The sequence below is a fragment of the Ranitomeya imitator genome, chromosome 9 (genome assembly GCF_032444005.1).
Source record: "Ranitomeya imitator isolate aRanImi1 chromosome 9, aRanImi1.pri, whole genome shotgun sequence".
Lineage (NCBI taxonomy): Eukaryota > Metazoa > Chordata > Amphibia > Anura > Dendrobatidae > Ranitomeya > Ranitomeya imitator.
Genome location: NC_091290.1, coordinates 154924552 through 154986891, shown reverse-complemented (window position 1 = coordinate 154986891; position 62340 = coordinate 154924552). Strand labels below are relative to the sequence as shown.

Genomic DNA, 62340 nt, shown 5'->3' with positions numbered 1-62340 from the left:
TGCGTCCCCTTTCCAGTTCTTCAACCAGAGTGCTCGCCGGGCTGTGTTCACTAGGCCGGCTGACCTGGCTGCTAGGCGTAGCGAATCCACAGAGGCGTCCGCCAGGAACGCTACAGCCTCCTTCATTAGAGGGATTTTCGGTAGAATTGATTCTCTCGAAGTTCTACCTCTAATCTGCTCCTCCAGTTGTTCAATCCACACTAGCAGCGATCTCACCGTACAGGTAGCAGAGATGGCTGGCTTGAATGCCCCTGTATTGGCCTCCCATGATTTTTTAAGCAAGGCCTCTGCTTTTTGGTCCAATGGGTCAGTTAACATCCCCGAATCCTCGACTGGCAAGACCGATTGCCTGGAAGTTGAGGCTACTGCTGCATCAACTTTTGGCACCTTTGACCAAGAATTCAGCTCCTCATCACTGAAGGGATAGCGACTCTTAGAGGATGATGGTAGGAATCCTCTTGTGCTCTGCCTATCCCACTCCTTTTTAATTAAATCTTTAACAGTGGTAACTACGGGGAAGGATCTACGTTTCTTTTGTCCTAACCCCGCGAACATGATGTCCTGAGCTGATTTTCTTCCTTTCTTGTCTGGGCACCCCATCGTGCTTCTGACAGCCTTCACTAAGTTGTCTACACTGCTGTTAGGCAGACACAGCCCCCCTTCATCTTCGGATGAACTCGGCCGAGACTCTGATTCGTCTGAGGACTTATGTACCACCTCTGACTCTGGGCTTGCTGGAGATGGGGACTTGCTAGGTTGGCGGGAACTGGTGCTACTTGCATGCGCCAACCCCTGCATCTCTTCTCGAATTATGGCTCTGACGTCAGATGGAGTCATTATATTTTCCTGACGTAAGGTTAGCATGATCCAATCTGAGCATAACCTTTTCATATAAAAATCCGGTAGGGGCTGCATACATAACGCACACTCCTTGTGCTTGGATTTGTGTGTCTTTTTCTTAGTCTAAAGGAAGGGGACACAGGAGGAACATATATCAGCATATAGGTAGAGGATTCTTTAAACTAACCCAGAGAAGCTGACAGGTACCGGATCTGGAGGCGGATTCTTTGAGGGATCTCTTTTGGTGGAAGATCGCTCCAGTCGACCACCATCTTTAGTGCTGCTCCTGGCGCTTTTCTCCTTACTAGGAGAGCGCTCTGTCACAGCAAGGTGCGTCTCGTCGGCCGGTGAAGCCATACTCACATACACACCGGCCAACGCTAGCGCTGCAGATTTAAATCTGGCGCCGAATCTCCTGCCTCCCCGGCCCGAACCTGGAAGTGCTCCAGCGACTTCCGGGTTAGACGCGCCGCTCTTCCTTACTATGCGGCGGCTGTGTTCATTTAGCCGGCCGCTGAGCGCGTGCGCCCTCATGGAGCCGGGCGGACCAGCGGTGACCGGACCCGGACCATGGCGACTGACCAGACGAGGGGGGAGGCTGAAAACAGTGGCTCCCCCGCCGCTGCCTCTGGAACCGCAGCCCCTGCCGTTCCCACAGAGACCGACGCAGGCGGGTGCATGGCCCAGGAATCCTTTTGGACTGCAGGTACTTCGGATTCCTATAGGAACAGGAAACCTAAACTGAGGAGGAGAGGGGACCGCCTCCTTTTATTCTGTAGGTTTCCTGTTCCTATGGGCGGATCCCTCTCTTTGATGTGGGGTGCTGTCGTGGCGAAGGGCAAAAGGAGGATCTGCCTGTTTTCAGAGAGTCTACATTACAGAAGTCATGTTATCATGGCTCCAACTTAAGAAATTCAGAGCTGCCTCAATGACCATCACTGAACCCTCAAAGACGTTTAGAGAACCCAGGTTGGGACAATCGGTCACCTGGCCTCATACATCAATGGAGTGTCAGCTTCCTAAGCTTGTCGTTACCTCCTCGCTGAAGGGGCCATCTTGGGTATTTGCTGGGACTGTTCTGTATGCTAGTGTGTGTTGTGCGTCAATAAATTATTGCCACACGGTTACCCTCACAGTGTTGACTGCAGTGTTCTGCCCATTGTAAGGCTACTTTCACACTAGCGTCATACTCGGCCCGTCGCAGGGCGTCGGACCGACGTACCGACGCATACTGTGGAAGCGCCGGACAACGGGGGCAGTGGATGCATTTTTACAACAAATCCGCTGCCCCATTGTGAGTTGCGGGGAGGAGGGGGCCGAGTTCAGGCCGCGCATGCGCGGTCGGAAATAGCGGACACAACGCACCAAAAAACGTTACAAGCAACGTTTTTTGGTGCCGATGGTCCGCCACAACACGACGCAACCGTTGGACGATGCAGGATGCGTTTTTTCTGCAAAACGACGCATTGCGACGTGCAGTGCACGACGCTAGTGTGAAAGTAGCCTAAGAGAAAAGAGGGCATTCAGTGGTATGTGCACTGGTCCATGTGGTTTCGGCTAGCGGACGAGAACACCCACTGACCCCCACTTCCACATATGGTGGCAACGATGGACACTACTCAGCCCGGCAGATCCAGTGGAACTGCAAGGGACTGGTGTTTTCAGGCACCGTCCAGGGCTCCACAACCAGGGAGGCATACAATCAGACCCACCAGACCATAAGTGACGCATACACAGCAGGTTTCGGACGCCAACATCCCCACCAACTCGGCCTTGGGAAGAGGACCAGAGTGGATGTAGAGCCGCAACAAGAGACCAACTGCAGGAGCTGTGCCAGGTTCGACGGATTGAATAACGGACCACCGACACTTGCTCGGATTTGATCAAGAAATTGGTCCATTGGGACGTCATGGAGGACGATGAAAACTCCGCTGATGTGGACCAGCAGCTCAAATCCAGGAATTGTCGATTGCATTGGGACCCGGAGCCTCAAGTGAGGAGAGGGCTTGTGTTACTGAATCAGTTTTGGGAGTTCCAGTACCCCTACCTCCAATGCCGGACCCTACCTCCATGATGGTCCACCACCAAGGAAACCATCTTCGCTACAGAGACGTGCCAGTGATTGAGGAGTCCACCACAAAGGTTGATCAACATCTGCAACGCTTTGAGACCCTAATGATGATGCACCAGGTGCCCACAGATGATTGGGCCAAATACTTGTGGACTAGCTTGACTGGATGGGCACAGGATGCTGTTCGGTCTCTTGCGCTTCAGGACTGTATGGACTATTAAGGACACCCTGTTTTCCCTTTTTACCATCACCCCTGAAAGATATCGCACCTAGTTTCGGACACTGTCTCTCCAGGGGGGGGGTCTCCTATGTAGAACTTGGAAGTTAACTACGATGACCCTGCAACCGCTGACTCGATGGTCGGGTTGCCCACGCCTCTGATGCCTCCAAAGAAGCGATTGTGTTCGAGCAACGTTCCCTCACCCTGTGTAGTCTGAGAAGTATTCTGCTCACGTTTAGAGAGAGTGGACGTTCAGTGCTATGTGCCCTGGTCCATGCGGTTTTGGCTAGCAGAAAAGAGGACCCACTGACACCTGTTTCGTCATAGTTCATTTATAAGATTATTGTTATTCTGTAGCGATTACGACCTGGGAGGTCACGCAGATATTCGAGTCACAAACAGCTTTCTGCTGCCACCTATCGTCCAGACAATTACGCAATTGACCGATGATTAATGGAGGAGGCCGCAGCTGTTTCCACTAATAGAATTATTGGAAAATTAACAATGAGCATATGGTACAGTATCTGCACCTCAGATTCCAAAGCATTGAACATATAAATGCACACACACTGCCACCACAAGCTGTTTTTATACAGGCTGACTGGACGCCTGGTTCTGACAGTGTATAACTACAGGGATGCGGATTACAGAACAAAAGGAACAGAGCGATAAAATTTCTTATTTAATCTAGAACGATAGACAGTGTTTAAAAAAATATACAAATGATTTTACAAAGTGTACAAAACAATACAGCATATACAATTACAGTTGAGCTCATAAGTTTACACACCGCGGCAGAATTTTTCCTTTCTTAGCCTTTTTTCATAGAATATGAATGATAACACCAATACTTTCTCCACACATGGTTAGTGGTTGAAAGATGAATGCAGCAAATTATCAGCAAATACTGGAGGGAAATTTGCAATCATCAGCCTGGAAGCTGCGCATGGGACGTACTTGGATGTTCCAACATGACAACGATCCAAAACACAAGGCCAAGTTGACCTGTCATTGGCTACAGCAGAACAAAGTGAAGGTTCTGGGGTGGCCCTCTCAGTCTACTGACCTCAAGATCATTGAGCCACTCTGGGGAGATCTCAAGCGCGCAGTTCATGCTAGACAGCCCAGGAATTTATAGGAACTGAAGACTTTTTCCCAAGAAGAGTGGGCAGCTTTACCATGAGAGAAAATAAAGAACCTCATCCACAATTACCACAAAAGACTTCAAAGCTGTTATTGATGTTAGAGGGGGCAATACACGGTATTAAGAAATGGGGTATGTGAATTTTTGATCAGGGTCATTTGGATGTTTTGGGTTGTCATTATGATTTAAAGAGAGAAAACACAGTAGTTTGACAATAAATGGATTCACCCAACCACTAACCATGAGCGGAGAAAAAGTTTTGGTGTTATTAATATTCTCTGAAAAAGGCCAAGAAAACAAAAATACGCCGGGGTATGTAAACTTTTGAGCACAACTGTATATAAAACGGATTAACAGAGAAACGTACTACACTGATCACAGAGATAACTCAGCTAGCGCATAGAAGGAATCGCATTGAAAACGTTGGGTTAACGGGATCAAGTCTACATGGACATGTACCTTCATTGGAATAGAACATAGATCATAATTTGCTTGACCTGTTATCAGCACCTAAGAAGTTCGAGGTCAGTGCCATATTTCTTATCAGGATTTTACCCTTCCATAGATAGTAAACATGACATGGCAGGTGTCACCGTTCTGACCGCTATTAATTTGGGGCTTATAGGCAGGTGTCACAGTTAAGAAAAATATGCACATCATATCAATATCAGATCTATACAAACTCCAATATTCATAACTTTCCACTAGTCACAGGTGTAACATTTCCCCTGACGGGAACAAAAGTTTCCCTTCACCTTAGGATTAGTGATGAGCGAGTATACTCGTCGTGTGCTCTGGAAAACCCGAGCAACGAGTATACTCGCTCATCACTACTTAGGATGTATTTCCTGGGGACAAAAGACACTTCATTTCTCTATCTATGAGTAAACACATGTCCCTTTCGTTATCTGGACCTCATTAAAGATCTTTCCTGTATAATTACCTGTACTCTGTAGGGAGTCTTGGCTTCACAGGAAACTTGAATGCTTAACTATCTTAATTGGTTTAGTCAGCCGCTAGCCATACATTGTTTACTCTCTTCCCATATGTTAAACATGGGGTTCTATGATTGAAAGAGGTTTCTAGATTGTAAGCTTGTTCTCCTACTGCAATCCTGAGTGAGGGGATGTGGGGTGAATGCGCCCTCATTGTAGTGATTTTAATGGACTTTTTTCTATGACATTCTGTAATGTCTTTTATTGTCTGTACAATTCCCCTCTAAAACGTGTAAGCGCTATAGGAAGAAACTTGCTAGGGACATCCCTCCCTTACCTTGTAGCTTTGAACAACTCGCTGGGTGTTGTCAGCATCTCTCTGCGCTTCTTCCCGGGACTCCTCCAGCTCCCGCTGCACCAGGTCACACTTCTGATCCACAGTTAGGCTCAGCAGACGGTCAGAGATGGTGCTGCGCGACTTAGAGCGCCGCCGACTGCGCATCTACAGAAGAGAGACAGCAGTCTTTGGGGGCAGCACTGCCACTTACATGGGGGTACTACAGCACCATACAAGGGTCTATAAGGGGCAGCACTGCCTCTCACATGGGGGTACTACAGCACCATACAAGGGTCTATAGGGGGCAGCACTGCCACTTACATGGGTGTACTACAGCACCATACAAGGGTCTATAGGGGGCAGCACTGCCACTCACATGGGGGCACTACAGCACCATACAAGGGTCTATAGGGGGCAGCACTGCCACTTACATGGGGGTACTACAGCACCATACAAGGGTCTATAGGGGGCAGCACTGCCACTTACATGGGGGTACTACAGCACCATACAAGGGTCTATAAGGGGCAGCACTGCCTCTCACATGGGGGTACTACAGCACCATACAAGGGTCTATAGGGGGCAGCACTGCCACTTACATGGGGGCACTACAGCACCATACAAGGGTCTATAGGGGGCAGCACTGCCACTTACATGGGTGTACTACAGCACCATACAAGGGTCTATAGGGGGCAGCACTGCCACTTACATGGGTGTACTACAGCACCATACAAGGGTCTATAGGGGGCAGCACTGCCACTCACATGGGGGCACTACAGCACCATACAAGGGTCTATAGGGGGCAGCACTGCCACTTACATGGGGGTACTACAGCACCATACAAGGGTCTATAGGGGGCAGCACTGCCACTTACATGGGGGTACTACAGCACCATACAAGGGTCTATAAGGGGCAGCACTGCCTCTCACATGGGGGTACTACAGCACCATACAAGGGTCTATAGGGGGCAGCACTGCCACTTACATGGGGGTACTACAGCACCATACAAGGGTCTATAGGGGGCAGCGCTGCCTCTCACATGGGGGTACTACAGCACCATACAAGGGTCTATAAGGGGCAGCACTGCCTCTCACATGGGGGTACTACAGCACCATACAAGGGTCTATAGGGGGCAGCACTGCCACTTACATGGGTGTACTACAGCACCATACAAGGGTCTATAAGGGGCAGCGCTGCCTCTCACATGGGGGTACTACAGCACCATACAAGGGTCTATAGGGGGCAGCGCTGCCTCTCACATGGGGGCACTACAGCACCATACAAGGGTCTATAGGGGGCAGCACTGCCACTCACATGGGGGCACTACAGCACCATACAAGGGTCTATAGGGGGCAGCACTGCCACTTACATGGGGGTACTACAGCACCATACAAGGGTCTATAGGGGGCAGCACTGCCACTTACATGGGGGTACTACAGCACCATACAAGGGTCTATAAGGGGCAGCACTGCCTCTCACATGGGGGTACTACAGCACCATACAAGGGTCTATAGGGGGCAGCACTGCCTCTCACATGGGGGCACTACAGCACCATACAAGGGTCTATAGGGGGCAGCACTGCCTCTCACATGGGGGTACTACAGCACCATACAAGGGTCTATAGGGGGCAGCACTGCCTCTCACATGGGGGCACTACAGCACCATACAAGGGTCTATAAGGGGCAGCACTGCCTCTCACATGGGGGTACTACAGCACCATACAAGGGTCTATAGGGGGCAGCGCTGCCTCTCACATGGGGGCACTACAGCACCATACAAGGGTCTATAAGGGGCAGCACTGCCTCTCACATGGGGGTACTACAGCACCATACAAGGGTCTATAGGGGGCAGCACTGCCACTTACATGGGGGTACTACAGCACCATACAAGGGTCTATAGGGGGCAGCGCTGCCTCTCACATGGGGGTACTACAGCACCATACAAGGGTCTATAGGGGGCAGCACTGCCACTTACATGGGGGTACTACAGCACCATACAAGGGTCTATAGGGGGCAGCACTGCCTCTCACATGGGGGTACTACAGCACCATACAAGGGTCTATAGGGGGCAGCGCTGCCTCTCACATGGGGGCACTACAGCACCATACAAGGGTCTATAAGGGGCAGCACTGCCTCTCACATGGGGGTACTACAGCACCATACAAGGGTCTATAGGGGGCAGCACTGCCACTTACATGGGGGTACTACAGCACCATACAAGGGTCTATAGGGGGCAGCACTGCCTCTCACATGGGGGTACTACAGCACCATACAAGGGTCTATAAGGGGCAGCACTGCCACTTACATGGGGGTACTACAGCACCATACAAGGGTCTATAGGGGGCAGCACTGCCACTTACATGGGGGTACTACAGCACCATACAAGGGTCTATAGGGGGCAGCGCTGCCTCTCACATGGGGGCACTACAGCACCATACAAGGGTCTATAGGGGGCAGCGCTGCCTCTCACATGGGGGTACTACAGCACCATACAAGGGTCTATAGGGGGCAGCGCTGCCTCTCACATGGGGGTACTACAGCACCATACAAGGGTCTATAAGGGGCAGCACTGCCTCTCACATGGGGGTACTACAGCACCATACAAGGGTCTATAAGGGGCAGCACTGCCACTTACATGGGGGTACTACAGCACCATACAAGGGTCTATAGGGGGCAGCACTGCCACTTACATGGGGGTACTACAGCACCATACAAGGGTCTATAGGGGGCAGCGCTGCCTCTCACATGGGGGCACTACAGCACCATACAAGGGTCTATAGGGGGCAGCGCTGCCTCTCACATGGGGGTACTACAGCACCATACAAGGGTCTATAGGGGGCAGCGCTGCCTCTCACATGGGGGTACTACAGCACCATACAAGGGTCTATAAGGGGCAGCACTGCCTCTCACATGGGGGTACTACAGCACCATACAAGGGTCTATAGGGGGCAGCACTGCCACTTACATGGGGGTACTACAGCACCATACAAGGGTCTATAGGGGGCAGCGCTGCCTCTCACATGGGGGCACTACAGCACCATACAAGGGTCTATAGGGGGCAGTGCTGCCTCTCACATGGGGGTACTACAGCACCATACAAGGGTCTATAGGGGGCAGTGAGGCCTCTCACATGGAGGTACTACAGCACCATACAAGGGTCTATAGGGGGCAGCGCTGCCTCTCACATGGGGGCACTACAGCACCATACAAGGGTCTATAGGGGGCAGTGCTGCCTCTCACATGGGGGTACTACAGCACCATACAAGGGTCTATAGGGGGCAGTGAGGCCTCTCACATGGGGGTACTACAGCACCATACAAGGGTCTATAGGGGGCAGCGCTGCCTCTCACATGGGGGCACTACAGCACCATACAAGGGTCTATAGGGGGCAGTGCTGCCTCTCACATGGGTGTACTACAGCACCATACAAGGGTCTATAAGGGGCAGCGCTGCCTCTCACATGGGGGTACTACAGCACCATACAAGGGTCTATAAGGGGCAGCACTGCCTCTCACATGGGGGTACTACAGCACCATACAAGGGTCTATAGGGGGCAGCACTGCCACTTACATGGGGGTACTACAGCACCATACAAGGGTCTATAGGGGGCAGTGCTGCTTCTCACATGGGGGTACTACAGCACCATACAAAGGTCTATAGGGGGCAGCGCTGCCTCTCACATGGAGGTACTACTGCACCATACAAGGGTCTAAAGGAGGCAGCACTGCCACTTACATGGGGGTACTACAGCACCATACAAAGGTCTATAGGGGGCAGTGAGGCCTCTCACATGGGGGTACTACAGCACCATACAAGGGTCTATAGGGGGCAGTGAGGCCTCTCACATGGGGGTACTACAGCACCATACAAGGGTCTATAGGGGGCAGTGCTGCTTCTCACATGGGGGCACTACAGCACCATACAAGGGTCTATAGGGGGCAGTGCTGCTTCTCACATGGGGGTACTACAGCACCATACAAGGGTCTATAGGGGGCAGTGAGGCTTCTCACATGGAGGTACTACAGCACCATACAAGGGTCTATAGGGGGCAGTGAGGCCTCTCACATGGGGGTACTACAGCACCATACAAGGGTCTATAGGGGGCAGTGAGGCCTCTCACATGGAGGTACTACAGCACCATACAAGGGTCTATAGGGGGCAGTGAGGCCTCTCACATGGAGGTACTACAGCACCATACAAGGGTCTATAGGGGGCAGTGAGGCCTCCTCACATGGGGGTACTACAGCACCATACAAGGGTCTAAAGGAGGCAGCACTGCCACTTACATGGGGGTACTACAGCACCATACAAGGGTCTATAGGGGGCAGTGAGGCCTCTCACATGGGGGTACTACAGCACCATACAAGGGTCTATAGGGGGCAGTGAGGCCTCTCACATGGGGGTACTACAGCACCATACAAGGGTCTATAGGGGGCAGTGAGGCCTCTCACATGGGGGTACTACAGCACCATACAAGGGTCTATAGGGGGCAGTGAGGCCTCTCACATGGAGGTACTACAGCACCATACAAGGGTCTATAGGGGGCAGTGAGGCCTCTCACATGGGGGTACTACAGCACCATACAAGGGTCTAAAGGAGGCAGCACTGCCACTTACATGGGGGTACTACAGCACCATACAAGGGTCTATAGGGGGCAGCGCTGCCTCTCACATGGGGGCACTACAGCACCATACAAGGGTCTATAGGGGGCAGTGCTGCTTCTCACATGGGGGTACTACAGCACCATACAAAGGTCTATAGGGGGCAGTGAGGCCTCTCACATGGGGGTACTACAGCACCATACAAAGGTCTATAGGGGGCAGTGAGGCCTCTCACATGGAGGTACTACAGCACCATACAAGGGTCTATAGGGGGCAGTGAGGCCTCTCACATGGAGGTACTACAGCACCATACAAGGGTCTAAAGGAGGCAGCACTGCCACTTACATGGGGGTACTACAGCACCATACAAGGGTCTATAGGGGGCAGTGAGGCCTCTCACATGGGGGCACTACAGCACCATACAAGGGTCTATAGGGGGCAGCGCTGCCTCTCACATGGGGGCACTACAGCACCATACAAGGGTCTATAGGGGGCAGTGCTGTTTCTCACATGGGGGTACTACAGCACCATACAAAGGTCTATAGGGGGCAGTGAGGCCTCTCACATGGAGGTACTACTGCACCATACAAGGGTCTATAGGGGGCAGTGAGGCCTCTCACATGGAGGTACTACAGCACCATACAAGGGTCTATAGGGGGCAGTGCTGCCTCTCACATGGGGGTACTACAGCACCATACAAGGGTCTATAGGGGGCAGTGCTGCCTCTCACATGGAGGTACTACAGCACCATACAAGGGTCTATAGGGGGCAGTGAGGCCTCTCACATGGGGGTACTACAACACCATACAAGGGTCTATAGGGGGCAGCACTGCCACTTACATGGGGGTACTACAGCACCATACAAGGGTCTATAGGGGGCAGTGAGGCCTCTCACATGGGGGTACTACAGCACCATACAAAGGTCTATAGGGGGCAGTGAGGCCTCTCACATGGGGGCACTACAGCACCATACAAGGGTCTATAGGGGGCAGTGAGGCCTCTCACATGGAGGTACTACATCACCATACAAGGGTCTATAGGGGGCAGTGAGGCCTCTCACATGGGGGCACTACAGCACCATACAAGGGTCTATAGGGGGCAGTGAGGCCTCTCACATGGGGGTACTACAGCACCATACAAGGGTCTATAGGGGGCAGTGAGGCCTCTCACATGGAGGTACTACAGCACCATACAAGGGTCTATAGGGGGCAGTGAGGCCTCTCACATGGAGGTACTACAGCACCATACAAGGGTCTATAGGGGGCAGTGAGGCCTCTCACATGGAGGTACTACTGCACCATACAAGGGTCTATAGGGGCAGTGAGGCCTCTCACATAGAGGTACTACTGCACCATGAGAAGGGCGAGATTAGTGATACTTTAGGGTTGTGGGTCTGTACCTGGCTGAAGTCCAGAAGAGATCCAGCGGTGTCGGACTGGGCAGAGGGGATCAGGTCCTTTGGATCCAGGCGCTTATAAAACTTTTCAAACATGTCTGTCTCGGCTTTGAGGGTTGAGAGAAGAAGACTGCAAAAGCGACAAGTCTGATATATAGGTGGGACATGAAGGGGGCAGTATAGAGGTATTAGTGTGGTGGTTAGTAAAAATGAGGAAACATGGGGAGCATATGACAGGTGGAGGAAATAGAAGTATAAGGTGAGAGACACAGAACAGTATACATATATACACACATACAGTATATATATAGGGTATGTGTGCGCACAGAAATTATAATATTATCTACTATATAATTGTCTAAGGGTCACTTCCATCTGTCTGTTTGTCTGTCATGGATATTCATTGGTCACGGCCTCTGTCTGTCCTGGAAATCCAAGTCGCTGATTGGTCGCGGCAAAATAGTCACAACCAGTCAGCGACGGGCACAGTCCGGAAGAAATAGCCGCTTACTCCCCGCAGTCAGTGCCCGGCGCCCGCATACTCCCCTCCACTCACACAGGGTTAATGCCGGGTGGAACGGACCGCGTTATGCCGCGGGTAACGCACTCCTTTACCAACGCTATTAACCCTGAGTGTCCCCAACCTTTTACTATTCATGCTGCCTATGTGGCATCAATGGTAAAAAAAATGTAATGTTAAAAATAATAAAAAAAACTGCTATTCTCACCCTCCGTTGTCCGCTGAGCTGCTTGCGCCTGCCGCCAGCTTCCGTTCCCAGCGATGCATTGCGAAATTACCCAGAAGACTTAGCGGTCTCGCGAGAATGGAGGGGAAGAGACCAGAAGGTGCGCGCACACCGCAGGAGCGCGCCAGGTCGGGTAAAAGTATGTCAGCCAACAGAAAGCTGAGTGGCAGGAGTGGCAGCGCAGAGAGGCGCCGTGACATCAAGCAATTATAAAAATATAAACCTAAGAGGCTGGTCTAGAAATCTGACCTCCAGGGTGACTATAAATTAGGCCTGTACACAGAATCGTGGTTCACAGATTGAGGGGCAGCCAAGCTAATGTGATCCAGTCCATATTCGTCTCCTGCCCTCAGGGAGCAGAAAGCAGACTACAAAGTTAGACATTTCCTCAAGTTTTCTCCCGTTTATTTTTATACTTGTTTTGCATATTTAATGTATTTTAATTACCATATTTTTATACCTTTTTCTTACTGTAAGCACTGTACCTTTTGTATTAAAGCATAAAACTTTAACAAGATGACCTTGCATGTTCTAAAGAATCCATAGCCTTGAGGTGTGTGAGCCTTATGATTGGCCGACAGTGGTAGTAATATTTCGGGGACTCATCGCCCGTGTATTCAGTGACTGGTGGCAGCGTGTATAAGCGGGTGTGTGGTCTGGGTCGGTGTGTGATTTATGCTCCCATTACATGACAGAGGTAGAATGCAGGACAGAGAGGGGAGATAGATTAACCTTTGCAGGCACGACCACAAGTCGCGTGCTGAGAAGTGGGTACGTGACAAGTATGTTTCGTATGTTCATCCCTTCTATTTCATAACTGTTTGGAACCGTAGTGTATGTACAAAGTTTAGGGTCACTCAGACAATTGTGTTTTCCATGATAACTCAGACTTTTATTAATCCAGTGAGTTGCCAAATAAATGTAAAATCTAGTCCAGACATTGACAAGGCTGGAAAAAAAGATTTTTATTTTAAATAATTTTCTCCTTCAATCTTTGCTCCCTTTGCAGCAATTCCAGCATTACAGACCTTTGGCATTCTAGCAGTTAATTTGCGGAGGTCATCTGGAGACATTTCCCCCCCATGCTTCCAGAAGCCCCTCCACAAGTTGGTTTGGCTTGTTCTGCACTTTTTGCACCATACAGACAAGCTGCTCCCACAACAGCTCAATGGTGCTGAGATCTGGTGACTGTGCTGGCCGCTCCATTACAGATAGATACCAGCTGCCGGCTTCTTCCCTAAATAGTTCTTGCATAATTTGGAGGTGGCTTTGTGCTTTGGGTCATTGTCCTGTTGTAGGATGAAATTGGCTCTAATCAAGCGCTGTCCACAGGGTATAGCATGGCGTTACAAAATGGAGTGATAGCCTTCCTTATTCAAAATCCCTTTTACCTTGTACAAATCTCCCACTTTACTAGCACCAAAGCAACCCCAGACCATCACATTACCTCCACCATGCTTGACAGATGGCGTCACACTCTTCCAGCATCTTCTCAGTTGTTCTGCGTCTCACAAATGTTCTTCTGTGTGATCCAAACACCTCAAACTTGGATTCAGCTGTCCATAACACTTTTTTCCAATCTTCCTCTGTCCAAGGTCTGTGTTCTTTTGCCCATATTAATCTTTTCCTTTTATTAGCCAGTCTCAGATATGGCTTTATCTTTGCCACTCTGCCCTGAAGGCCGGCATCCCGGAGTCGCCTCTTCACTGTAGACGTTGACACTGGCGTTTAGCGTGTACTATTTAATGAAGCTGCCAGTTGAGGACCTGTGAGGCATCGATTTCTCACACTACAGACTCTAATGTACTCGTCTTGTTGCTCAGTTGTGCAGCGGGGCTGCCCACTTCTTTCTACTCTGGTTAAGCCCGTTTGTGCTCTCCTCTGAAGGTAGCAGGACACACCGTTGTAGGAAATCTTCAGTTTATTGGCAATTTCTCGCATGGAATAGCCTTCATTTCTAAGAACAAGAATAGACTGTCGAGTTTCACATGAAAGTTCTTTTTTTCTGGCCATTTTGAGAGTTTAATGCCGTGGTCCCCAACTCCAGGCCTCGAGGGCCGCCAACAGTGCAGGTTTTCAGGATTTCTTTAGTATTGCACAGAGGTTGGATTACAACCCCTGTGCAATAACAAGGAAATCCTGAAAACCTGCACTGTTGACGGCCCTCGAGACCTGGAGTTGGGGACCACTGGTTTAATGGAACCAACAAATGTAATGTTCCAGATTCTCAACTAGCTCAAAGGAAGGTCAGGTTTATAGGTTGTCTAATCAGCCAAACTGTTCTCAGCTGTGCTAACATACTTGCACAAGGGTTTTCAAGGGAATTCTAACCATTAGCCTTCTTACACAGTTAGCAAACATAAAGTACCATAAGAACACTGGAGAGATGGTTGTTGCAAATGGGCCTCTATACACCTATGAAGATATTGCATTACAAACCAGACGGCTGCAGCTAGAAGTCATTTACCACATTAACAATGTATAGAGGGTATTTCTGAATCATTTAATGTTCACTTCATTGGAAAAAACTGTGCTTTTCTGTCAAAAATAAGGAAATGTCGAAGTGACCCTAAACTTTTACACGGTAGTGTATATATAGGGAGTACATATATATATATATATATATATATATATATATATATATATATATATATATATATATATATATATATATATATATATATATATATATATATATATATACACACACACACATATACACAGAGAGAGAGAGAGAGAGAGAGAGAGAGAAGACATACAGGGGGCGCATATATATTTATAGGGTGCACATATATATATAGGGGCAGTGTATATATACAGGTGGTGCGCATATATAGGGGCAGTGTACATATACAGGGGGTGCGCATATATATAGGGGCAGTGTACATATACAGGGGGTGCACATATGTATAGGGGCAGTGTACATATACAGGGGGTGCACATATACAGGGGCAGTGTACATATACAGGGGGTGCACATATATATAGGGGCAGTGTACATATACAGGGGGTGCACATATATATAGGGGCAGTGTACATATACAGGGGGTGCACATATATACAGAGGCAGTGTACATATACAGGGGGTGCACATATGTATAGGGGCAGTGTACATATACAGGGGGTGCACATATATATAGAGGCAGTGTACATATACAGGGGGTGCACATATATATAGGGGCAGTGTACATATACAGGGGGTGCACATATATATAGGGGCAGTGTACATATACAGGGGGTGCACATATATATAGGGGCAGTGTACATATACAGGGGGTGCACATATATATAGGGGCAGTGTACATATACAGGGGGTGAACATATATATAGGGGCAGTGTGCACATATATACAGAGGCAGTGTACATATACAGGGGGTGCACACATATATATATATAGGGGCAGTGTACATATACAGGGGGTGCACATATATATATAGAGGCAGTGTACATATACAGGGGTGCACATATATATAGAGGCAGTGTACATATACAGGGGTGCACATATATATAGGGGCAGTGTACATATACAGGGGGTGCACATATATATATAGAGGCAGTGTACATATACAGGGGGTGCACATATATATAGGGGCAGTGTACATATACAGGGGGTGCACATATATATAGAGGCAGTGTACATATACAGGGGGTGCACATATACAGGGGGTGCGCATATATATATATATAGGGGCAGTGTACATATACAGGGGGTGCACATATACAGGGGGTGCACATATATATAGGGGCAGTGTACATATACAGGGGTGCACATATATATATATATATATAGGGGCAGTGTACATATACAGGGGTGCACATATATATAGAGGCAGTGTACATATACAGGGGGTGCACATATATATAGAGGCAGTGTACATATACAGAGGGTGCACATATATATAGGGGCAGTGTACATATACAGGGGTGCACATATATATATATAGGGGCAGTGTACATATACAGGGGTGCACATATATATAGAGGCAGTGTACATATACAGGGGGTGCGCATATATATATAGGGGCAGTGTACATATACAGGGGGTGCACATATACAGGGGGTGCACATATATATAGAGGCAGTGTACATATACAGAGGGTGCACATATATATAGGGGCAGTGTACATATACAGGGGGTGCACATATATACAGAGGCAGTGTACATATACAGGGGGTGCACATATATATATATATAGGGGCAGTGTACATATACAGGGGTGCACATATATATAGGGGCAGTGTACATATACAGGGGTGCACATATATATAGAGGCAGTGTACATATACAGGGGGTGCACATATATATATAGAGGCAGTGTACATATACAGGGGTGCACATATATATATATATAGAGGCAGTGTACATATACAGGGGGTGCACATATATATAGGGGCAGTGTACATATACAGGGGTGCACATATATATATAGAGGCAGTGTACATATACAGGGGGTGCACATATATATAGGGGCAGTGTACATATACAGGGGTGCACATATATATAGGGGCAGTGTACATATACAGGGGTGCACATATATATAGAGGCAGTGTACATATACAGGGGGTGCACATATATATATATAGGGGCAGTGTACATATACAGGGGTGCACATATATATAGAGGCAGTGTACATATACAGAGGTGCACATATATATAGAGGCAGTGTACATATACAGGGGGTGCACATATATATAGGGGCAGTGTACATATACAGGGGTGCACATATATATAGAGGCAGTGTACATATACAGAGGTGCACATATATATAGAGGCAGTGTACATATACAGGGGGTGCACATATATATAGGGGCAGTGTACATATACAGGGGGTGCACATATATATATAGGGGCAGTGTACATATACAGGGGTGCACATATATATAGAGGCAGTGTACATATACAGAGGTGCACATATATATAGAGGCAGTGTACATATACAGGGGGTGCACATATATATAGGGGCAGTGTACATATACAGGGGGTGCACATATATATAGAGGCAGTGTACATATACAGAGGTGCACATATATATAGAGGCAGTGTACATATACAGGGGGTGCACATATATATAGGGGCAGTGTACATATACAGGGGGTGCACATATATATATAGGGGCAGTGTACATATACAGGGGTGCACATATATATAGAGGCAGTGTACATATACAGAGGTGCACATATATATAGAGGCAGTGTACATATACAGGGGGTGCACATATATATAGGGGCAGTGTACATATACAGGGGGTGCACATATATATAGAGGCAGTGTACATATACAGAGGTGCACATATATATAGAGGCAGTGTACATATACAGGGGGTGCACATATATATAGAGGCAGTGTACATATACAGAGGTGCACATATATATAGAGGCAGTGTACATATACAGGGGGTGCACATATATATAGGGGCAGTGTACATATACAGGGGGTGCACATATATATAGAGGCAGTGTACATATACAGAGGTGCACATATATATAGAGGCAGTGTACATATACAGGGGGTGCACATATATATAGGGGCAGTGTACATATACAGAGGTGCACATATATATAGAGGCAGTGTACATATACAGAGGGTGCACATATATATAGAGGCAGTGTACATATACAGGGGGTGGACATATATATAGAGGCAGTGTACATATACAGGGGGTGCACATATATATAGAGGCAGTGTACATATACAGAGGGTGCACATATATATAGAGGCAGTGTACATATACAGGGGGTGCACATATATATATATAGAGGCAGTGTACATATACAGGGGGTGCACATATATATAGGGGCAGTGTACATATACAGAGGTGCACATATATATAGAGGCAGTGTACATATACAGAGGGTGCACATATATATAGAGGCAGTGTACATATACAGAGGTGCACATATATATAGAGGCAGTGTACATATACAGGGGGTGCACATATATATAGAGGCAGTGTACATATACAGGGGTGCACATATATATAGGGGCAGTGTACATATACAGAGGTGCACATATATATAGAGGCAGTGTACATATACAGAGGTGCACATATATATAGAGGCAGTGTACATATACAGGGGGTGCACATATATATAGAGGCAGTGTACATATACAGAGGGTGCACATATATATAGAGGCAGTGTACATATACAGAGGTGCACATATATATAGAGGCAGTGTACATATACAGGGGGTGCACATATATATATATAGAGGCAGTGTACATATACAGGGGGTGCACATATATATAGAGGCAGTGTACATATACAGAGGGTGCACATATATATAGAGGCAGTGTACATATACAGGGGGTGGACATATATATAGAGGCAGTGTACATATACAGGGGGTGCACATATATATAGAGGCAGTGTACATATACAGAGGTGCACATATATATAGAGGCAGTGTACATATACAGAGGGTGCACATATATATAGAGGCAGTGTACATATACAGGGGGTGGACATATATATAGAGGCAGTGTACATATACAGGGGGTGCACATATATATAGAGGCAGTGTACATATACAGAGGGTGCACATATATATAGAGGCAGTGTACATATACAGGGGGTGCACATATATATATATAGAGGCAGTGTACATATACAGGGGGTGCACATATATATAGGGGCAGTGTACATATACAGAGGTGCACATATATATAGAGGCAGTGTACATATACAGAGGGTGCACATATATATAGAGGCAGTGTACATATACAGGGGGTGCACATATATATAGAGGCAGTGTACATATACAGGGGGTGCACATATATATAGAGGCAGTGTACATATACAGGGGGTGCACATATATATAGAGGCAGTGTACATATACAGGGGTGCACATATATATAGGGGCAGTGTACATATACAGAGGTGCACATATATATAGAGGCAGTGTACATATACAGAGGTGCACATATATATAGAGGCAGTGTACATATACAGGGGGTGCACATATATATAGAGGCAGTGTACATATACAGAGGGTGCACATATATATAGGGGCAGTGTACATATACAGAGGTGCACATATATATAGAGGCAGTGTACATATACAGAGGGTGCACATATATATAGAGGCAGTGTACATATACAGGGGGTGCACATATATATAGAGGCAGTGTACATATACAGAGGTGCACATATATATAGAGGCAGTGTACATATACAGAGGGTGCACATATATATAGAGGCAGTGTACATATACAGGGGGTGCACATATATATATAGAGGCAGTGTACATATACAGGGGGTGCACACATATATAGGGGCAGTGTACATATACAGGGGGTGCACATATATATATAGAGGCAGTGTACATATACAGGGGTGCACATATATAGGGGCAGTGTACATATACAGGGGGTGCACATATATATATAGAGGCAGTGTACATATACAGGGGGTGCACATATATATATAGAGGCAGTGTACATATACAGGGGGTGCACATATATATATAGAGGCAGTGTATATATACAGGGGGTGCACACATATATAGGGGCAGTGTACATATACAGGGGGTGCACATATATATAGAGGCAGTGTACATATACAGGGGGTGCACATATATATATATATAGAGGCAGTGTACATATACAGGGGGTGCACATATATATAGGGGCAGTGTACATATACAGAGGGTGCACATATATATAGAGGCAGTGTACATATACAGAGGTGCACATATATATAGAGGCAGTGTACATATACAGAGGGTGCACATATATATAGAGGCAGTGTACATATACAGGGGGTGCACATATATATATAGAGGCAGTGTACATATACAGGGGGTGCACACATATATAGGGGCAGTGTACATATACAGGGGGTGCACATATATATATAGAGGCAGTGTACATATACAGGGGTGCACATATATAGGGGCAGTGTACATATACAGGGGGTGCACATATATATAGGGGCAGTGTACATATACAGGGGGTGCACATATATATAGAGGCAGTGTACATATACAGGGGGTGCACATATATATATAGAGGCAGTGTACATATACAGGGGTGCACATATATAGGGGCAGTGTACATATACAGGGGGTGCACATATATATAGAGGCAGTGTACATATACAGGGGGTGCACATATATATAGAGGCAGTGTACATATACAGGGGGTGCACATATATATAGGGGCAGTGTACATATACAGAGGGTGCACATATATATAGAGGCAGTGTACATATACAGGGGGTGCACATATATATAGAGGCAGTGTACATATACAGGGGTGCACATATATATATAGAGGCAGTGTACATATACAGGGGGTGCACATATATATATAGAGGCAGTGTACATATACAGGGGTGCACATATATAGGGGCAGTGTACATATACAGGGGGTGCACATATATATAGGGGCAGTGTACATATACAGGGGGTGCACATATATATAGAGGCAGTGTACATATACAGGGGGTGCACATATATATATATAGAGGCAGTGTACATATACAGAGGGTGCACATATATATAGAGGCAGTGTACATATACAGGGGTGCACATATATAGGGGCAGTGTACATATACAGGGGGTGCACATATATATAGAGGCAGTGTACATATACAGAGGGTGCACATATATATAGAGGCAGTGCACATATACAGGGGGTGCACATATATATAGAGGCAGTGTACATATACAGAGGGTGCACATATATATAGGGGCAGTGTACATATACAGGGGGTGCACATATATATAGGGGCAGTGTACATATACAGGGGGTGCACATATATATAGGGGCAGTGTACATATACAGGGGGTGCACATATATATAGGGGCAGTGTACATATACAGGGGGTGCACACATATATAGGGGCAGTGTACATATACAGGGGTGCACATATATAGGGGCAGTGTACATATACAGGGGGTGCACATATATATATAGAGGCAGTGTATATATACAGAGGGTGCACATATATATAGGGGCAGTGTACATATACAGGGGGTGCACATATATATAGGGGCAGTGTACATATACAGGGGGTGCACACATATATAGGGGCAGTGTACATATACAGAGGGTGCACATATATATATAGAGGCAGTGTACATATACAGAGGGTGCACATATATATAGAGGCAGTGTACATATACAGAGGGTGCACATATATATAGGGGCAGTGTACATATACAGGGGGTGCACACATATATAGGGGCAGTGTACATATACAGGGGTGCACATATATATAGAGGCAGTGTATATATACAGGGGGTGCACATATATATAGAGGCAGTGCACATATACAGGGGGTGCACATATATATAGGGGCAGTGTACATATACAGGGGTGCACATATATATATAGGGGCAGTGTACATATACAGGGGTGCACATATATAGGGGCAGTGTACATATACAGGGGGTGCACACATATATAGGGGCAGTGTACATATACAGGGGTGCACATATATATATAGGGGCAGTGTACATATACAGAGGTGCACATATATAGGGGCAGTGTACATATACAGGGGGTGCACACATATATAGGGGCAGTGTACATATACAGGGGTGCACATATATATAGAGGCAGTGTATATATACAGGGGGTGCACATATATATAGAGGCAGTGCACATATACAGGGGGTGCACATATATATAGGGGCAGTGTACATATACAGGGGTGCACATATATATATAGGGGCAGTGTACATATACAGGGGTGCACATATATAGGGGCAGTGTACATATACAGGGGGTGCACACATATATAGGGGCAGTGTACATATACAGGGGTGCACATATATATATAGGGGCAGTGTACATATACAGAGGTGCACATATATAGGGGCAGTGTACATATACAGGGGGTGCACACATATATAGGGGCAGTGTACATATACAGGGGTGCACATATATATAGAGGCAGTGTATATATACAGGGGGTGCACATATATATATAGAGGCAGTGCACATATACAGGGGGTGCACATATATATAGGGGCAGTGTACATATACAGAGGGTGCACATATATATATAGAGGCAGTGTACATATACAGGGGGTGCACATATATATAGGGGCAGTGTACATATACAGGGGGTGCACACATATATAGGGGCAGTGTACATATACAGGGGTGCACATATATATAGAGGCAGTGTATATATACAGGGGGTGCACATATATATAGGGGCAGTGTACATATACAGGGGGTGCACACATATATATATATATATATATATATATATATATATATATATAGAGGGGAGTGCAGACATATGCACAGGCGGCAGTACCCGGTGTCCCGGAGCAGTCCCCGCACTTGCTCGCTCCTCAGCTCGCTCACAGACTCCTCTCCCGCCCAGGACTCGGTCCTCACACTCTCCGCGTCCGTCTCCGCCATGTTTGTTGTCAGGCTGCTGCTGACACTCCGTCTCCAGGAAGACGAATCACGTGACGCCTCCTCCTCCCGCTCCCTCCATCACAGCACTGAGCTAACCCCGCCCCCAGAGACGAATTTCCATACTGAACCCCGCCCCCAAAAGGCAACAAAGTTGGGGGGGAATCAGGGACAGAGTTGGGTACTGTCATTGTGAGGCCCAGGAATGTGGGATGTGCAGAGATGGGGGATGTGCAGGGATGGGGGATGTACAAGGATGGGGGATGTACAAGGATGGGGGATGTGCCGGGATGGGGGATGTACAAGGATGGGGGATGTGCAGGGATGGGGGATGTGCAGGGATGGGGGATGTGCAGGGATGGGGGATGTGCAGGGATGGGGGATGGGCAGGGATGGGGGATGTACAAGGATGGGGGATGTGCCGGGATGGGGGATGTGCAGGGATGGGGGATGTGCAGGGATGGGGGATGTGCCGGGATGGGGGATGTGCAGGGATGGGGGATGTGCAGGGATGGGGGATGTGCAGGGATGGGGGATGGGCAGGGATGGGGGATGTGCAGGGATGGGGGATGTGCAGGGATGGGGGATGTGCAGGGATGGGGGATGGGCAGGGATGGGGGATGTACAAGGATGGGGGATGTGCAGGGATGGGGGATGTGCAGGGATGGGGGATGTGCAGGGATGGGGGATGTGCAGGGATGGGGGATGTACAAGGATGGGGGATGTACAAGGATGGGGGATGTGCAGGGATGGGGGATGTACAAGGATGGGGGATGTACAAGGATGGGGGATGTACAGGGATGGGGGATGTGCAGGGATGGGGGATGTGCAGGGATGGGGGATGTGCAGGGATGGGGGATGGGCAGGGATGGGGGATGTACAAGGATGGGGGATGTGCAGGGATGGGGGATGTGCCGGGATGGGGGATGTGCAGGGATGGGGGATGTGCAGGGATGGGGGATGGGCAGGGATGGGGGATGTACAAGGATGGGGGATGTGCAGGGATGGGGGATGGGCAGGGATGGGGGATGTGCAGGGATGGGGGATGTGCAGGGATGGGGGATGTACAGGGATGGGGGATGTACAAGGATGGGGGATGTGCAGGGATGGGGGATGTGCAGGGATGGGGGATGAGCAGGGATGGGGGATGTACAGGGATGGGGGATGTACAAGGATGGAGGATGTGCAGGGATGGGGGATATGCAGGGATGGGGGATGTGCAGGGATGGGGGATGTACAAGGATGGAGGATGTGCAGGGATGGGGGATGTACAAGGATGGAGGATGTGCAGGGATGGGGGATATGCAGGGATGGGGGATGGGCAGGGATGGGGGATGTGCAGGGATGGGGGATATGCAGGGATGGGGGATGTACAAGGATGGGGGATGGGCAGGGATGGGGGATGTGCAGGGATGGGGGATGTGCAGGGATGGGGGATGTACAAGGATGGGGGATGTGCAGGGATGGGGGATGTACAAGGATGGGGGATGTGCAGGGATGGGGGATGTACAAGGATGGGGGATGGGCAGGGATGGGGGATGTGCAGGGATGGGGGATGTGCAGGGATGGGGGATGTGCAGGGATGGGGGATGTGCAGGGATGGGGGATGTACAAGGATGGGGGATGTGCAGGGATGGGGGATGTACAAGGATGGGGGATATGCAGGGATGGGGGATGTACAAGGATGGGGGATGGGCAGGGATGGGGGATGTGCAGGGATGGGGGATGTGCAGGGATGGGGGATGTACAAGGATGGGGGATGTGCAGGGATGGGGGATGTACAAGGATGGGGGATGTGCAGGGATGGGGGATGTACAAGGATGGGGGATGTACAAGGATGGGGGATGTACAGGGATGGGGGATGTGCAGGGATGGGGGATATGCAGGGATGGGGGATGGGCAGGGATGGGGGATGGGCAGGGATGGGGGATGTGCAGGGATGGGGGATGTACAAGGATGGGGGATGTGCAGGGATGGGGGATGTACAGGGATGGGGGATGTGCAGGGATGGGGGATGTGCAGGGATGGGGGATGTGCAGGGATGGGGGATGTGCAGGGATGGGGGATGTACAAGGATGGGGGATGTACAAGGATGGGGGATGTGCAGGGATGGGGGATGGGCAGGGATGGGGGATGTACAAGGATGGGGGATGTCCAAGGATGGGGGATGTACAAGGATGGGGGATGTGCCGGGATGGGGGATGGGCAAGGATGGGGGATGTACAAGGATGGAGGATGTGCAGGGATGGGGGATGTACAAGGATGGAGGATGTGCAGGGATGGGGGATATGCAGGGATGGGGGATGGGCAGGGATGGGGGATGTGCAGGGATGGGGGATATGCAGGGATGGGGGATGTACAAGGATGGGGGATGGGCAGGGATGGGGGATGTGCAGGGATGGGGGATGTGCAGGGATGGGGGATGTGCAGGGATGGGGGATGTACAGGGATGGGGGATGTGCAGGGATGGGGGATGTACAAGGATGGGGGATGTGCAGGGATGGGGGATATGCAGGGATGGGGGATGGGCAGGGATGGGGGATGGGCAGGGATGGGGGATGTGCAGGGATGGGGGATGTACAAGGATGGGGGATGTGCAGGGATGGGGGATATGCAGGGATGGGGGATGTGCAGGGATGGGGGATGTACAAGGATGGGGGATGTGCAGGGATGGGGGATATGCAGGGATGGGGGATGGGCAGGGATGGGGGATGGGCAGGGATGGGGGATGTGCAGGGATGGGGGATGTACAAGGATGGGGGATGTGCAGGGATGGGGGATGTACAGGGATGGGGGATGTGCAGGGATGGGGGATATGCAGGGATGGGGGATGTGCAGGGATGGGGGATGTACAAGGATGGGGGATGTGCAGGGATGGGGGATATGCAGGGATGGGGGATGGGCAGGGATGGGGGATGGGCAGGGATGGGGGATGTGCAGGGATGGGGGATGTACAAGGATGGGGGATGTGCAGGGATGGGGGATGTACAGGGATGGGGGATGTGCAGGGATGGGGGATGTGCAGGGATGGGGGATGTGCAGGGATGGGGGATGTGCAGGGATGGGGGATGTACAAGGATGGGGGATGTGCAGGGATGGGGGATGTACAAGGATGGGGGATGTGCAGGGATGGGGGATGGGCAGGGATGGGGGATGTACAAGGATGGGGGATGTCCAAGGATGGGGGATGTACAAGGATGGGGGATGTGCCGGGATGGGGGATGGGCAAGGATGGGGGATGTGCAGGGATGGGGGATGTGCAGGGATGGGGGATATGCAGGGATGGTGGATGTGCAGGGATGGGGGATGTACAAGGATGGGGGATGTGCAGGGATGGGGGATGTACAAGGATGGGGGATGTGCAGGGATGGGGGATGTGCAGGGATGGGGGATATGCAGAGATGGGGGATGTGCAGGGATGGGGGATGTACAAGGATGGGGGATGTGCAGGGATGGGGGATGTACAGGGATGGGGGATGTGCAGGGATGGGGGATGTGCAGGGATGGGGGATGTACAAGGATGGGGGATGTGCAGGGATGGGGGATGTACAAGGATGGGGGATGTGCAGGGATGGGGGATGTACAAGGATGGGGGATGTGCAGGGATGGGGGATATGCAGGGATGGGGGATGTGCAGGGATGGGGGATGTACAAGGATGGGGGATGTGCAGGGATGGGGGATGTACAGGGATGGGGGATGTGCAGGGATGGGGGATGTACAAGGATGAGGGATGTACAAGAATGGGGGATGTACAAGGATGGGGGATATGCAGGGATGGGGGATATGCAGGGATGGGGGATGTGCAGGGATGGGGGATGTGCAGGGATGGGGGATGTGCAGGGATGGGGGATGTACAAGGATGGGGGATGTGCAGGGATGGGGGATGTACAAGGATGGGGGATGTGCAGGGATGGGGGATGTACAAGGATGGGGGATGTGCAGGGATGGGGGATATGCAGGGATGGGGGATGTACAAGGATGGGGGATGTGCAGGGATGGGGGATGTACAAGGATGGGGGATGTGCAGGGATGGGGGATGTACAAGGATGGGGGATGTGCAGGGATGGGGGATATGCAGGGATGGGGGATGTGCAGGGATGGGGGATGTACAAGGATGGGGGATGTGCAGGGATGGGGGATGTACAAGGATGGGGGATGGGCAGGGATGGGGGATGTGCAGGGATGGGGGATGTGCAGGGATGGGGGATGGGCAGGGATGGGGGATGGGCAGGGATGGGGGATGTACAAGGATGGGGGATGTACAAGGATGGGGGATGGGCAGGGATGGGGGATGTGCAGGGATGGGGGATGTACAAGGATGGGGGATGTGCAGGGATGGGGGATGTACAAGGATGGGGGATGGGCAGGGATGGGGGATGTGCAGGGATGGGGGATGTGCAGGGATGGGGGATGGGCAGGGATGGGGGATGGGCAGGGATGGGGGATGTACAAGGATGGGGGATGTACAAGGATGGGGGATGGGCAGGGATGGGGGATGTACAAGGATGGGGGATGTCCAAGGATGGGGGATGTACAAGGATGGGGGATGTGCCGGGATGGGGGATGGGCAAGGATGGGGGATGTGCAGGGATGGGGGATGTGCAGGGATGGGGGATATGCAGGGATGGTGGATGTGCAGGGATGGGGGATGTACAAGGATGGGGGATGTGCAGGGATGGGGGATGTACAAGGATGGGGGATGTGCAGGGATGGGGGATGTGCAGGGATGGGGGATATGCAGGGATGGGGGATGTGCAGGGATGGGGGATGTACAAGGATGGGGGATGTGCAGGGATGGGGGATGTACAGGGATGGGGGATGTGCAGGGATGGGGGATGTGCAGGGATGGGGGATGTACAAGGATGGGGGATGTGCAGGGATGGGGGATGTACAAGGATGGGGGATGTGCAGGGATGGGGGATGTACAAGGATGGGGGATGTGCAGGGATGGGGGATATGCAGGGATGGGGGATGTGCAGGGATGGGGGATGTACAAGGATGGGGGATGTACAGGGATGGGGGATGTGCAGGGATGGGGGATGTACAAGGATGAGGGATGTACAAGAATGGGGGATGTACAAGGATGGGGGATATGCAGGGATGGGGGATGTGCAGGGATGGGGGATGTGCAGGGATGGGGGATGTGCAGGGATGGGGGATGTACAAGGATGGGGGATGTGCAGGGATGGGGGATGTACAAAGATGGGGGATGTGCAGGGATGGGGGATGTACAAGGATGGGGGATGTGCAGGGATGGGGGATATGCAGGGATGGGGGATGTACAAGGATGGGGGATGTGCAGGGATGGGGGATGTACAAGGATGGGGGATGTGCAGGGATGGGGGATGTACAAGGATGGGGGATGTGCAGGGATGGGGGATATGCAGGGATGGGGGATGTGCAGGGATGGGGGATGTACAAGGATGGGGGATGTGCAGGGATGGGGGATGTACAAGGATGGGGGATGTGCAGGGATGGGGGATGTACAAGGATGGGGGATGTGCAGGGATGGGGGATATGCAGGGATGGGGGATGGGCAGGGATGGGGGATGGGCAGGGATGGGGGATGGGCAGGGATGGGGGATGTACAAGGATAGGTGATGTGCAGGGATGGGGGATGTGCAGGGATGGGGGATGTACAAGGATGAGGGATGTGCAGGGATGGGGGATGTACAAGGATGGGGGATGTGCAGGGATGGGGGATGTGAGGGATGGGGGATGTGCAGGGATGGGGGATGTACAAGGATGGGGGATGTGCAGGGATGGGGGATGTGAGGGATGGGGGATGTGCATGGATGGGGGATGTACAAGGATGGGGGATGTGAGGGATGGGGGATGTACAAGGATGGGGGATGTGCAGGGATGGGGGATGTACAAGGATGGGGGATGTGCAGGGATGGGGGATGTACAAGGATGAGGGATGTACAAGGATGGGGGATGTGCAGGGATGGGGGATGTACAAGGATGGGGGATGTGCAGGGATGGGGGATATGCAGGGATGGGGGATGTACAAGGATGGGGGATGTGCAGGGATGGGGGATGTGCAGGGATGGGGGATGTGAGGGATGGGGGATGTGCAGGGATGGGGGATATGCAGGGATGGGGGATGTACAAGGATGGGGGATGTGCAGGGATGGGGGATATGCAGGGATGGGGGATGTACAAGGATGGGGGATGTGCAGGAATGGGGGATATGCAGGGATGGGGGATGTACAAGGATGGGGGATGTGCAGGGATGGGGGATATGCAGGGATGGGGGATGTACAAGGATGGGAGATGTTCAGGGATGGGGATATGCAGGGATGGGGGATGTACAAGGATGGGGGATGTGCAGGGATGGGGGATCAGCAGGGATGGGGGATATGCAGGGATGGGGGATGTACAAGGATGGGGGATGTACAAGGATGGGGGATATGCAGGGATGGGGGATGTGCAGGGATAGAGGCCGTGCGGGGTGCAGGCATGGGGGATGTGCGGTGTGCAGGGATGGGGGATGTGCGAGGATGGGGGATGTGCGGGGTGCAGGGATGGGGGGATGGGTGATGTGAGGGGTGCAAAGTTGGGGGGATGTGCAGGAACGGGGGATGTGCGGGGTGCAGGGATGGGGGATGTGTGGGGATGGGTGATGTGATGTGACGGGTGCAAGGTTGGGGATGTGCAGGGATGGGGATCTGCGGGGTGCAGGGATGGGGGATGTGCGGGGTGCAGGGATGGGGGATGTGCGGGGTGCAGGGATGGGGGATGTGCAAGATGGGGGATGTGCGGGGTGCAGGGATGGGGGATGTGTGGGGTGCAGGTTTGAGGGATGTGCACAGTCCAGGGATAGGGGATGTGCGGAGTTGAGGGATGTGCAGGGTTGGGGGATGTGTAGGGAGCACGGTTGGGGGATTTATGTGAGTTTTGTGGGGTGCAAGATGTTTGACACAGGATGTTCGGGGTGCAAGATGTCGGGGGGTTCGGGGCGCAGGATGTCGGGGGTTCTGAGCGCAGGATGTCGGGCGTTCGGGGCGCAGGATGTCGGCGGTTCGGGGCGCAGGGCGTCGGGGGTTCGGGGCGCAGGGCGTCGGGGGTTCGGGGCGCAGGATGTCGGGGGTTCTGGGCGCAGGATGTTGGGGGTTCGGGGCACAGGATTTCGGGGGTTCGGGTCGCAGGATGTCGGGGGTTTGGGGTGTAGGATGTCGGGGGTTTGGGGTGTAGGATGTCGGGGGTTCAGGGCGCATGATGTCGGGGTTCAGGTCGCACGACGTCGGGGGTTTGGGGTGTGGAATGTCGGGGGTTCGGGGCACAGGATATCGGGCGTTTGGGGCGCAGGATGTCGGGGGTTCTGGGCACAGGCCGTCGGGGGTTCGGGGTGCAGTATGTCGGGGGTTCGGGGCGCAGGACGTCGGGGGTTCGGGGCACAAGACGTCGGAGGTTCGGGGTGCATGACGTCGGGGGTTCGGGGCGTAGGATGTCGGGGGTTTGGGCCGCAGGACATCAGGGGTTTGGGGCGAAGGACGTCGGGGGTTCGGTGCGCAGGACGTCGGGGGTTCGGGGCGTAGGATGTCGGGGGTTCGGGGAGCAGGACATCGAGGGTTTGGGGGGCAGGATGTCGGGGGTTCTGGGCACAGGACGTCGGGGGTTTCGGGGCGCAGGACGTTGGGGGTTTGGGGCGCAGGATGTTGGGGGTTCGGGGCGCAGGATGTTGGGGCTTCTGGGCACAGGACGTCGGGGGTTCGGGGCGCAGGACATCTGGGGTTCGGGGCGCAGGACGTTGGGGGTTCGGGGCGCAGGACGTTGGGGGTTTGGGGCGCAGGATGTCGGGGGTTCTGGGCGCAGGACATCTGGGGTTCGGGGCGCAGGACGTTGGGGGTTCGGGGCGCAGGACATCGCGGGTTCAGGCCGCAGGACATCTGGGGTTCTAGGCGCAGGACATCTCGGGTTCGGGGCGCAGGACGTCGGGGGTTCTGGGCACAGGACGTCGGGGGTTCGGGGTGCAGGACGTTGGGGGTTCGGGGCGCAAAATGTTGGGGCTTCTGGGCGCAGGACGACGGGGGTTTTGGGCGCAGGAAATCGCGGGTTCGGGGCGCAGGATGTCGGGGGTTCTGGGCGCAGGACATCGCGGGTTCAGGCCGCATGACATCGGGGGTTCTGGGTGCAGGACGTCTCGGGTTCGGGGCGCAGGATGTTGGGGCTTCTGGGCGCAGGACGTCGGGGCGCAGGATGTTGGGGCTTCTGGGCGTAGGACGACGGGGGTTTTGGGCGCAGGACATCGCGGGTTTGGGGCGCAGGACGTCGGGGGTTCTGGGCGCAGGATGTCTCGGGTTCGGGACGCAGGATGTTGGGGCTTCTGGGCGCAGGACGTCGGGGGTTCTGGGTGCAGGACATCGCGGGTTCAGGCCGCAGGACATCGGGGGTTCTGGGCGCAGGACGTCTCGGGTTCAGGGCGCAGGACGTCGGGGGTTCGGGGCGCAGGACGTCGGGGGTTCTGGGCGCAGGACGTCGCAGGTTCGGGGCGCAGGACGTCGGGGGTTCGGGGCGCAGGACGTCGGGGGTTCGGGGCGCAGGACGTCGGGGGTTCGGGGCGCAGGACGTCGGGGGTTCGGGGTGCAGGACGTCGGGGGTTCTGGGCGCAGGACGTCGGGAGTTCGGGCCGCAGGACTTCGGGGGTTCTGGGCGCAGGATGTCGGGGGTTCTGGGCGCAGGACGTCGGGGGTTTTGGGCGCAGGACGTCAGGGGTTCGGGGCGCAGGACGTCGGGGGTTCGGGGCAGCTTGTAGCGCAGTTTTCGGCTTCCTCCGGCCTGCAGGGGTCGCTGTACTCTGGAGGCGCCGCCCGTCCTTTCCTCGCCGTCAGTCCCGGAAGCCTGTGATCCCGGCCCGGCCTGGCTGTGCTGTGTGCGGCCGCCCCTCTCCTCCTGCGAGCGGCCTCCCGCCGCCTCCCTATCCCGGGGCCGCGGGGCCTGAGCTCCAGACCCCCAGCCGCCATGCCGGGCCCGCAGGCCGGGAGCAGAGCCCGTGTGTACGCCGACGTGAACAGCCTGAGGAGCCGCGAATACTGGGACTATGAGGCGCACATCCCGAACTGGGGGTAACCGGGGGCGCAGGGTCCGGGGTGGGGCGACACATTGCCTAACCGGGGGGCACTGACTGGAGGGGAGTATGGAGGGGGCACTGACTGGAGGGGAGTATGGAGGGGGGGGCACTGACTGGAGGGGAGTATGGAGGGGGCACTGACTGGAGGGGAGTATGGAGGGGGCACTGACTGGAGGGGAGTACGGAGGGGGGCACTGACTGGAGGGGGCACTGCCTGGAGGGGAGTATGGAGGGGACATTCGCTGGAGTGGAGTATGGAGGGGGCACAGACTGGAGGGGAGTATGCAGGGGGGCACTGACTGGAGGGGAGTATGGAGGGGGCACTGACTGGAGGGGAGTACGGAGGGGGCACTGACTGGAGGGGAGTATGGAGGGGGCGCTGACTGGAGGGGAGTATGGAGGGGGCACTGACTGGAGGGGAGTATGGAGGGGGCACTGACTGGAGGGGAGTATGGAGGGGGGGCACTGACTGGAGGGGAGTATGGAGGGGGCACTGACTGGAGGGGAGTATGGAGGGGGCACTGACTGGAGGGGAGTATGGAGGGGGGCACTGACTGGAGGGGAGTACGGATGGGGCACTGACTGGAGGGGAGTATGGAGGGGGCACTGACTGGAGGGGAGTACGGATGGGGCACTGACTGGAGGGGAGTATGGAGGGGGCACTGACTGGAGGGGAGTATGGAGGGGGGCACTGACTGGAGGGGGCACTGCCTGGAGGGGAGTATGGAGGGGACATTCGCTGGAGTGGAGTATGGAGGGGGCACAGACTGGAGGGGAGTATGCAGGGGGGCACTGACTGGAGGGGAGTATGGAGGGGGCACTGACTGGAGGGGAGTATGGAGGGGGCACTGACTGGAGGGGAGTACGGATGGGGCACTGACTGGAGGGGAGTATGGAGGGGGCACTGACTGGAGGGGAGTACGGATGGGGCACTGACTGGAGGGGAGTATGGAGGGGGCACTGACTGGAGGGGAGTATGGAGGGGGGCACTGACTGGAGGGGAGTATGGAGGGGGCACTGACTGGAGGGGAGTATGGAGGGGGGGCACTGCCTGGAGGGGAGTATGGAGGGGACATTCGCTGGAGTGGAGTATGGAGGGGGCACAGACTGGAGGGGAGTATGCAGGGGGGCACTGACTGGAGGGGAGTATGGAGGGGGCACTGACTGGAGGGGAGTATGGAGGGGGCACTGACTGGAGGGGAGTATGGAGGGGGCACTGACTGGAGGGGAGTATGGAGGGGGCACTGACTGGAGGGGAGTATGGAGGGGGGGCACTGACTGGAGGGGAGTATGGAGGGGGCACTGACTGGAGGGGAGTATGGAGGGGGGGCACTGACTGGAGGGGAGTATGGAGGGGGCACTGACTGGAGGGGAGTATGGAGGGGGCACTGACTGGAGGGGAGTATGGAGGGGGCACTGACTGGAGGGGAGTATGGAGGGGGGGCACTGACTGGAGGGGAGTATGGAGGGGGCACTGACTGGAGGGGAGTATGGAGGGGGGGCACTGACTGGAGGGGGGAGTATGGAGGGGGCACTGACTGGAGGGGAGTATGGAGGGGGCACTGACTGGAGGGGGGAGTATGGAGGGGGCACTGACTGGAGGGGAGTATGGAGGGGGCACTGACTGGAGGGGAGTATGGAGGGGGCGCTGACTGGAGGGGAGTATGGAGGGGGCGCTGACTGGAGGGGAGTATGGAGGGGGCACAGACTGGAGGGGAGTATGGAGGGGGCACAGACTGGTGGGGAGTATGGAGGGGGGGCACTGACTGGAGGGGAGTATGGAGGGGGGGCACTGACTGGAGGGGAGTATGGAGGGGGCACTGACTGGAGGGGAGTATGGAGGGGGCACAGACTGGAGGGGAGTATGGAGGGGGGGCACTGACTGGAGGGGAGTATGGAGGGGGGGCACTGACTGGAGGGGAGTATGGAGGGGGCGCTGACTGGAGGGGAGTATGGAGGGGGCACTGACTGGAGGGGAGTATGGAGGGGGCACTGACTGGAGGGGAGTATGGAGGGGGCACTGACTGGAGGGGAGTATGGAGGGGGGGCACTGACTGGAGGGTAGTATGGAGGGGGCACAGACTGGTGGGGAGTATGGAGGGGGCGCTGACTGGAGGGGGGGCACTGACTGGAGGGGAGTATGGAGGGGGGGCACTGACTGGACGGGAGTATGGAGGGGGCGCTGACTGGAGGGGAGTATGGAGGGGGCACTGACTGGAGGGGAGTATGGAGGGGGCGCTGACTGGAGGGGAGTATGGAGGGGGCACTGACTGGAGGGTAGTATGGAGGGGGCACTGACTGGAGGGGAGTATGGAGGGGGCACTGACTGGAGGGGAGTATGGAGGGGGCACTGACTGGAGGGGAGTATGGAGGGGGGGCACTGACTGGAGGGGAGTATGGAGGGGGCGCTGACTGGACGGGAGTATGGAGGGGGGGCACTGACTGGAGGGGAGTATGGAGGGGGCACTGACTGGAGGGGAGTATGGAGGGGGGGCACTGACTGGAGGGGGGAGTATGGAGGGGGCACTGACTGGAGGGGAGTATGGAGGGGGCACTGACTGGAGGGGAGTATGGAGGGGGCGCTGACTGGAGGGGAGTATGGAGGGGGCGCTGACTGGAGGGGAGTATGGAGGGGGCACAGACTGGAGGGGAGTATGGAGGGGGCACTGACTGGAGGGGAGTATGGAGGGGGCACTGACTGGAGGGGGGGCACTGACTGGAGGGGAGTATGGAGGGGGGGCACTGACTGGAGGGGAGTATGGAGGGGGCGCTGACTGGAGGGGAGTATGGAGGGGGGGCACTGACTGGAGGGGGGGCACTGACTGGAGGGGAGTATGGAGGGGGGGCACTGACTGGAGGGGAGTATGGAGGGGGCGCTGACTGGAGGGGAGTATGGAGGGGGCACTGACTGGAGGGGAGTATGGAGGGGGGGCACTGACTGGAGGGTAGTATGGAGGGGGCACAGACTGGTGGGGAGTATGGAGGGGGCGCTGACTGGAGGGGGGGCACTGACTGGAGGGGAGTATGGAGGGGGGGCACTGACTGGAGGGGAGTATGGAGGGGGCGCTGACTGGAGGGGAGTATGGAGGGGGCGCTGACTGGAGGGGAGTATGGAGGGGGCGCTGACTGGAGGGGAGTATGGAGGGGGCACTGACTGGAGGGGAGTATGGAGGGGGCGCTGACTGGAGGGGAGTATGGAGGGGGCACTGACTGGAGGGGAGTATGGAGGGGGCACTGACTGGAGGGTAGTATGGAGGGGGCACTGACTGGAGGGGAGTATGGAGGGGGCGCTGACTGGAGGGGAGTATGGAGGGGGGGCACTGACTGGAGGGGAGTATGGAGGGGGCGCTGACTGGAGGGGAGTATGGAGGGGGCGCTGACTGGAGGGGAGTATGGAGGGGGCGCTGACTGGAGGGGAGTATGGAGGGGGGGCTCTGACTGGAGGGGAGTATGGAGGGGGGGCACTGACTGGAGGGGAGTATGGAGGGGGGGCACTGACTGGAGGGGAGTACGGAGGGGGCACTGACTGGAGGGGAGTACGGAGGGGGCACTGACTGGAGGGGAGTATGGAGGGGGCGCTGACTGGAGGGGAGTATGGAGGGGGCGCTGACTGGAGGGGAGTATGGAGGGGGGGCACTGACTGGAGGGGAGTATGGAGGGGGGGCACTGACTGGAGGGGAGTATGGAGGGGGGCACTGACTGGAGGGGAGTATGGAGGGGGGCACTGACTGGAGGGGAGTATGGAGGGGGGGCACTGACTGGAGGGGAGTATGGAGGGGGGGCACTGACTGGAGGGGAGTATGGAGGGGGGCACTGACTGGAGGGGAGTATGGAGGGGGCACTGACTGGAGGGGAGTATGGAGGGGGGGCACTGACTGGAGGGGAGTATGGAGGGGGGGCACTGACTGGAGGGGAGTATGGAGGGGGGGCACTGACTGGAGGGGAGTATGGAGGGGGGGCACTGACTGGAGGGGGGAGTATGGAGGGGGGGCACTGACTGGAGGGGAGTATGGAGGGGGGGCACTGACTGGAGGGGAGTATGGAGGGGGAGCACTGACTGGAGGGGAGTATGGAGGGGGCACTGACTGGAGGGGAGTATGGAGGGGGCGCTGACTGGACGGGAGTATGGAGGGGGGGCACTGACTGGAGGGGAGTATGGAGGGGGCACTGACTGGAGGGGAGTATGGAGGGGGGGCACTGACTGGAGGGGAGTATGGAGGGGGCACTGACTGGAGGGGAGTATGGAGGGGGCACTGACTGGAGGGGAGTATGGAGGGGGCACTGACTGGAGGGGAGTATGGAGGGGGCACTGACTGGAGGGGAGTATGGAGGGGGGGCACTGACTGGAGGGGGGAGTATGGAGGGGGCACTGACTGGAGGGGAGTATGGAGGGGGCACTGACTGGAGGGGAGTATGGAGGGGGCACTGACTGGAGGGGAGTATGGAGGGGGCACTGACTGGAGGGGAGTATGGAGGGGGGGCACTGACTGGAGGGGGCACTGACTGGAGGGGAGTATGGAGGGGGCACTGACTGGAGGGGAGTATGGAGGGGGGGCACTGACTGGAGGGGAGTATGGAGGGGGCACTGACTGGAGGGGAGTATGGAGAGGGGCACTGACTGGAGGGGAGTATGGAGGGGGCACTGACTGGAGGGGAGTATGGAGGGGGGGCACTGACTGGAGGGGGGAGTATGGAGGGGGCACTGACTGGAGGGGAGTATGGAGGGGGCACTGACTGGAGGGGAGTATGGAGGGGGCGCTGACTGGAGGGGAGTATGGAGGGGGCGCTGACTGGAGGGGAGTATGGAGAGGGGCACTGACTGGAGGGGAGTATGGAGGGGGCACTGACTGGAGGGGAGTATGGAGGGGGGGCACTGACTGGAGGGGGCACTGACTGGAGGGGAGTATGGAGGGGGGGCACTGACTGGAGGGGAGTATGGAGGGGGGGCACTGACTGGAGGGGAGTATGGAGGGGGCACTGACTGGAGGGGAGTACGGATGGGGCACTGACTGGAGGGGAGTATGGAGGGGGGCACTGACTGGAGGGGGCACTGCCTGGAGGGGAGTATGGAGGGGACATTCGCTGGAGTGGAGTATGGAGGGGGCACAGACTGGAGGGGAGTATGCAGGGGGGCACTGACTGGAGGGGAGTATGGAGGGGACATTCGCTGGATGGTAGTATGGAAGGGGGGCACTGACTGGAGGGGAGTATGGAGGGGGACATTCGCTGGAGGGGAGTATGGAGAGGGCGCTGACTGGAAGGGAGTACTTATTGGGTCCGATCCCCGGCGGGCGTATGGAGATGGCCACAGGCTGATATGGGGGTGCAGTGCACTTGCAGTATGTGGAGCTGGGAGTAGGGTGTCTGATTGCTGCTTGGTTTTTTCAGTCGCCGCTCGTCTCCCGGGTCTTAATCCCGTTTTTCTTTTTCATTTCAGGAACCAAGAGGATTATCAGTTGGTGCGGAAGCTCGGCCGCGGGAAATACAGCGAGGTGTTCGAGGCCATAAACATCACCAACAACGAGAGGGTAGTAGTGAAGATCTTAAAGGTGGGCACATCTACTCCTCAACCCCATATTTCTTCTGCCCCTGCTCCCCCGGCCATTTTCTGCCTCCCTCCCTTCCGCTTTTCCTCTCCCTCCCTCCCGCTTTTTCTTTCTTTCCCTCCCTCCCGCTTTTTCTTTCTTTCTTTCCCTCCCTCTCGCTTTTTCTTTCCCTTCCTCCCTCCCACCCTCCCACTTTTTCTTTCCCTCCCTCCCTCCCTCCCGCTTTTTCTTTCCCTCCTTCCTGCTTTTTCTTTCCCTCATTCCCGCTTTTTCTTTCCCTCCTTGCTGCTTTTCTTTCCCTCCTTCCTGCTTTTTCTTTCCCTCCCTTCCTCCCGCTTTTTCTTTCCCTCCCTCCCTCCCTCCCGCTTTTTCTTTCCCTCCCTCCCTCCCTCCCGCTATTTCTTTCCCTCCCTCCCTCCCGCTATTTCTTTCCCTCCCTCCCTCCCGCTTTTTCTTTCCCTCCCTCCCGTTTTTTCTTTCCCTCCCTCCCGTTTTTTCTTTCCCTCCCTCCCTCCCTCCCGTTTTTTCTTTCCCTCCCTCCCTCCCTCCCGTTTTTTCTTTCCCTCCCTCCCGTTTTTTCTTTCCCTACCTCCCTCCCGCTTTTTTTTTTCCTCCCTCCCTTCCTCTTTTTCTTTCCCTCCCTCCCTCTTTTTCTTTCCCTCCCTCCCGCTTTTTTTTTCCCTCCCTCCCGCTTTTTTTCCCCTCCCTCCCTCCCTCCCGCTTTTTCTTTCCCTCCCTCCCTCCTGCTTTTTCTTTCCCTCCCTCCCGCTTTTTCTTTCCCTCCCTCCCTCCCGCTTTTTCTTTCCCTCCCTCCCACTTTTTCTTTCCCTCCTTCACGCTTTTTCTTTCCCTCCCTCCCGCTTTTTCTTTCCCTCCTTGCTGCTTTTTCTTTCCCTCCTTGCTGCTTTTTCTTTCCCTCCTTGCTGCTTTTTCTTTCCCTCCTTGCTGCTTTTTCTTTCCCTCCTTGCTGCTTTTTCTTTCCCTCCTTGCTGCTTTTTCTTTCCCTCCTTCCTGCTTTTTCTTTCCCTCCTTCCTGCTTTTTCTTTCCCTCCTTGCTGCTTTTTCTTTCCCTCCTTGCTGCTTTTTCTTTCCCTCCTTCCTGCTTTTTCTTTCCCTCCTTCCTGCTTTTTCTTTCCATTCCTCCCTCCCGCTTTTTCTTTATATCTCTCCCTCCCGCTTTTTCTTTATATCTTTCCCTCCCGCTTTTTCTTTATATCTCTCCCTCCCGCTTTTTCTTTCCCTCCCTCCCTCCCGCTTTTTCTTTCCCTCTCTCCCACTTTTTCTTTCACTCCTTCACGCTTTTTCTTTCCCTCCTTGCTGCTTTTTCTTTCCCTCCTTGCTGCTTTTTCTTTCCCTCCTTGCTGCTCTTTCTTTCCCTCCTTCCTGCTTTTTCTTTCCCTCCTTCCTGCTTTTTCTTTCCCTCCTTCCTGCTTTTTCTTTCCCTCCTTCCTGCTTTTTCTTTATATCTCTCCCTCCCGCTTTTTCTTTATATCTCTCCCTCCCGCTTTTTCTTTATATCTTTCCCTCCCGCTTTTTCTTTATATCTCTCCCTCCCGCTTTTTCTTTCCCTCCCACTTTTTCTTTCCATCCCGCTTTTTCTTTCCATCCCTCCATCCTTCCCTCCCACTTTTTCTTTCCCTCCTGCTTTTTCTTTCCCTTCCGCTGTTTCTTTAAAGCTTTTTCTTTTCCTCCCTCCCGCTTTTTCTTTCCATCCCCCCTCTTTCCCTCTCACTTTCTTTCCCTCCCTCTCTCCCTGCTGTTTCTTTCCATCCCTCCCTCTTTTTCTTCCTTCCCTTCCGCTTTTTCTTCCATCCCTTCCACTTTTTCTTTCACTCCCTTCTGCTTTCTTTTTTCTTTTTTTTTTCCCTCTTCCCCGCCTTCACCCTTTCTTTGCCCCGCCTCCTCCACCCTTTCTTTGCTCCGCCTCCTCCACCCTTTCTTCGCCTCGCCTCCTCCACCTTTTCTTCGCCCTGCCTCCTCCCCCTCTCTTCGCCTTTTTCTCTCCCCCTCTCTTCGCCCCGGCTTCTCCCCCCTGATATTTGGGTTTTGCAGCCGGTGAAGAAGAAGAAGATAAAGCGAGAGGTAAAGATCCTGGAGAACCTGCGGGGAGGCACCAACATCATCCGCCTGCTGGACACCATCAAGGACCCTGTGGTGAGTCCTCCTCCATGAGTATGTGACCCCCTTCTCTGCAGTGGGGTGCGTGGGTGGAGGGAGAAGAATGATACGGGTTATATTCTTCCTTTTATCTTTCTTCCATAGTCCAAGACTCCAGCCCTTGTGTTTGAGTACATCAATAACACAGACTTCAAAGTGAGTGCGGGACGGATCGAGACTGGGGGTGGGGGGGACGGGCTGCCTTCTGACTGTTTCCTTTGCTTCTGTAGCAGCTGTACCAGATCTTGACAGACTACGACATCCGCTACTACATGTATGAGCTTCTGAAGGTACGGGGGAAGCTGAAGTCAGTCCAGTCTGTACTCGTGGGGGGCTCAATGGTCAGTCCTCTCAGTACACAGGGGGGTCTCTATGGTCGACCCGTCTATACACTGGTGTTCTCTATGGTGGTTCCTGTCTGTACACGGGGGGTGGAACTCAATGGTCAGTCCTGTCTCTACACAGGGGGGTCTCTATGGTCGGTCTTTTCTGTACATGGGGGGTCTCTATGGTCGGTCCTGTCTGTATACAGGGTGGTCTTTATGGTCTTTCTTGGCGGTACACAGGGTGGTCTCTATGGCCAGTCCTGTCTATACACAGGGTGGTCTTTATGGCCGTTACTGGCGGTACACAGGGTGGTCTCTATGGTCGATCATGTTTGTACACATGGTGGTCTCTATAGCCGGTCCTGTCTCTATGGTTGGTCTTTTCTGTACATGGGGGGTGTAGTGAAATATGTATAGGTTTATATGTATAACCAGCAGTAATTTAACATCTGTCGTGAGACTGCAGGTCTCACAGGAGTCACAGCATATGTTGTCCTGGGAGGGCAGTCTGCTGTCTCCAGTCTCGGCAGGGGGCCTTGCTGGGAACCAGGAAAGGGAAACATTTCACACCTTCTATCTCTTTTGAAGAGAGATATCAATTACAGCCTGACACTATCTGTGAGAAACTTTAGGCAAAGAGTGTTCAGAGGAAAATAATATATTCATTGGGGGAGCTGCTGTGGTCCAGTCAATAACAAGCAATTATAATATTAACCTGAGAGGCTGTTCCAAAAATCTGACCTCCAAGTTGACTCTATAAATTAGGCTTGTATGCATACAAAGTTGTTCACAGATTAAGGGCAGCCAAGCTGATGTGTTCCATTCCATATTTGTCCCCCCTCCCTCTGGGAGCAGAAAGCAGACTACAAAGTTAGCTATCTCTGTAAGTTTTCTCCTGTTTATTTTCATAACTGTTTTGCATATTTGTATGTCTTTTTATTACCATATTTTTTATACCTTTTTTTCTTTACTGTAAGCACTGAACCTTTCTGTATTTAAAGCATAAAACTTTAACAAGTTGAACCTTGTACGTTCTAAAGAATCCATAGCCTAAGAGGTGTGTGAGCCTTATGAGTGGTAGACAGTATTAGTAATATTTCCAGGACCCTTCGCCCGTGTATTCGGTGAGTGGTGGCAGCATGTATCACCAGGTGTGTGGCCTGGGTCGGTGTGTGATTTAAGCTCCCATTACAGCATAGGACAGAGGTTGAATGCTGGGCTGAGAGTGGGGAGATAGATTAACCCTTACCGGCGCAACCCCAAGTCGCCTGCTGAGAACGGGTATGTGACAAATTGGTGACAACACGGTGGGATAGAATTATTTCTATTAGAGCATTAGTGCATGATTTAAGCAATTATTCCCTGTACTAAAGAATTGGTATCCTTGCGAGGAGTGCACCAGTTCTTCAAGGTTCAACTCAGTGCTTACTTAGACATACTTGCAAACAGTTTCCCCTCCCCGTTTTTCTTTTCTGTCTTTTATTTGGCAAAGGCTGTTCATCGATATGGCAGCCCAGTACAAGAAGCTGAGCAAAGAAGCTCTGACCGACCTCTGTGAGCAGAGAGGAGTAGAGACGGCCGACAGATCCAGGGAGCTGCTGATAAGCACCCTGATCGAGCAGGACATGGAGCAAAGTGCTGGAACATCTGGGCAAGGAGAGAGCCCACCTCAGAGAGACCCAGCAATGCCAGCTCTTGCACCAGAGATACCTGATGGAAATGTCAGCAATGCCAGTGCTGAGGAGCCTATGGACTGTACTTTACAAATGGACTTACAAGTGATCCCAATCTACTCATGCAGCTGATTCTACAGTACCGACAGGCTGCTGCTGCAGAACGCCGGGAGGACAGAGCTTTCCAACTTCAGATGGCTCAACTAGAGCGGGGTATCAGTCCTCAGTTAATCCTCCCAGGACATAAATCTGAGGAGACCACGTCTTGAAAACTTCCCTGTCATGGAGAAGGATACGGTCTTAGATACTTTCCCGCGGGGATTTGAAAAAACCTGCAGGCAATACCATCTACCCCGTGAGCAGTGGGTGCAGTATTTAACCCCAGGGTTGAGAGGCAAAGCCCTGGAAGTTTTTGCTGGCCTCCACCAGAACTAGATGGGAACTATGAGGCCATAAAAGAGGCCCTGATCAGGAAATACAACCTAACACCAGAAGTGTATCGGAGAAAGTTCCGGAACCTACAACGTGGATCAACTGACAGCTATGTGGATGTTGTGAGCACCTTGAGGACCACGTTCCACCAATGGATCAGGTGACTTTCTGTTAACAGTTTTGAGGACTTAATGGATCTAATAGTCAAGGATCAATTTCTTCACGTGTCCCACGGATGCATGACAATTTGTGTGTGATCGGGAGCCACAAACTGCGGATCAGGCTGCAAGGATTGCGGACTGCTATGTGGCTAACAGGATGCCTGAGGTGCGGAAGCCATCGGGATTCAGCTGGAGGGGAGGTAAGCCAAACGGGGACCCTTCTCCCTCTGCCGGCCGATCACCAGTGCTGTCCTGGGGACTAGACATTCTCTAGGCGATGGACGCCGATGTTTCTCCTGCAACAAAGTGGGACATGTTAGCGCTGTCTGCCCTGATAGGGAGAAACGCCCAACTACCACCACAAAGCTGTCTGTGTCCCCACCGTCCGTCCTCTTTGTAGCCGGCTCTGATGTGAGGGCAAATGAGAACTGTCAATCTGTCACTGTTGGCAATAAAGTCACCATTGGTCTCAGACACTGGGGCAGAGGTGACCCTGGTGCGTCCAGCCATGATAACCCCTGTCGACATCATACCAGGAAAGACGATGTCTATAACCGGGATTGGAGGGGTCAGCCCTGCCGTGCCCATGGCCCATGTGTACTTGGACTGGGGAGCAGGGAAAGGACTGAGAGAAGTGGGAGTATCAGAGGCCATTCCCACCAATGTGTTGCTAGGTATGGACCTGAGGAGGATGGTGTCCCACTATGTTCCCCCCTTGCAAGTAAATGATGCAGAGAAGGTGGAAGAAAGTGACCCACCTGAGATCCCGTGCGAGGAGGGAAAATGTAAATATGTGTTAGCTGTGACCCAGAATCAGGCTGCGGCTCAGACTCAGGCCCAGAGATTAGAGGATGGGTCTCAGACAGAACTGCCAGGACAGGAGGCCCATACTGTGGTCCCAGAGCCTCCTCACATGGCCGACCCACCAAGGTTCCTGATAACAGACACTGAAAACTCAGCTTTAGACCAGGGCCTGGCAGTCCCACTAGGCCAGGGCCTGCAGGCTGACCGTCAGAGCTTCCAGGAGGCCCTGCAGACAGATGTCAGTCTGGAGGAGCTCAGATGTCTTGCAGACCGACCCCCTGCTGCTTCTGACAAAGAGAGAGTATACTGGGACCAGGGCAGACTGTATACAGAGACTATCCCCACGGATACTACAGAATCTTGGGACTATGAATGGAGGCTGATCGTCCCTTATCCATTTAGGGAACAATTACTGAGAATTGCCCATGAAATTCCTTTGACCGGACACCTTGGAATACAAAAGACTAAAGGTACCGTCACACTGAACGATATCGCTAGCGATCCGTGACGTTGCAGCATCCTGGATAGCGATATCGTTGAGTTTGACAGGCAGCAGCGATCAGGCCCCTGCTGTGCCATCGTTGGTCGGCGCAGAAAGTCCAGAACTTTATTTCGTCGATCTCCCGCAGACATCGCTGAATCGGTGTGTGTGACGCCGATCCAGCGATGTCTTCACTGGTAACCAGGGTAAACATTGGGTTACTAAGCGCAGGGCCGCGCTTAGTAACCCGATGTTTATCCTGGTTACCAGCGTAAACATAAAAAACAAACAAACAGTACATACTTACATTCCGTGTCTGTCCCCCGGTGCTGTGCTTCCCTGCACTGGCTGCCAGCGCCGGCCGGCCGTAAAGCAGAGCACAGCGGTGACGTCACCGCTCTGCTTTACGGCCGGCGCTCAGTCAGTGCAGGGAAGCTGACGCCGGGGGACGTGACAGACACCGGAATGTAAGTATGTAGTATTTGTTTTTTTTAACTTTTACAATGGTAACCAGGGTAAACATCGGGTTACTAAGCGTGGCCCTGCGCTTAGTAACCCAATGTTTACCCTGGTTACCAGGGGACTTCGGGATCGTTGGTCGCTGGAGAGCTGTCTGTGTGACAGCTCTCCAGCGACGCTGCAGCGATCGACATCGTTGTCGGTATCGCTGCAGCGTTGCTTAGTGTGACGGTACCCTTAAAGGGACTCTGTCACCTGAATTTGGAGGGAACAATCTTCAGCCATAAGGGCGGGGTTTTCAGGTGTTTGATTCACCCTTTCCTTACCCGCTGGCTGCATGCTGGCTGCAATATTGGATTGAAGTTCATTGTCTGTCCTCCATAGTACACGCCTGCGCAAGGCAATCTTGCCTTGCGCAGGCGTGTACTACGGAGGACAGAGGATGAACTTCAATCCAATATTGCAGCCAGCATGCAGCCAGCGGGTAAGGAAAGGGTGAATCAAACACCTGAAAACCCCGCCCTTATGGCTGAAGATTGTTCCCTCCAAATTCAGGTGACAGAGTCCCTTTAAAGGGAACCTGTCACCTGAATTTGGCGGGACCAGTTTTGGGTCATATGGGCAGAGTTTTCGGGTGTTTGATTCACCCTTTCCTTACCTGCTGGCTGCATGCTGGCCGAAATATTGGATTGAAGTTCATTCTCTGTCCTCCGTAGTACACGCCTGCGCGAGGCAAGATTACTTTGCGCAGGCGTATACTACGGAGGACAGAGAATGAACTTCAATACAATATTGCAGCCAGCATACAGCCAGCAGGTAAGGAAAGGGTGAATCAAACACCCGAAAACTCCGCCCATATGACCCAAAACCAGTCCCGCCAAATTCAGGTGACCGGTTCCCTTTAAGCTCTCCTGACACATAACTTCTATTGGCCCAAGATGGGGACAGATATTGCCAATTACTGCCGATCATGTGTAGTTTGTCAGAGAGTTGGGAAGTCTGGGAATATACAGAAAGATAATAATAAATAATAATAATTTTTATTTATATAGCGCCAACATATTCCGCAGCGCTTTACAAATTATAGAGGAGACTTGTACAGACAATAGACATTACAGCATAACAGAAATACAGTTAAATAAATGGAAATGGAAATAAAGATCCATTGATACCACTGCCTGTGATCGATGAACCTTCCCAGCGAGTGGCTGTGGACATCATAGGGCCACTTGCAATCCCTAGCAGCTCTGGTAAAAAGTGCATCCTCACAGTGGTGGACTATGCTACACGATACCCGGATGCTGCGGCACTATCCTCCATCCGAGCAGACAAAGTGGCGGATGCTTTACTGACTGTGTTCTCTCGTGTGGGTTTCCCCAGGGAAATGTTGACCGATCAGGGAACCCAGTTCATGTCTGATCTGATGGAAAGCCTCTGTGAAAGAATACAAGTACAGCATCTTGTGGCCAGCGCCTATCATCCCCAAACCAACGGACTCTGCGAGCGCTTCAATGGAACATTAAAGCAAATGCTGAAAATGCTGGTGGAGACTGAAGGGAGAGACTGGGAGCGGTACCTTCCCCATCTGCTGTTTGCCTGCAGAGAGGTACCCCAGGCGTCTACTGGATTCTCCCCCTTTGAACTGGTTTATGGGAGGAGGGTCAGGGGCCACTTGATTTGATTAAGGACTGTTGGGAGGACGACCCCAGCACTACTGGAGTCTCAGTGGTCGAATATGTACTGCGGCTCAGAGAAAGAATGCAAAAACTGAGCAACCTGGCCCATGAGAATGTGGCCCAGGCGGAAACCAACCAGAAGGTCTGGTACGACCGTAATGCCAGACTGAGGGCCTACGAGGAGGGACTGAAGGTTTGGGTGTTGGTCCCTATGTTACAGAATAAATTGCAGACCGCATGGGAGGGACCATATACTGTACATAAGCGGCTGAATGATGAGAACTATGGTGACCCTAGATGAGCATGCAAAGCGTCAGAAAGTGTTTCATGTAAATATGTTGAAGGCTCATCATGCCAGGGAGGCCTGTGTCTTACCTGTCTGTAGCCTGCCTGAAGAGGGGGAGGCTGATCTGTTACTGGATGTGGGGGCCGGGACTCAGTACATGGAGTCCCTGGAGTCAGCAGAGTTTAACCCTGACTATCTCACAGTCAGAGGTGTTGTGAATTCTGTTGTCGAACTCCCTCCTGTGGTCGTGAATGGTACTTCGGTGAGTTCTGTCCATGGACTCCCTCTGGTGGCTGTGAGTGGAGCTGCTGCTTCTGAGGTTCCTTCCACAGGTGACGTGGTTTATCCTTTGGGTGGCTGCTCTATTTAACTCCACTCAGATCGTTACTCCATGCCAGCTGTAAATGTTCCTGCATTGGTTCAGTTCGTTCTTGGATCTTTCTGGTGACCTGTCTACTTCAGCAGAAGCTAAGTCCCTGCTTGTTATTATTTGTTCATTGTTTCCATGTCCAGCTGGATATCATGATTTTGTCTTGCTAGCTGGAAGCTCTGGGATGCAGAGTGGCATCTCCGCACCGTTAGTCGGTGCGGAGGTCTTTTTGCACACTCTGCGTGGTCTTTTGTAGGTTTTTGTACTGACCGCAAAGTTACCTTTCCTATCCTCTGTCTATTTAGTAAGTCTGGCCTCCCTTTGCTGAAACCTGTTTCATTTCTGCGTTTGTGACTTTCATCTTTACTCACAGTCAATATATGTGGATGGCTGCCTTTTCCTTTGGGGAATTTCTCTGAGGCAAGGTAGGCTTTATTGTCTATCTCTAGGGCTAGCTAGCTCTTAGGCTGTGAAGAGGCGTCTAGGGAGTGTCAGGAACGCTCCACGGCTATTTCTAGTTGTTGTGATAGGATTAGGGGTTGCGGTCAGCAGAGCTCCCACATCCCAGAGCTTGTCCTGTGTGAGTTTAACTATCAGGTCGTGCCGGGTGCTCCTAACCACCAGGTCCATAACACAGAGGTCTGAGCTGATGGGGGCGCTCAGCGAGTTCACCGAAGTCTTCACAGGGGAGCCTGGGAGGACACACTTAGCATTTCACCATGTGGACTCTGGTACTAATCCCCCAGTACGGCAGTCGGCGTACCGGGTGTCAGCAGAGGTGAAGGCACACATGAGGGAACAGGTAGAGGAGATGCTGAAACTCAAGGTGATACAAAAATCCCAGAGTGCCTGGGCCTCGCCTGTGGTTCTTGTCCCAAAAAAGGACCGTACTACCTGGTTCTGTGTAGACTACAGGAAATTAAATGTACTGACTACATGTGAGGTCTACCCCATGCCGAGGATAGATGAGCTGTTAGAGCAGCTAGCTAAAGCATCGTACCTCACCATCATGGACCTAAGTAGGGGATACTGGCAGATACCCCTGACCAGAGAAGCTCAGGAGAGGTCTGCCTTTATAACGCCATTCGGGCTGTTTGAGTTTCTGGTGATGCCCTTTGGAATGCCCCTGCCACCTTCCAGAGGTTGGTCAATGTGATGGTTTTGCCGTTGCTTATCTCGATGACATTTTTAGTAATTCATGGGAGGAACACCTCGTACATCTTTCTCAGGTGTTGCAAAGGCTTAAAACTGTAGGTCTTACTGTTAAGCCAGGGAAGTGTCAGGTAGCCATGCGGGAAGTACAATACCTGGGACACCGGGTGGGGGGAGGACTGTTAAAGCCAGGGAAGGTAGAAGCCATTACAGCCTGGGCCACCCCACGAACCAAGAAGCAGGTACTGTCCTTCCTTGGTACGGCTGGCTACTATAGGAGGTGTCACGAAGTGACTGACCTGGTATAAAACGACCCAACCGTAGGTCTGTCACAAACAGCACAACACACAAGGGAACACCGGGGACACAATTACAACGGTGAGCCCTGTCGGTAGGGACTGGGGGAATGGGCACTGGCCTGCAGATGTGCCCTGATCTTGCTACCGTCCCTATATGGTTTCTTTCAACTCGTCGCCAACCAGGATACCTAGTCCCTCACTTTCCCTGCACCTATCCCTAAGTAGGCAACTGGCAGGTGAGTGCACTGGTCCCACCGCTGCACTAATACAACACGGGGTAAGGAAATACAGATAAGGTAAAGGAAAACAACACTTAGCTTAATGCTGCAAGGCACAGCACAGTGGGAAGAAACACCAGATTCACCGGACACAGCAGTAGAACAAATGTTCCCAGCAAGCTCCTACTCCCAACTTGGTCGCTGAAGAATGAATTAACACCGACAGTCAGCTGATGAACCAGGTGACCTCTTAAAGGATGAAGAGAGTGGTTACCACCAACATCAGCTTATCCAGCCGCAATACAATAACACTAGTGGCCACCGGGTGGGGAAAACTGCATTAACCCCCGATAACCAGAAAGGAAAAAAGGTCTTAAACTGAGGGAAACCAGATCTGCCACAAATCCAAAATTGGATCGTGACTGGAGGTTTGTACTAAGCTACAGTACTCTGGCCAAACCGTTAACTGATCTGACTAGGAGGAAACTTCCCAAAATTGTCTCCTGGAGTCCTCTGCCCTAAAGTCGGCATTGGTTAGTTCACCCGTCCTGCAGGCCCCAGATTTAACTCGCAGATATATAGTGCAGACCGATGCCAGCACCCATGGTCTAGGTGCAGTTTTCTGCCAGGTGAACCAACAAGGTGAGGAGCACCCAATTCTTTACCTAAGCAGGAAACTCCTGCCCAGAGAAGTGGCTTATGCCATCATTGAGAAGGAATGTTTTGCAATTGTGTGGGCTCTGCAGAAGCTGCAACCGTACCTCTGTGGGAGCAACTTCACCGTAATAACAGATTATAACCCACTGAGTTGGCTCAACAGAGTAGTTGGGGAAAATGGGAAATTGCTTATGTGGTGAAATATGTGTATATATATCTATATGTGTGTAGTGACATATGTCTAGGGTTATATGTGTGACTAGTGATAAAGTAACATCTGTCCTGAAGGCAAGTCGCATCTAGTTGTTAATAGGTACTTCCTTGGGACTAGTAGAAATTGTGTCTCCATATCTCACCAGGAGGTCTGGCTAAGGCCAAGAAGAAAGGAACACTTGACACCCCCTAGTGCTTGGAGGGGAGATGCTAATTGGAGCCTGAGGGTTAGCTATTCCTGGGAACCATCTCACAAGTCTCCAGAGGAAAATAATATATATTCATTAGTAGAGCGGCCATGCCCAATCAAACAGACCGCAATTATGAAATTAACCTGGGGGGGCCGGTCTAGAAACCTGTCCTCAGACCAAAGTTATAAATTTAGGCTGCAGACAGAGAATTGTGTTCACATGATGGGGGCAGCCTGAGAAGCTGGTGTGATCCAATCTACATTCTTCCTACCCTCAGGGAGCAGAAAGCAACTACCAGTTAGATAATTTCTGTAAGTTTCCTCCTGTTTATTTTGATACTGTTTTGCATAAGTTGTGTCTTTTTATTATTTTTTTATACCTTTTTCTTATTGTAAGCACTGACCCTTTTGTTATTAAAGTATAAAACTTTAACAAGTTGAACCTTGAATGTTCTAAAAGAATCCATAGCCTAAGGTGTGTGAGACGTATGAGTGATAGACATATTTTTATTAGTATTGTTAGTTCCGGGACTCATCGCCCGTGTATTCGATGAGTGGTGGCAGCGTGTATGAGCGGGTGTGTGGCCTGGGTTGGTGTGTGATTTATGCTCCCATTACAGCATAGGACAGAGGTTGAATGCTGGACTGAGAGAGGGGAGATGAATAACCCTTGCAGGCAAAACCCCAAGTCACGTGTGCGAGTAGACACGTGACGAATTAGTGACACCACGGAGAAGGGATCCGTGACAGCTTAGATGGAGTCTTATATTACAGCAATATGATTTCACAATTCAGCACAAGAAGGGAGTTGATCATGGCAATGCTGATGGCCTTTCTCGCCAAGACGGGGCAGAACCAGATATGTGCTCGGGAGCTGACCTGTAAGTCAACCCCCATGCACGTTCATAAGGAGGGAGGTGTAGTGAAATATGTATAGGTATATATGTGTGTAGTGAAATATGTATAGGTTTATGTGTGTAGACAGCAATAATTTAACATCTGTCCTGAGACTACAGGGGTCACAGCATATGTTGTCTTGGGAGGGCAGTCTGCTGTCTCCAGTCTCGTCAGGGGGCCTTGCTGGGAACCAGGAAAGGGAAACATTTCACACCTTCTAGCTCTTTTGAAGAGAGATATCAATTACAGCCTGACACTATCTGTGAGAAACTTTAGGCAAAGAGTGTTCAGAGGAAAATAATATATTCATTGGGGGAGCTGCTGTGGTCCAGTCAATAACAAACAATTATAATATTAACCTGAGAGACTGTTCTAGAAATCTGACCTCCAAGTTAACTATAAATTAGGCTTGTACGCATACAAAGTTGTTCACAGATTGAGGGCAGCCAAGCTGTTGTGTTCCATTCCATATTCTTCCCCCCCCCCCTCAGGGAGCAGAAAGCAGACTACAAAGTTAGCTATCTCTGTAAGTTTTCTCCTGTTTATTTTCATAACTGTTTTGCATATTTGTATGTCTTTTTATTACCATGTTTTATACCCTTTTTATTGTAAGCACTGTACCTTTTCTATTAAAGCTTAAAACTTTAATAAGTCTGAACCTTGTATGCGCTAAAGAATCCATAGCCTTAAACTGTGTGACCCTGCTGATTGGCAGACAGTAGTAGTAATATTCTGGGACTCATCGCCCGTGTGTTCGATGAGTGGTGGCAGTGTGTATGAGCGGGTGTGTGGCCTGGGTCGGTGTGTGATTTATGCTTCCATTACAGCATAGGACAGAGGTTGAATGCTGGACTGAGAGAGGGGAGATAGATTAGCCCTTACTGGCACAACCCCAAGTTGCGTGCTGAGAGCGGGTACGTGACAAATTGGTGGCAGCACAATGGGATCCGTGACAGGGGGGTCTCTATGGTCGGTCGTGTCTGTATACAGGGTGGTCTTTATGGTTGTTCCTGGCAGTACACAGGGTTGTCTCTATGGCCGGTCCTGTCTATACACAGGGTGGTCTTTATGGTCGTTCCTGGTTGTGCACAGGGTGGTCTCTATGGCTGTTACTGGTGGTTCACAGGGTGGTCTCTATGGTTGGGTCATGTTTGTACACAGGATGGTCTCTATGGTCGGTCCTGTCTGTATACAGGGTGGTCTTTATGGTCGTTCCTGGTGGTACACAGCGTGGTCTCTATGGCTGTTACTGGCGATACACAGGGTGGTCTCTATGACCGGTCCTGTCTGTACACAGGGTGACCTCTATGGTCGTTCCTGTCTACGTGCTGCTTTGATAGCAGCACATGGCTGTGGTGGGAGAGGATCTGTCGCCCGAGATTTGGCTTTGTGAATGTGTCCTGGCCCCCAGCTGCAGACCTTCTGCATCTTGTGCATGTAGTCATGGGCGCTCCTTGCTCTTGCAGGCCTTGGATTACTGCCACAGTCAGGGGGTGATGCACCGAGATGTGAAGCCGCACAACGTGATGATCGATCACCAGCAGAAGAAGGTAGGGTCGTATGACGGCGGCCGAGCTCCTCCACCACTGATGGTCGTAACTGCGGCAGGACCTTGATCAGGACGCAGCATATACCAATGTCACCTACAGACACTGGCGGGGGGCCGAGCATCACGTGACGTGTCTGACGTGCGCCCTGCAGTCATGTGGGATATTAACCCTTTCTGTCTTGCAGCTCCGTCTCATAGACTGGGGACTGGCAGAGTTCTATCACCCCGCGCAGGAGTACAACGTGCGTGTCGCCTCACGATACTTCAAGGGTCCGGAGCTGCTGGTGGATTATCAGGTAAGGAGCGGCATCGTGGGGTGTGCGTTGCTGACTCGTACCGTGCTGACGCCTGCTGTGCTCCGCAGATGTATGATTACAGCCTGGACATGTGGAGCCTCGGGTGTATGCTGGCCAGCATGATATTCCGCAAGGAGCCGTTTTTCCACGGTCAGGACAATTATGACCAGGTGAGTGTGGAGCTGGGGGGCACACCCAGATCCCCCGAGAGCTGCTGCCTCCAGTACTTTCATATTATTTGTATTGAGGATTACAAAGATTCAGTTATGTAACAAAATACAGAAGTCAATGCGCCATCTGCGTTATGGCCTGCTGTGAACAGCTGTAAAGAGGGTTATCTGCGGAAGAGGAGACAGGGTGTCTGGGCTCGGGGGGTATAGGGGCCGCCAGGCGACACTCGTCCTCAGGGGAATTGGAGCAGGCTTCGTTTTGTGAACGGTGTCGATCCTACAGTTATGGTAGACATCATAACAAAGTGGTGAAAGTAACGCATTCACTTCTATAAGTGGGCGGTCACCTCATCAGCTCTACATTACTATCGGACAGATGGATGGCCATAGCCAAGCCATGTTTCTCATCTGTGAAATATGACATTAGTATCTCCCGAAATCCAGGAAATTGGGGATTCCATCATGTTCTGGGACCCATAGCCGCACCTCATTGAGCAGCCCCCTCAGAGGTCACCAGGGGCGGTAGGTGGCGAGACTTTTGTCTAATATATCCAGATTTTGACATACTCCGTGTCAGTCCTGGAAGTCCTAGTTTGCTGTAGGCTCTGTCCATTTCCTGAGGACTGCGCTCCTCCGCTAAGCTCTGTCCCGTACCTGTGACATCAGGTCTAGTACTTTTTCTTCTGTTAGTCTCCCTTTTATTCTATGTAATTGTATATATCAGATTGTTTTGTTCCCATTCTGTATCATCTTGTATATTTTTATACACACTGCCTATCTTTTTGGATTAGATATATAAATGTAATAGTTCTGTTCCTCTTGTTCTGTAAACCGAAGCCATACCCTATCTGTAACGGGAGTCCAATCCGCCTGTATAGACAATTGGTAGGGGCAGCTAGACCTTTTCTGTTATCGTGGAGCTGGCAGTGACCTTACCCGGGGTGTGTGTGTATGTGTATATATATACCGTATATACTCGAGTCTAAGCCGACCCCCCCCCCCCCCTAATTTTGCCACAAAAAACTGGAAAAACGTAATGACTCGAGTATAAGCCTAGGGTAGAAAATGCAGCAGCTACTGGTAAATTTCAAAAATATAATGCCCCGTAAACTTCATGATGGGCCCATATAATGCTCCATACAGTTGATGATGGGCCCATATAATGCTCCATACAGTTGATGATGGGCCCATATAATGCTCCATAAAGTTGATGGTGGGCCCATATAATGCTCCATACAGTTGATGATGGGCCCATATAATGCTCCATAAAGTTGATGGTGGGCCCATATAATGCTCCATAAAGTTGATGGTGGGCCCATATAATGCTCCATACAGTTGATGATGGGCCCATATAATGCTCCATACAGTTGATGATGGGCCCATATAATGCTCCATAAAGTTGATGGTGGGCCCATATAATGCTCCATACAGTTGATGATGGGCCCATATAATGCTCCATAAAGTTGATGGTGGGCCCATATAATGCTCCATAAAGTTGATGATGGGCCCATATAATGCTCCATACAGTTGATGATGGGCCCATATAATGCTCCATAAAGTTGATGGTGGGCCCATATAATGCTCCATACAGTTGATGATGGGCCCATATAATGCTCCATAAAGTTGATGGTGGGCCCATATAATGCTCCATAAAGTTGATGATGGGCTCATATAATGCTCCATAAAGTTGATGGTGGGCCCATATAATGCTCCATACAGTTGATGATGGGCCCATATAATGCTCCATAAAGTTGATGGTGGGCCCATATAATGCTCCATAAAGTTGATGGTGGGCCCATATAATGCTCCATACAGTTGATGATGGGCCCATATAATGCTCCATACAGTTGATGATGGGCCCATATAATGCTCCATAAAGTTGATGGTGGGCCCATATAATGCTCCATAAAGTTGATGGTGGGCCCATATAATGCTCCATACAGTTGATGATGGGCCCATATAATGCTCCATACAGTTGATGGTGGGCCCATATAATGCTCCATAAAGTTGATGGTGGGCCCATATAATGCTCCATACAGTTGATGATGGGCCCATATAATGCTCCATAAAGTTGATGGTGGGCCCATATAATGCTCCATAAAGTTGATGGTGGGCCCATATAATGCTCCATACAGTTGATGATGGGCCCATATAATGCTCCATACAGTTGATGATGGGCCCATATAATGCTCCATAAAGTTGATGGTGGGCCCATATAATGCTCCATACAGTTGATGATGGGCCCATATAATGCTCCATAAAGTTGATGGTGGGCCCATATAATGCTCCATAAAGTTGATGATGGGCCCATATAATGCTCCATACAGTTGATGATGGGCCCATATAATGCTCCATAAAGTTGATGGTGGGCCCATATAATGCTCCATACAGTTGATGGTGGGCCCATATAATGCTCCATAAAGTTGATGATGGGCCCATATAATGCTCCATAAAGTTGATGGTGGGCCCATATAATGCTCCATACAGTTGATGATGGGCCCATATAATGCTCCATAAAGTTGATGGTGGGCCCATATAATGCTCCATAAAGTTGATGGTGGGCCCATATAATGCTCCATAAAGTTGATGATGGGCCCATATAATGCTCAATAAAGTTGATGGTGGGCCCATATAATGCTCCATAAAGTTGATGATGGGCCCATATAATGCTCCATAAAGTTGATGGTGTCCATAGAAAAATGTGCCACATAGAATGCTCCATACAATTCATTATTGCCCCATAGATGATCCATATATAGCTGTGCCACATATAATTCTCAATATATTTCATTATTGCCCCATAGATAATCCATATAAAGCTGTGCCGTATAGAATGCTCCATATATTTCATTATTGCCCCATAGATGCTCCATATAAAGCTGTGCCGTATAGAATGCTCCATATATTTCATTATTGCCCCGTAGATGCTCCATATAAAGCTGTGCCATATAGAATGCTCCATACATTTCATTATTGCCCCATAGATGCTCCATATAAAGCTGTGCCGTATAGAATGCTCCATATATTTCATTATTGCCCCGTAGATGCTCCATATAAAGCTGTGCCGTATAGAATGCTCCATATATTTCATTATTGCCCCGTAGATGCTCCATATAAAGCTGTGCCATATAGAATGCTCCATACATTTCATTATTGCCCCATAGATGCTCCATATAAAGCTGTGCCGTATAGAATGCTCCATATATTTCATTATTGCCCCATAGATGCTCCATATAAAGCTGTGCCGTATAGAATGCTCCATATATTTCATTATTGCCCCGTAGATGCTCCATATAAAGCTGTGCCATATAGAATGCTCCATACATTTCATTATTGCCCCATAGATGCTCCATATAAAGCTGTGCCGTATAGAATGCTCCATATATTTCATTATTGCCCCGTAGATGCTCCATATAAAGCTGTGCCGTATAGAATGCTCCATATATTTCATTATTGCCCCGTAGATGCTCCATATAAAGCTGTGCCATATAGAATGCTCCATACATTTCATTATTGCCCCATAGATGCTCCATATAAAGCTGTGCCGTATAGAATGCTCCATATATTTCATTATTGCCCCATAGATGCTCCATATAAAGCTGTGCCGTATAGAATGCTCCATATATTTCATTATTGCCCCGTAGATGCTCCATATAAAGCTGTGCCATATAGAATGCTCCATATATTTCATTATTGCCCCATAGATGCTCCATATAAAGCTGTGCCGTATAGAATGCTCCATATATTTCATTATTGCCCCGTAGATGCTCCATATAAAGCTGTGCCATATAGAATGCTCCATATATTTCATTATTGCCCCGTAGATGCTCCATATAAAGCTGTGCCATATAGAATGCTCCATACATTTCATTATTGCCCCATAGATGCTCCATATAAAGCTGTGCCGTATAGAATGCTCCATACATTTCATTATTGCCCCATAGATGCTCCATATAAAGCTGTGCGGTATAGAATGCTCCATACATTTCATTATTGCCCCATAGATGCTCCATATAAAGCTGTGCCGTATAGAATGCTCTGCACCGTTCATTATTGCCCCATAGATATAAAGCTGTGCCATATAGAATGCTCCATACATTTCATTATTGCCCCATAGATATAAAGCTGTGCCATATAGAATGCTCCATACATTTCATTATTGCCCCATAGATGTTCCATATAAAGCTGTGCCATATAGAATGCTCCATATATTTCATTATTGCCCCATAGATGCTCCATATAAAGCTGTGCCATATAGAATGCTCCATATATTTCATTATTGCCCCATAGATGCTCCATATAAAGCTGTGCCGTATAGAATGCTCCATATATTTCATTATTGCCCCATAAGATGCTCCATATATAGCGGTGCCATATAGAATGCTCCATACATTTCATTATGGCCCCATAGATGCTCCATATAAAGCTGTGCGATATAGAATGCTCCATACAATTCATTATTGCCCCATAGATGCTCCATATAAAGCTGTGCCGTATAGAATGTTCCATATATTTCATTATTGCCCCATAGATGCTCCATATAAAGCTGTGCCGTATAGAATGCTCCATATATTTCATTATTGCCCCATAGATGCTCCATATAAAGCTGTGCCGTATAGAATGCTCTGCACCGTTCATTATTGCCCCATAGATGCTCCATATAAAGCTGTGCGGTATAGAATGCTCCATACATTTCATTATTGCCCCATAGATGCTCCATATAAAGCTGTGCCGTATAGAATGCTCTGCACCGTTCATTATTGCCCCATAGATGCTCCATATAAAGCTGTGCGGTATAGAATGCTCCATACATTTCATTATTGCCCCATAGATGCTCCATATAAAGCTGTGCCATATAGAATGCTCCATACATTTCATTATTGCCCCATAGATGCTCCATATAAAGCTGTGCCATATAGAATGCTCCATATATTTCATTATTGCCCCATAAGATGCTCCATATATAGCGGTGCCATATAGAATGCTCCATACATTTCATTATGGCCCCATAGATGCTCCATATAAAGCTGTGCGATATAGAATGCTCCATACAATTCATTATTGCCCCATAGATGCTCCATATAAAGCTGTGCCGTATAGAATGTTCCATATATTTCATTATTGCCCCATAGATGCTCCATATAAAGCTGTGCCGTATAGAATGCTCCATATATTTCATTATTGCCCCATAAGTTGATCCATATATAGCGGTGCCACATGTATTGCTGCTGCTGCAATAAAAAAAAAGACATACTCGCCTCTCTTGCTGCCCGCTGCTCCTCAGCGTCCCGTCTCTCCGCACACTAATACGCCCGCTCAGAGGGCGCACACTAATACGTCATCGCGCCCTCTGACCTGCACAGTCACAGCAAGAAGACGGAGCGGCGCCCGGCGGATGGAACGCGGACAGGTGAATATGAAATACTGACCTGCTCCAGCGTGGTCCCTGGCATCTTCTCCCGGACAGATGGTCTCCGGCGCCCGCAGCGTCTTCCTGTAGTAAGCGGTCACGTGGGACCGCTCATTACAGGAATGAATATGCGGCTCCACCCCTATGGGAGTGGAGTCCATATTCATTACTTTAATGAGCGGTCCCACGTGACCGCTGAACAGAGGAAGAGCTGCGGCACCCAGAGACCATGGGACAGGCAGGGACAGCGACAGGAGCGTCAGGACTAGGTGAGTATATGACAGTCCTCTCTCCCCCTCACCCGCCGACCCCACCGCCGATCATGACTCGAGTATAAGCCGAGGGGACTTTCAGCCCAAAAACTTGGGCTGAAAATCTCAGCTCATACTCGAGTATATACGGTAGATATATATTCCCTACGTTGGCATTGGAGCTGTACAGTATGTATATACCGTACACTCACTGTGAGTTCCCCAATATCTGACCTAGTAGTGGAAGCAGCCGCGGCCTCGTCCATCACCCATCAGACAGTTGTGTTATTGTCCTGACTATAGGGGGCAGTGGAGTTCTGGTCTGTAACAACACAGTAAGCGGCCGGGGATATCTGCAGGATTTCCCCTCTCTTCTGACTACAGGAAAATAGCAGTTATGGCTCCAGAGAGTAAAGATTGAAAATAGCCGAGACAGAAAGGGGGTAAAGCTATTCTGCCATCATCAGCTCATTGTGCACAGACGACAGCCGGGGTGTAATCGTGCCCCTGACATCAGGGGACACAGCAGCTTCTCCTCATCCTTTCTCTCTCTCTGCAGCTGGTGCGCATTGCCAAGGTATTGGGCACTGACGAGCTGTATGGCTACCTGAAGAAGTATCACATCGAGCTGGACCCGCACTTCAACGACATCCTGGGACAGTGAGTACGGAGCTCTGCGCCTTGTATCTCTGCCCTCTGGTGACTGGGGTCACTGGGCTCTGGCGGCTGGGTCCCCGGGGGTCACCACGTTTTGTCGGCTGGGTCCATGATGCTCAAGGTTCTTTTCTCACTTTCATCTTCTTTCTCCTCAGACATTCCCGGAAGCGCTGGGAGAATTTCCTGCACAGTGAGAACCGGCACTTGGTGAGTGCGGAGGCCCTTGACATGCTGGACAAGTTACTGCGCTATGACCATCAACAGAGACTGACTGCCCGAGAAGCCATGGAGCACCCATACTTCTGTGAGTCCTGATAACAAGTGTCCACTATGATACTGACAACACCATTAGTCCATCACCCTCCTTTAATGTTGGGGTCCCACCATCTTCCAGTCAGGTGGCCCGTCTTGGCCCCGTTCTCTTCCTGTCAGGCTGCCGGTCTTTGCCCCATCCGCTTTCTGTCAGGCTGCCCGTCTTTGCCCCATCCTCTTCCTGTCAGGCTGCCCATCTTTGCTCTGTCCGCTTTCTGTCTGGCTGCCCGTCTTTGCCCCATCCTCTTCCTGTCAGGCTACCCTTCTTGGCCCCGCCCTCTTCCTGTTAGGCTGCTTATCTTAGCCCCACCCTGTTTGTCATGCTGCTTTTTTTGGCCCCGCCCTGTTCCTGTCATGCTGCTTGTCTTGGCCCCTTCCTTGTTTCTGTCAGATTGTCCATCTTAACCCCGCCCTGTTCCTCTCAGGTTGCTCGTCTTGGCCCCGCCCTGTTCCTGGCATGCTGCTTGTCTTGGCCCCGCCATGTTCCTGTCATGCTGCTTGTCTTGGCCCCGCCCTGTTCCTGTCATGCTGCTTGTCTTGGCCCCGCCCTGTTCCTGTCATGCTGTTCCTCCCAAGCTGCCCATATTGGTCCCACCCTGTCCCTTTTATGCTTCTTGTCTTGGCCCCTTCCTTGTTCCTGTCAGGTTGTCCATCTTAGCTTCTCCTTGTTCCTATCAGGCTGATTGTCCAGGCCTTGCCCTCTTCTTGTCAGGCTGCCCCTCTTGGCCCCACCCTGTTAATGTCAGGGCCCCTGCCCTGTTCCTGTTGGGTTGCCTGACTTGGCCCCACCCTGTTCCTGTCAGGTTGTCCGTCTTGGCCCCACCCTGTTCCTGTCAGGTTGCCCATCTTGGCCCCACCCTCTTCCTGTCAGGTTGCCCATCTTGGCCCCACCCTGTTCCTGTCAGGTTGCCCATCTTGGCCCCACCCTGTTCCTGTCAGGTTTCCTGTCTTGGCCCCATCCCTTTTCCTGTCAGGTTGTCCATCTTAGCCCCGCCCTGTTCCTGCCAGGTTTCCTGTCTTGGCCCCACCCTTTTCCTGTCAGGTTTCCTCTCTTGGCCCCGCCCTGTTCCTGCCAGGTTTCCTATCTTGGCCCCACCCTGTTCCTATCAGGTTGCCCATCTTAGCCCAACCCTGTTCCTGTCAGGTTTCCTGTCTTGGCCCCGCCCTGTTCCTGCCAGGTTTCCTGTCTTGGCCCCACCCTGTTCCTGTCAGGTTTCCTGTCTTGGCCCCATCCCTTTTCCTGTCAGGTTGTCCATCTTAGCCCCGCCCTGTTCCTGCCAGGTTTCCTGTCTTGGCCCCACCCTTTTCCTGTCAGGTTTCCTCTCTTGGCCCCGCCCTGTTCCTGCCAGGTTTCCTGTCTTGGCCCCACCCTGTTCCTATCAGGTTGCCCATCTTAGCCCAACCCTGTTCCTGTCAGGTTTCCTGTCTTGGCCCCGCCCTGTTCCTGCCAGGTTTCCTGTCTTGGCCCCACCCTGTTCCTATCAGGTTGCCCATCTTGGCCACATCCTTTTCCTGTCAGGTTTCCTGTCTTGGCCCCACCCTGTTCCTGCCAGGTTTCCTGTCTTGGCCCCACCCTGTTCCTGTCAGGTTTCCTGTCTTGGCCCCATCCCTTTTCCTGTCAGGTTGTCCATCTTAGCCCCGCCCTGTTCCTGCCAGGTTTCCTGTCTTGGCCCCACCCTGTTCCTGTCAGGTTTCCTGTCTTGGCCCCATCCCTTTTCCTGTCAGGTTGTCCATCTTAGCCCCGCCCTGTTCCTGCCAGGTTTCCTGTCTTGGCCCCACCCTTTTCCTGCCAGGTTTCCTGTCTTGGCCCCACCCTGTTCCTATCAGGTTGCCCATCTTAGCCCAACCCTGTTCCTGTCAGGTTTCCTGTCTTGGCCCCGCCCTGTTCCTGCCAGGTTTCCTGTCTTGGCCCCACCCTGTTCCTATCAGGTTGCGCATCTTGGCCACATCCTTTTCCTGTCAGGTTTCCTGTCTTGGCCCCGCCCTGTTCCTGCCAGGTTTCCTGTCTTGGCCCCGCCCTGTTCCTGCCAGGTTTCCTGTCTTGGCCCCGCCCTGTTCCTGCCAGGTTTCCTGTCTTGGCCCCACCCTGTTCCTATCAGGTTGCCCATCTTGGCCCCATCCTTTTCCTGTCAGGTTGTCCATCTTAGCCACTCCTTGTTCCTGCCAGGTTTCCTGTCTTGGCCCCACCCTTTTCCTGCCAGGTTTCCTGTCTTGGCCCCACCCTGTTCCTATCAGGTTGCCCATCTTAGCCCAACCCTGTTCCTGTCAGGTTTCCTGTCTTGGCCCCGCCCTGTTCCTGCCAGGTTTCCTGTCTTGGCCCCACCCTGTTCCTATCAGGTTGCGCATCTTGGCCACATCCTTTTCCTGTCAGGTTTCCTGTCTTGGCCCCGCCCTGTTCCTGCCAGGTTTCCTGTCTTGGCCCCACCCTGTTCCTGTCAGGTTTCCTGTCTTGGCCCCATCCCTTTTCCTGTCAGGTTGTCCATCTTAGCCCCGCCCTGTTCCTGCCAGGTTTCCTGTCTTGGCCCCACCCTTTTCCTGTCAGGTTTCCTGTCTTGGCCCCGCCCTGTTCCTGTCAGGTTTCCTGTCTTGGCCCCACCCTGTTCCTGTCAGGTTTCCTGTCTTGGCCCCACCCTGTTCCTATCAGGTTGCCCATCTTGGCCCCATCCTTTTCCTGTCAGGTTGTCCATCTTAGCCACTCCTTGTTCCTGCCATGCTGACCATCTTGGTCTCGTTCCTGTCAGGCTGATCATCCAAGCCTTGCTCTGTTTCTGCCAAGCTGCCCGCCTTGGCCCCATCTGGTTCCTCTCAGGCTACCCATCCGGGCCCCAGGCTACGGTTGGATCACCTTGTTCTCTCTTTCCTCCTCAGATCCGGTGGTGAAGGAGCAGTCAGCGGCTCAAACAGACAGTAACGTGCTCTCTGGTAGCCTCTCCACAGCGCGATGAGAACAGGGGACTGTGGGTAATTCTCCTTTCTCCAGTCCCGGCCCCCGTGTGGTCCTGTCTGCCCCCTGACCGGCCTCTTTTTCCCATGCAGGACGCCGCTGCTGATGTCACCTGGTTTGTGTGGGCGGAGCCAGGCGCGCTCGTCGCTGCGGTGGAGGTGGACTCTCGGACCCAGCAGCACCACAACCCAGTTCCCTTATTTTACTGAGATGATGGACAGGTCAGAGCCCTCAGCGAGCGCTGCCCGGGGGCCGCACCGCCACCCTCCCCGGGGCCACACCGCCGCCCTCCCCACCCTCCTGAGGACAGGAAGCTTCTGTGTACCGTGATTTAACCCTTTGCCTTCTGGACGGAGTTTCCTTGTAGGGTTGTCAGATGGAACCAGGGTGGGCCGAGCTCTGCGACCAATCAGAGGCCCGGCTGCAGACAGCAGTGGAGACGGGGTCTCCCCGTTCATGCGATGTCACCGGTGCCCCCTGAAGCAGCAATACCCCCAGCCATCGCTTCTCATGTTTTATAATTGACCAATACCCAGGGATGTTCTTAGTTCTGGTGCCAAGGCCCCGGCGCTGCCAGTCTTACTCTAGCTGGGCGTCTCTGCGGGTGGTCTGCGGAGCCCCCTGCCCGCTCTGCAGGGACGCGGCGTGTTATAAGCTACCTCGGAGCCCAGGTCCTGGTGTCTGCTCTGTGCAATGCATTCTGGGATGTGATAAATATACTCTGTGTGTGAAGGAAGCGTCTTTGTCCGGCTGCTGCAGCGCCGCCGCTCTCCACCGGGTGGTGCTAGAGCAGGAAGCCCTGGAGGGAGGAACCGGCTGTGGCCGCTCCCAGGTGGGGGGTCTTAACCAGGTTGGGGGAGGGGCCTCTCCCAGGTCTGCAGGAGGGGTCTCAATGTCTTATTGTTATCCCAGCCTGTGTGGATATAAAGGATCAGACCCCGGAGGACGGAAGTCCGGATAGAAGTACCTCTGTTCTTCACAATGGCGACAATTTCACATGCTGTGCTGGTCACCCCCAG

At 52.0% G+C, this 62340-nt stretch overlaps 2 protein-coding genes across 4 annotated transcripts in view; one reads left to right on the top strand and one right to left on the bottom strand.

The window, feature by feature from the left end:
* Positions 1 to 22727, bottom strand: part of CFAP263 (cilia and flagella associated protein 263) — a 40945-nt gene extending 18218 nt beyond the window's left edge. Inside the window, exons 1-3 of the mRNA XM_069739573.1 lie at positions 22558 to 22727; positions 11544 to 11670; positions 5548 to 5712 (exon numbers count right to left, since the gene is read on the bottom strand). Coding sequence (XP_069595674.1) covers positions 5548 to 5712; positions 11544 to 11670; positions 22558 to 22664 — 399 coding nt within the window. The 5' untranslated portion in view covers positions 22665 to 22727. The remainder of the gene's footprint in view (positions 1 to 5547; positions 5713 to 11543; positions 11671 to 22557) is intronic.
* Positions 22728 to 31496: 8769 nt separating this feature from the next.
* On the top strand, positions 31497 to 62053 carry CSNK2A2 (casein kinase 2 alpha 2). 3 transcript variants are annotated; one of them, XM_069739565.1, is made up of 12 exons: positions 31497 to 31730; positions 37173 to 37284; positions 39334 to 39435; positions 39544 to 39594; positions 39672 to 39728; positions 51199 to 51282; positions 51467 to 51577; positions 51646 to 51747; positions 57968 to 58068; positions 58221 to 58369; positions 61246 to 61338; positions 61414 to 62053. In XM_069739565.1, the coding sequence occupies exons 1-11, from the start codon at positions 31627 to 31629 to the stop codon at positions 61320 to 61322; spliced, it is 1050 nt and encodes a 349-aa protein (XP_069595666.1). In that variant the 5' UTR covers positions 31497 to 31626; the 3' UTR covers positions 61323 to 61338; positions 61414 to 62053. The 3 variants fall into 3 exon arrangements, with proteins under 3 accessions (XP_069595666.1, XP_069595665.1, XP_069595664.1); XM_069739564.1 differs by having other exon boundaries at positions 39669 to 39728; positions 61246 to 61334; XM_069739563.1 differs by having other exon boundaries at positions 39669 to 39728.
* The last annotated feature ends 287 nt before the right edge of the window (positions 62054 to 62340 follow it).

Bases quoted from the DNA above. Each gene is read 5' to 3' on its own strand.
- CSNK2A2 (XM_069739564.1), top strand. From the start codon at position 31,627: ATGCCGGGCCCGCAGGCCGGGAGCAGAGCCCGTGTGTACGCCGACGTG. The intron at 39,729-51,198 runs GTACGGGGGAAG...TTGCTCTTGCAG, and splicing joins ACATGTATGAGCTTCTGAAG to GCCTTGGATTACTGCCACAG. The intron at 58,370-61,245 runs GTGAGTCCTGAT...TTTCCTCCTCAG, and splicing joins CATGGAGCACCCATACTTCT to ATCCGGTGGTGAAGGAGCAG.